The sequence below is a fragment of the Oratosquilla oratoria genome, chromosome 13 (assembly GCF_046742065.1).
Source record: "Oratosquilla oratoria isolate Oo_2021 chromosome 13, ASM4674206v1, whole genome shotgun sequence".
NCBI classification, from domain to species: Eukaryota; Metazoa; Arthropoda; class Malacostraca; order Stomatopoda; family Squillidae; genus Oratosquilla; species Oratosquilla oratoria.
In genome coordinates this window covers 61042376-61106314 of record NC_134789.1, presented here as the reverse complement: position 1 = coordinate 61106314, position 63939 = coordinate 61042376, and the positions used below count along the sequence as shown (strand labels likewise).

General features: G+C 43.7%; 1 protein-coding gene across 1 annotated transcript; it reads left to right on the top strand.

Moving 5' to 3' along the window:
• Positions 1–4977: 4977 nt before the first annotated feature.
• On the top strand, positions 4978–31954 carry Nop56 (Nop56 ribonucleoprotein). Its single transcript, XM_076197261.1, has 9 exons — positions 4978–5134; positions 13774–13978; positions 14707–14864; positions 15998–16206; positions 19584–19771; positions 22528–22929; positions 24404–24604; positions 27231–27394; positions 31126–31954. Exons 1-9 carry the CDS (start codon positions 5132–5134, stop codon positions 31630–31632), a joined length of 2037 nt encoding a protein of 678 aa, XP_076053376.1. The 5' UTR covers positions 4978–5131; the 3' UTR covers positions 31633–31954.
• Positions 31955–63939: the final 31985 nt, after the last annotated feature.

Below are 63939 nucleotides of genomic sequence, written 5' to 3'. Positions count from 1 at the left end.
TTTCTGCCATTTCCATTTCCTCAGTGTATTCAACTCCTCCTTGTCTTAATTTCTCTAAGTCTTGTTTGTTTTTCAGTTTATTGTTTACAAATCTGTAGAATAGTTTTGGTTGATCTTTACACTTTTCTATAACATCTTTTTCATATTTTCTTTTTTCCTCTCTGCACTTTTGTACATATTCATTTCTATAACCAGTATATATTTTCCATTTTTCAGGTCTTCTGTCTTTTTTCGATCTGTTCCAGGCTTTGTCTCTTTTGTCCTTTAACTCCCTACAACTTTTGTTGTACCAGCATTTTACATATTCTTTTTCTTGTTTTTGTCTTGGGACATACTTTTCCACTCCTTTTTTGTAAATTTTTGTCAAAATATTCCATTTCTCTTCCACTGTTGTTTCTTCTTTGTATATTTCTTCCCAGTTTTCTTGTTGGAAGAATTCTCTTATTTTATCAAAGTTTGTTTTTTCATACATCATTCTTCCTTTTCTATATTGTTAATTTCTTTTCATATATTTTTCTTCATTAAGTTCCAGTTCAATCAATATGTGGTCACTTTTACCTATTGGTGTTTTATATTCAATCTTGTCCACTATTCTAGGTTCAGATGTAATTATTAAGTCTAGCCTCGATGGTTCTTCTTCATTTCTATACCTAGTGTTCTCTTGTATCCATTGTGTCATTGAATGGTCAGTAATCATCTCAAGTAGAGCATTTCCCCATGAGTCATCACCACTCTTTACTGTCATTTCTTCCCAGCAGATTTCTTTGCAATTAAAGTCGCCCATCATAACTATTCTTCCTCCGTCTTCCATTATTTTAGTTAATGCTATCTTTGTGTCCTCTAACATACTTTTATGTTCACTCTCCTCCCATGAGGCTGTTTTCGGAGGCACATAATTGATCACAAATTTTCTGCTCTTCTTATCTCTGTCTTCCACTTCTATCATAATCATCTCTACTGTATTCTTTCCATATATGACACCTTTCACGTTTATATCCTTCTTAGTCAGGAACATAACTCCACCCCCTTGTTTTTTCTCTCTGTTTCTAATCCAATAATTGTATGTATCATGTCCTACACTGTTGGGTGGTAGTGGGCCTTTTAATTTTGTTTCTACAATTCCCATTATGTCCGGTTCTTTTTCTTTCAAATAATCATTCAGTTCATTCAATCCTGTTATCAATCCATCTATATTTGTGTAAGACACTCTTAGTTTTCTGCCACTTCCATTGTATTCTCTGTTTCCCTTATGTTTTTCTTTAGTATGTCGAACTGCTTTATTTTCATGTTCACTACTCTCCAATAGAATCTCTCTTTCTCTGACTCCGTTCTTTCCTCGTTTTTTGCCTTAGCTTCAATTCTTTTCTGCTTTTCTGCCTCTCTTTCCTCCTTATTCATTTCTCTTTTTATCCATACCTTTTTATATTGATCATTTGTTGCTAGTTTCCCTGTCTTGGATAGAATTTTCTCTGCCGTTGTTTGTGACCTGAATTTAATCTTAATTGGTCTGGTCTTATCTGTACTATATTTTCCGAGTCTGAATTTTTCCTCAATTTCCTTTATAATTTCTGGTTCATCTTCCTGGACTAATTTTAATAAACTGCTTACTCTTTCATTTTCCTCCTTGATTCTTGCGGTTCTATCTGGGTTATGTTTCTCTTCCATTCCTAATATAATTATACATTTCTTTTTGTCAGCTAATTCTCTTACTATATTCTCCTTCTGTCTCATCACTTTAATAACTGAGTCTTCATTATGTTCTTTCAATTGCTGTTTGACTATGTCAGTGAATGAAACCTTATTCCCTTCTTGAGTTATTCTCCAATTTTTAGCTTCTGTAGCTATTTTCTCTCTGTTTTCATTACTATTCTTCTTCAATTTCTCATTCTCCTCCTTTACATTTCCTAACTGTCTTTTTAGGTCCTCTATTTCTTCAGTTAAGTTTCTGTTAGCCTTCTCTAGTTGTTCCAACCTTTCAATTCTCTGGAAAATGGAGTCTACGTTACCTAACTTACGCTCCAAGTCCTCGATCACCTTATCAACTCTCTCCTCTAGTCTTATCAGTCGGGGGGGGGGTTGTGTCCCCCCCACCCTCTTTAAATCCCTGGAACATATTCTCGTCACTTTCTTCTGTATTGCTCCTCTCTATACTTCTAATCTTTACATTTTTATTAGACATGTCATCCTCACTCAGTCGTTTGTTTACCTTCCGCTTGTCTGGCTGGGCCAAGTCTACTCCCTCCTCATTTCCTTCCATTTCCCTCAGTAATCCCTCCCCTTTTCCTCTTTCCCTACTTTCCCACTACTCCACGAGCAATTTCCCCCCCACCCTGCAAAAACACTAGGCACTTCTCTTTGCGTTGGGATCCACAGACTTCAGTTTTCTTCAGAACGTCATCCAAGCCGTCCATTCGCTGAAGTGTGTGTGTGTGTGTGTGTGTGTGTATTTACCTAGTTGTATTTACCTAGTTGTATCTTACGGGAAGGGGAGCTACGCTCGTGGTGTCCCGCCTTTGTATCTCGCAGTGTCTAGTTTGCTCTTAAATTCGTGTATGGTTTTTGCACACACTGTCTTCTCGTCCAGCTTGTTCCAAGTGTCTACCACTCCGTGTGGACAACTGTTTTTCTTCAGGTCTCATCTATAACTATCCTTTTCGGATTTCTTTCCATGTCCTCTTCCGTTTCTCTTGTCCCAATTTAGTAAGTCCTCTCTATCAAGTATTTCCGTGCCTTTCATGATTCTATAGATGGTCAGTAGGTCGCCTCTCTCTCTTCTTTGTTCCAAAGTCGGTAACTTCAATTTAGCCAGTCTCTCTTCATATGACAAGTTTGAAAGTGCTGGGGCCATTTTCGTGGTTGCTTTCTGGATTCTTTCAATTTTCTTTATATTCTTTTTGGTACTGGGTGACCATAATGTCGCAGCATACTCCAGTCTAGGCCTTATTAGTGTGACTAATATTTTTTTTAATAATTTCTTCGTCTAAATAGGTAAACGCCACTTTTATTGATCTTAGCAAGTTATAGGATTCTCCGACAATTTTGTTTATTTATCAGAGGACAAGTCGTTTGAGATAATTACTCCCAGGTCTTTTTCAGATCCCACTTTCTTTACCTCCTTAGTTCCAATTGTATATTGTCCTGATATATATATATATATATATATATATATATATATGTATATATATATATATATATATATATATATATATATATATATATATATGTATATTACTTTTTCCGAACTCGTTATGCTGCATTTCTTAATGTTGAAGTCCACTTCTCACTTCTGACTCCATTTCCAAACCTTGTTCAAGTCTGTCTAGTGATTCGCAGTCCGTTTCTGTCTTCACTTTCCTCAATAATTTAGCATCGTTTCCAAAGAAGTTCATGTACCATCCCACATCATCATCCATGTCATTCACATAAATAGCGAACATTATTGGGGCCAATACAGGTTCTTGTGGGACTCCACTAATCACCTCCTTCCAGCTTGAATATTTTTCTCTGGTGGAAACATGGACTGTAAAAGCGTTTATTCCTGACGTTTCGTCTATTGACGTGTTTATGCAACTTGTTCACGTGGATTTTCACTTTTCTCCGAGTACTACTCGTATTTTTCTACCATTCAGGAAATCTTCCATCCAGTTTAGTAAGTTGCCCTGTATCCCTTCTTTGTGTTCCATTTATATATATATTATTTATTTATTTATTTTTTGTGGTACTTTGTCCAGTGGCGGCGCCCGGGGGGGGGGGCTTGTGGGGGCTTTAGCACCCCCCAAAAAAAGTGGCCAGCCCCCCTATTAGCCCCCCCCCCCCCAACTGAAATGAGCAAATTGAAAATTTAAAACACTCATTGAAATAATTTTATTAAGTGGAATTTTTAATTGCCAGGGCTAAAGATTTGTCAGCCATCAGTGCTAGCCCAACCATTAACCCCCTCCCCTTCTGAAATGAGGATAATATATGTGTATTATATTACTATTAGCCCCCCCAAAAATTTGCTCACCCCCCCCCTTAGCCTCCCCAACTAAAAATTCCTGGCGCCCCCGCTGAGTCTTTGTCGAAGGCTTTTTGGAAGTCTAGGGAAACACAATCACCCCCATCCGTCCCTTTCTTGTATTTTCTTGCATTATATCTATTAGCCTTGAGTAAAAACATATTAAATTTGTGGTACACGATCTTCCCTGTCTGAATCCAAATTGTCTTGGGTTTATTTATTTTTTCCCATGTGTTTTACCCATCTATTTTTGATAATTTTCTCACAAATTTTGGCTACAGTGCTTGTTAGGGAGACCGGTCTGTAATTAGTTGGTTCAACCTTGTTTCCTCCTTTATGTATTGGTACAATGTAGGCATTTTTCCAGTCCTTTGGTATTTTTCCTTCTTTGAGTGAACAACTTTTTATGCTATATATTTTGCCTATTAGTTCTTCTTTGCAATATTTTAGTATCTAATTTCTAATTACGTCCGGGCCGTGTAATTTCCTAACGCCAGGGTTCGTTAATTGCTCCATTATTTCTTTTTGTGTTATCATTATTTCCTTCATGGAGGGAGGTCGCATTTCGCTTCCTTCGTACCAATGCTGTACTTTTTCTCTAATGAAAACCGACTTGAAGTGATTGTTCAAGATTTTGGCCATATCTAAATCTTCTGTAAACTCTGTATTTCCTTGGCGTAGTTTCATAATTTCCTGTTTATTTTCAAGTTAACCATTCACATATCTATAGAATAGTTAGGGTTGAACTTCACTTGTCTTTTTCTTATTTCTCTCTGCGCACTTCGTGTGTGTGTGTGGTATCTACTGTAAACATACACATTGTCTATTTTCACGCATCTTTGCCCTGTATTTGTTCATGAAATCTATCATTTCACTCTAGAGTCTGTAGTATCCTTTATTCTTCGAACAATTTTCACTTATGGCATAACCATTCAAAGTACTTTGATACAATGTAATTGCGCAAGTCGATACTCATATACTTCAAAGTTTGTTTGTAATCTTAAACATGATTGGCTTAATGTAGGTGGCTTCGTCCAATCATATCACAGCTTTTACTCCATCACTTGTTTTGAGAAGCTGAAACACATGGTGAAACTCGTCGAAGGAAGAGAGGGACTCCTTTAAATAATTACCATGGTTAGTAATACATTACTTGAAGCATGAAATATATCACATAATTGGTAACATCAAATTCTGTAGGGCTGTGTGATGAAATGCCAAAGTTATATATTTCTTTAAATAAAGGTCACTGGTGATTGTTTTGGAGATCACACTAGTCTGCTTCAACATTTTCAGATTTTAGTTGCATGAAAAAAATTGGCGAGTTACAGATATCATTAAATTTGTACCTTTAGGTAATAGACGAAGTAGTTGATATGTAACGAAATAAGGGAATTTGAAAACTTGTCTCGCCCGCTCGTTAGTAAGGTAAAGGTTTGGTTAGTTTACTTTTGTTTTGTTTGACTAATAAATATTAATATCAATATCATACGTTTGCCTGAATCACACTAAGAATAGGGGGGGGGGAACATTTCACGAAACAATATTGGGTGAAATGAATTTTCACATTTATGTGACAGACATAGGATATATGATCAACACTCAACAGCCATTGATGTACTTTTGGCATTAGACTAATAAAGAAATGAACACCTACATGATCCGGTGTCACTAATTGCCGAACAAACCGATAAAAGCCGAACAAACCAACAAATCCTAAACAAGGACAGTTTTTGCTCAAATGCACACTTCTATATATATATGGTTGCATTATTTGAAATATTTTCTTAAAAATGTGTGATTTCCATGTAATATGATCAAAGAGAAGTTACGTTATTATCCTCTGCAAAATTACCAACCACAGCTACGATTCGTCCAGCCTGCCGTCTATGATCACTGGTGGTATGGATCAAACTACACTCTTTTAAGTTTCTTACTATTGTGATATTAGTGTAATAGACTACATATAGTTGAATTATTTCAACTATTTACTTTAAAATGTGTGATTTTCATGTAATTTGACCAAAGATAAGTTATGTTTCAGCCTCTGCAATATGACTGACCACAGCTACAAATACCGTAACAAATTAGCATATGGTCGCATTACTTGAACTATTTTCTTTAAAAGGTGTGATTTTCATGTAATTTGATCAAAGAGAAATTACGTTTTTATCCTCTGCAAAATTACTGACGACAGCTACGATTCGTCCAGCCCGTCCTCAATGATGATTGGTGGTATGGATCAAACTTCACTCTATTAAGTTTCTTACTATTGTTTTATACAATAAACCTTCATTAATTGATTAACCATTGTCACATTTAGTCTTCGGACATTTAGTCTTCTGGACATTTAGTCTTCGAATATTTAGTCTTCGAATATTTAGTCTTCGGACATTTAGTCTTCGGACATTTAGTCTTTGGACATTTAGCCTTCTGGACATTTAGTCTTCTGACAATTGGTCTTCCTTTGAAAAATAACTGTGGTCTTCGGGCATTTAGTCCTCATCTTCAAGTTATAATAGGATAATCAGCTTAAAATATCTGTGTTAAAAAAAAAAAAAATTGACATTCATACTTACTTTCGGTATACTTTCGGTAATTTTGTCTGTTAATGACATGGCTGAAGTCGGCTTCCGCACGTTCCAAGTTGTCCTTGGTTCTGTACTGCTTCTGGCAGGGTGTTGTGGTGGCTGTAGGGGTATCCTGGTATCGGTGGATGGTCTGGTAACCCATCCAGCCATTTGTCCAGCTTTCTCTTGAAAGACTCCGGGCTAGTATCTGCCTGGTCCCGGAGATCTCTTGGGAGGCAGTTGAACAAACGAGGTCCATTGTGAGTGAAAGAGTTGTGTTTTATTGTCTTCACTCTTTGTATGGAGCCTACAGTACCCTTTATGCAGCATAGTCTTCCCTTTCTCGGATGGTAGTTTGCCACTATTCCCACATTAGGTACTCTGCCCTCCAGGATTTTCCACACATAGATGATTATATAGCGTTCCCTTCTCCTCTGCAGAGAGTACAGTTTTAACTGGCTCAGTCTATCCCAGTAGTTTAGGTGCTGTACTCCCTGAATTTTTACAGTGAAGGAACGCTGGATAGCCTCTAGGTTGGCTATTTCTTTATTTTGTATGGGGACCATAGCTGGCAGCAGTACTCGAGCCTTGGGACTACCAGACACTTCCATAGGGTCTTTAGGCATTGCCCATCTCTAGAGTTAAAAGTTCTAAGCACCCACCCACTCAAGTTTCTTCCTGCTTCTATTATTTTATTTATGTGGTGTGAGAAAGTTGCATCGTCGCTCATGAATACCCCAAGGTCTTTGACATGCTCTTTTTCTGTGATGAGCTGGTTGTTGTACTTGTAGTTTGTGGAGTTTTTAAGGTCTTCATTTCTCCCATAGCGTACAAGTTCAAATTTCTCACCATTCAATGCCATGTTGTTTGATGCTGCCCAAATTTGTATTTCATTGAGGTCCTTTTGCGTATTTTCTGCATCTTCTGGGCATGTTATCTGCCTTTTCAGCCTGGTGTCATCGGCAAAGGAGGACGCTTCAGTATACTTTAGTTTCTCGTCAATATCTCCTACATGTATAATGAAGAGGAGTGGCCCTAGCACTGACCCTTGTGGTACACCGCTTTTTACTCTACTGGGCTCAGACAGTTCTCCTTGGACAGATACTTGTTGAGTTCTGCCTGTTAGAAAACTATGCAACCATCCTCCAAGTGAGCCCATTATTCCGAGATTTTGTAGCTTATGTAGGAGAATGCTGTGATCTACCTTGTCAAAAGCCTTGGCGAAATCAAGGTAGATCACATCAGCATTCCAGCCATCCTGTGTGCTTTCAAGGATCCTCTCATGGTGTTCGAGTAACTGGGACAGACACGAACGACCCTGCCTGAAACCGTGCTGTCCATCGTTGAAGGCTTCCTTTGTTTCCAGGAACTTCACCATCCTCTTTCTTATGATTTTTTCCGCATAGTTTTACTAGGTGAGAAGTTAAGGCTACTGGTCTGTATTTGCTTGCCTGGCCTCTACTTCCTCCCTTATGTATGGGTGTGATGATGGAGGTCTTCAGCATAGTAGGAACTGTGCCAGATTTTACTGATACACATGTATAGACAATTCTTTATTATTTATAGACACATATAATATACATTATTTACAATACAATGTAATATAATCGTTCAAGAATGATTGAAATTTATGTATAGATAATTCTTTACTATGTATAGACACATTATATACATTATTTTCAATACAATGTAATATAATCATTCACTTTAATAAGTTTACAATTATGTAAGACGAGTAGAATTACTGGTATTTGTCAACGTTCTAGCACAGATATCATCATGAGAAACACAGTTTATTGAAATTTTTAGTTCATGATCGCAGACTTCTTCCAACACGACAAAGGAAATCATTGACATTTGATATGCCATTGCGATGCTGCTTGCACAAGTATTTAAGTTTATTCTGAAGTTGGACATATTTACGCTTAACTCGTTTCTTTGTTTACTTAAAATTTAGAACACTGAAATGCCATTATTATTTATTGAGCACCAACATAACTACTTTGGTTATTTTTATTTATACTTTATTTACTTTTATTTATTTATTTATGAATGAATGAACAAAAAAAATCCTTTTGGTGCCAAATAAGTCGCTTAATGCACGAAACCTGTTTGTTTATTATCTAACTATACCTTTGCATTTATGTATTCTATTTGTTATTTACATTATTATAGTTTTCATTTATTTATTTTTTATTTTTATGATTTTTTCTCGCATCCGACCTAGATATGGACCAAAAGGTCTCCTGTCGGCATGCTCCACCTTTGTTTGTAATCTCGCAACAATTATCGAACATGAGGTCTGAGTGCGCCTAGATGCGCGAGACTGGGCTTAACTTGATGGAAGGGTTTTCCCCTCTCCCGTTGTAAAGGCAATTTTAACAAACCACATGGGCTATGCCAATCGTACAGGGAGAGTTATACGGGACATAATCCTGCCAGAGCGAGATTCCTCAAGAAGGGGGAATTGTCTCGGGTAGCAGTACTTTTGGTAATTTCGGTGTGGTGTAGCACGTCAATCAGAGCTAGAGATTAGGGTAAATGACAGGGCATAATCGATATGATGAGCAATCGAGCATTGATGTTCTCCATTCAGAATCTATCCTATCTCTGCGGATAAAAACGTAACTTCTCTTTGATCATATTATATGGAAATTACACCTTTTAAAGAAAATAATTCAACTATATGCAGTCTATTACACTAAAAATACAATAGTATTTCTTAATAGAGTGAAGTTTGATCCATATCACCCAGGCACAGATCCAGGATTGTTATTGGGGGGGGGGGGCGATAAGCAATAACCGATACTTGAAACACGTTGAGAAACACCCCCAAGAATATAACAAATCATAAATTCAAACTTGCCAAAGGTTATAGGTGTTGATGTACTTGGTGTATTACGCAAAAAATATTTGTTCCCTTTTTGCGCTTCCTGCAACAAACTGGTTATACAAAAAAGCATCAGTTTATCCTCGAAGCACCAGTTCGTTACGCAAGAGTTGCACCAGTACCCAAGGGACATCTCGCCGAGTTCTTGGAACGTAGTTTGCGGAATATCTTGGCATTTGTGATGGTACCACTGTGAAAGCTACAATGGGATTTGAATATAATTGGTGCATTATCCCAGTCCATTCTGTGGTCTTCTTGGTTGGCATGATGGAACATGGCGAAGTTGACTTGCTTGTAGAATTCAGAGGGTCCTCCTCATAGCAAATTGTAGTTGTGATCGGTAATTTTGCAGAGGATAAAAACGTAACTTCTCTTTGATCATATTACATGGAAATCACACATTTTAAAGAAAATAGTTCAAATAGTGCAACCATATATATATAGAAGTGTGCATTTGAGCAAAAACCGTCTCTGTTTGGGTTTTGTTGGTTTGTTTGGCTTTTATCGGTTTGTTCGGCAATTAGTGAGACCCCACATAGCCCTAACTGCAAATTTTGGTAGAAAAATAAGTGGGTGGCTTCTACAAACCTTCAAAACCCGAGCACCAGAGCACCTGTTACCCCTATGGAAGACCCTCGAGGTGTCAAAGATGGAATATGCCTGCCGGCTATGGTCGCCTCGTAAGATCAATGAGATCCAAGAGCTGGAACAGGTTCAAAGTGTTTGTCAGGAGGATTGACAGACTCAAACAACTACTGAGAGAGGCTGAGAAACATCCAATTATACTCTCTCCAAAGACGCAGAGAGCGTTACATCATTATACATGCCTGGAAGACACTTGATGGCACTGCACTGAACCTATTGCCAGGGGACTTGCGGAAACCATTCAAAACGTCCCCGGGTCAAGTACCCAAACATCCCTGTTCTGCAATGTACTTGTCTGTTCACGATCAAAATAATTGATAAACCATATGTAATCTGTAATTAAGGAGACTACAACTCTCCCAAAACATGAAAATAAGAAATGTTTGCGGCCCATAGTAAGTCTGGCGCATGCACTCAAAGGATATCCAGTGAAGAATCCCCCTAAAACTTGGTGCACATTAATAGCATAGGGCATACATCATGGAGAAACTGTGTGGAAACATACAGGTTAGCGGATACCAACAGGTATACGTACACTGTGAAGACATGGCGAGCCAACAGCAACAAAACGTGGGCATGCAGTGTCAGGAACAGACCATCTGGTGCAAACCGTCAGTTCTGCAGAAAGGCAACATGTTCACAAGAGGGTTCCAGCCCCACATCCACCCAGGAGAACTTGGCGCAGGGGTAACAACAAAGATTCGGAGCAAAGTGAAACCCAAGGCCACAGAAACAATATTCACACCTGCAGCTGAAATCATGAAAGACGTACTGTTGCAGGAAGTCTGAGATGTGCCTATGCCTGCCCAGTCGAAACCATAGAATCTTGCCAGAGCTGCAAACCGACACCGCCAGAAACTTCGACTGGATGAACCGACCACCCTCGACTTTGAAATTGACAGCAATTTCGTGAAGGACAGTTTCTTGCGAAAGGACGTTAGTTGGGGAAGAAAGACATTTGATATTTGTATCAGACATGATGGTTGAGTTGCTGTCAAATGCAAAGACATCATACTTGGATGGCGCATTTAAACTCGTGAAGGAGCCATTTTCACAGTTATTTGCAATTTATGCTTTTGTCCGCAGTGATGATAACATCAAGCAAGTTCCCCTTGCATTAGTGTTGATGTCCGGAAAGAGGAAGGAGGACTACAAAAAAGTGCTGAAAGCCTTTAAGTGAATGTGCGGAACTGTTCGAGTGGAAAAAGTCGTGCTTGACTTTGAGTGCGCTGTGTGGGAGGCTATCCCTCTTGTCCTGGATAACGTATGCGTTATGGGATGTGCCTATCACTGGACCCAGTGCCTATGGAGGAAAGTACAGGAACTTGGACATTAGCCTGCATATCACAATGACAACCACACTCACAAACTGTTGCGACAATTCGTTGCCCTTCCCTACCTGCACGTGGATCACATTCCCACAATTTTTGACAGTCTCTCATGGAAGGCAACCACACCCAGCTTGGCCAAATTTGCAGAGTACATCCGGAACACGTGGATTGAGGGCTCATTTTGGACACTGAGAACTTGGTCCATCTTCAACGAAGCCCTAAGGACCAACAACGATGTCGAAGGATTTTACGGGATGCTGAGTTGCCATGCCAAGGGGGGCAAATCTGCCCTAAGCTCATTCATCTTCTTCAAGAACAGGCAGATTTGATCAAACTCCAAGTCCTTCTTCTTTCAGAAAACAAACTGAAACGCCGACAATGTAAGATACAGACAGGCCCAGGGACAGCTTTTTGAACTGTGGGACGACTACATCTCCGGGAACAAGACCGCCAAGGAATTGATCAAAAGATGTTCACACATTAGGGCGCCGACTTTGGACTTACTTGAATTAATGAACCGACAAACAGCGACATTGAAGAATGGCTGGTTGCACTCCTCCAAGTTTGGTGTGCTTTAATGTAAAGACCCATTAATTGTAAACTTGCATATTTGTTTAGTAATATGTGTGAAAGTATTTGTAAAAATAAAAAATAAAATCGTATGGCTGATAACTTGTATATAATCAACATTTGTACATTTCCAAATGACTTCGTATCATGTTACCACATTAGTTTTTTAGACATAATAATCCATATAAGTTGTAATCTTGCTTATTAATTTTGCATGGCATATCGATTTCTCTTCTTTATTGCACCTTGGATTTGGCGCATTACAAGTCTTTGAATATTATGAATACTGTTACTTTTGTTAGTATATTTATGAAAATCACACATTTTGAAGAAAATGGGTCAAATAATGCAACCATATGCTAATTTTTTATATAAAATTGTGCATTTGGGCAAAAACCATCCTTGGTCAGGTTTAGTCGGTTTTGGTTGGTAATTAGAGATTCCTTATTAGAAATGATAAAGATCATTCCTTAGAATTGTCAAAACCAGATCACTAGAAAATGGAACTGAAGGGATACTGGCTTGCCAGTAGAGTCATTGACCACTGGAATGCACTTCCAACGTGTGTAGTGACTGTCCTCAATAGCCTCAATTAAAAACACAGTATGACAGACACGAAGGAAGGAATTACAGACTGGCTAAAATTCCCAGAGGTGGGGATCATGATAAGACTATTTATTTCTTGGTTTCTTTAAAAGCTGAGATAAGCTGAAGTGGACAGGATCATGCCAGAATGGACAGAATCAGAGACCAAATGGTAGTAGATAGGTTGATTTTCATGCAAGTATACCCTCAGAGTATCATAATTGTGATTGTAACGAGGGGGTGTAATTTTTGCTGAAAATGGTCTAGTGAGGTGGGGAGACAGCTAGACCATGGTATATACAACACATTAAGCATCAGCTTAAGGGAAGCTCGCTGACTGAGCGGGTTAGGGCGTCGTTACTTGCGGCGAAGGTCGAGGTGAGGGCGGTTCGAATCCTGCCACCAGCGAAGTTGAACTAAGGGCATGGTTCATTAAATTCCACGCTACAAAGCCCTCTGTGAGGGGCACCGTCCTAGCCTCCCAACAGGGAGGAATATGTGACGTTAAACCATATCATATCATCAAGCATCGGCTTGGTTCTATTGCAGTATTAAGCAAACATTTGTCATTTCTTTCTTTTTATATTTGAAAGATATTTTTTCTGTGGAATGGTTATGTTAGGATAGGTGAAAAAGCTAACATGTTTCATGTTTGATGTGTGTTTCTGTGATTCAGGAATTTTACCAAATCTTCCATAGGTGCTAATAATCAAAGGGTGATCAATACGATGTGTTCATTCTACTGTAATTGTGTTTTAACCCATTAACCCCAGTGTAACCAGCCAGTAACTATAGAACCATCACCTGCCAAGTTGTCATATAATCGTCACACATAAGACACTGAACACCTACATTGCCCCATCTTAGCTACATGCTGAGATGAACATCTCCTGAAATGACTTATTAATCTGGTGTCTGTAGCCAGTTTCCTGGGAGCTGTGGATCTCCTGCTTGAAAAATGGGGGGAATGATTGATTTATTGTGAGCAGATTTTGATGGAACTTTTTGAGTGGTGGAATATGCCCCAAGTAAGACAGTGGTGAATTTCAGTGGCGATCCAAATCACAGTCTATAATTATTGGTTTATTTAATTAAATGACGTGCATTGATGAAAGTTAGCATTTTTTATTTTTTTTTTATTTATTTGTTTATTTATTTTATTTATTTATTTATTTATTTTTTCAGCCCCAGTTGTATGTGCTCTTTGAGCACGCAGCAGGTTATGGCCTCTTTCGAGTCAAGGAGTTTGAGGAGGTGGGAGCTTTCCTACCACAAGTGGAAGCTTCCGTGTTGGATGCTTCCAAGTTCCAACAGGTGGTCCAGTTAGTGGGTTTCAAACCCTTCATATCTGCAGCCTCAGCATTGGAGAATATGAATGCCGTTACAGAAGGTAGGAAATAGTATATTTAGATAATATTTCTTTAATTTCTTAGATTTGATTTTCAAGATTTCTCCTCCTCCTCCTCCTCCTTTCAGCATGGTGGGATGCTCACTGGTTGAGTGGCTTAGTACATCACTGCTTTGGCCAGCAATCAGGAGTGGAGATAGTTTGAGACTGTATAGTGGCAAGAGGGTTCATATTAATTTTAAGGCATACTACATTAAATTTCCTTGCTTCAAAGCAGTATTTTGTTAGGAGGCACCATCCCAACCCTCTGAGAAGAGGAGTTCATAGCATTCTAGGATGGAGTTTGTAAAACTTTTGGAGGTTGTGGGTTGGAACTGAATTGTTTTGATAAGTTGGTTTCTATTTACTTTTGTGCATTCTGGTTGTTTTGCTGTGTTGTAGTTAATGTATGCCCTTTGGTGGGGATGTATAATTTTTCCACAAGTTCTGTGGTGATCTTATTAGGAAGTAGTCAGAGGGTAGATTGTAAACAATTTGCAATGTTACCTGTGGATGGAATGAGGATGAACACTTTATACTTGGGGAAGTCCCATGTTGGATATGTAGGGAAGTTTACTTTAGTTAAGTATATTCAGATTGGGAAGTTGGCCAAGGACTTTGAGAAGTAATAAGGAGTAATGAGGACATTTTCTTAAATTTTGTTTGTCATCAAGTCTTGTTTTCCACATGATATGCAATGGCAAAGACTAATTATGTGCATCTCTTTTCAGGCATTGTTACAAATGACCTTCAGGCATTCCTTAACACTAATGTACCACAGACGGGTAAGAAGAAGGATATTCAGTTGGGTGTGGTTGATTCCAAACTGGCTACATCGATTGCAGAAGCCACTGGATTTTCTGTCACGCATGTAGGAGTTGTGCCAGAGGTATGTTTGGGATGAATGCTTTGGTATCAGAATATGGGTTTGTTAACCCATATAGCATTGCTCAGTATTAATTCACATTTGCATACACACAATTATGAATACATGCATGTGACCAAATAGGACCATTAACCCATCCCTCACCCATCCTAACCCATTTATTGCCCCTTTTATCTTAGTTTCTTGAAGGGTCATTACTGTCCCCTGTCCACTGCTCAGGTCAGAAGCAATGCAGCTAGACACATCACCTCCACAGCAGGACCGGACAGCTAAAGATGGTTTACCCTTGATGCTTCATTACATGGCAACCTTCCCCCCTTACCCACTCTTGAATTTACAGAGTAGATATTAAGAAATCCCTTCAGGCTGCATCAATTTGTGATCCATTTAAAACCAATGAATGGTATATACATTATGAACAACAAGAGACCCAAAACCAAGCCCTAGGGAACTCCACTAGAAACACTCCCATTTTGGATTTTACACTATTCATGGTCAGCCGTTGCTTTCTATCACAGATTCAAGCTCAAATCCATTTAAACACTTTTCCTCCTATGCCATTGGCTTTGACTTTATTTAGTAGTGTCAGGGGTGTCACTTTGTCAAACGCTTTGTTAAAGTCAAGGTAATAACTCGTAACTATCATTGTTTGTCACTTTCTCCTGATATCTCCACTCTTCAATGTCTCCTTACATTGAACATATCCCTGAAATATTCTTCCTGTCTTTCCCTTATTGCTTTCATTCCCATTAGTTTATTTTTGTCAGCACCCCATACCTTTCATAACATCTTTTATATTTTCAAAAATCTCCATCAAAAACTTCTCCCACCTTCCATCTGCTTTTCTCTTAGCTTCCCTCACCTTGCCACTTTCCACAATGTTCTTCTGTATTTCATATGCTCGCATCTTTCTTCTATCTTCACCTCTTCATCTCATCATTCCCTGCTTCTCCTGTTCCCATTCGTCCTCCTGAACCCACATACAGCATTTGCACAACTCCATGAAACATACCCATAAACCTCTACCCTTGTTTCTTGCTTGTTTTATGCTACCTGACTTTAATAGTGTGTAAAGAATGCTTTCTTCTGTTGTAGTCCATTGTGTTATTAATGACGAAGTCTTACTATTCTTTCAGATTGTCCGTGGAATTCGGTTGCACCTAACACAGTTTGTCAAGGGTCTTACTTCGAAATCTATGAAGCAGACGGAGTTGGGTCTAGGACACTCATATTCTCGGGGTAAAGTCAAGTTTAATGTCCACAGAGCAGACAACATGATTATCCAGAGTATTGCACTCATTGATCAACTAGACAAGGATATTAACACATTTGCTATGAGGATTAGGTAAGACTGATGGTCCTTTCCATATTTGGGTTGCAATAGTTGTAACAGGGGTCTTACTAACTTATTGTTGTTGAATAGCCATTACCTCCAGGAGGTGAAAAGATAAGAGGGAGGGTGGAGGGAAGTGGAGTGTATTCAGGGATGGAATGTGTGGGAATGATTTTATGCCTTTTTCTTTTTAGCTACCTCCCTTGAAATGGGGAAAAAGCCTTGGTATATGTATGTATGTATGTCTAATATTTGTAGCGTGCAGTAAGTGTCATTGAAGTGTCTTATGTTCAGCAGTTAATTGTTGCAGAGTTACACTAATAGCTGCCTCCAAGCAATTTATAAGAACCACCCATTACTATGCCTCCACTGCTTGGTTCTCAACAATCAGCAGTACATACATACGTATACCAAGGACTCTTTCCCGCTTACCAGGGAGGTAGCCAAAGTTTAAGGCACAATTCCATTCCCACTCATTTCATCTCATCTCCACCCATTCCAATCCCTCCCTCTCATCATGGTTCCTCATGGATAACAGGTCATCCCTGCACCTCATCCAGAAGCAATGCAAGACCCAGCACATCCACAGCAAGGCAGCTTCATTTAATCAGCAACCCCCCTGCAATACAAACAATACAAATAACTTACAAACTTTACTGAATGAAGTACTGGGAGTAATGGAGTGCAACCACCCCAATTTGACACCTACATTCAGAAACCAAAATTGTACCCATAGAACACCACATGAAAATTATATGTATGTGATTCTTAGTCAGAGCCCATACACCACACAGTTCACACACCTATCACACTACATCCCAAAAGCACTAACTGTATCAACAGGACTACAAAAAATCGCACCAGCAGCATACCTGTACCACACAAAAACATGTACACACACGGATAACTAAACAAGCCCTTCAGGACGGCCACCAAACACAATACACCAACAACATAAGCCCCACAGAAGGAGAAAAATATCTAGTAAGAACCTTACTGTCATGATGACACTCAGGGCACCAACAATTATTGAAATGGTACCAACACAGAATAGGCCTTGCCATGGATGCAACCACCACACAGAGGATACAACTGATTGAAAAATCTTGGTTCTGGTCATGAGATAGTCACCTGCATCTGTTGGTTGTTAATAGGTTTTTAAAATGGATGATATGGTTTAACGTCACACACTCCCCCCTATCGGGAGGCTAGGATGGTGCCCCTCACACAGGGCTTTGTAGCGTGGAATTCAGTGAACCATGCCCTTGGTTCAACTTCACTGGTGGCAGGATTCGAACCGCCCTCACCTCGACCTTCACCGCAAGTAACGATGCCCTAACCCGCTCAGCCAGCAAGCTTCCAATAAATGGAAGGCAGGGAAATTATTCTTTCTTATGACCATCTTGTAGGACCACCATAAGCAGGTACCAGCCATTGGTCCCTAAGTATATGTTTGTATTATTGGAACACTGAAGAAGATGGGTTTTACCTGATACAGAAGTGTTTTAGTTTTGTGGTAGCTAAGATAATTAGGTGAAGGATGGTATTAGGTTGGTTTGAGGAGATTGCAAGCCTTGGTATATAGACATATGCTTTGACTAAGCCATCCCATTTTTAAGGAGGAAAAGTAATTTTGATGCATACCAAGGGCTTTTGTCCCCTTATAAAAGAGGTAGCTAAAGTCAAAGGCATAAATCTACTCCCACCCATTTCATCCCCACATACTCCACTCCCATTCACCACCCCTCCCTCCCTCTTTTTTTTGGCGGCTCCTGGGTGATGGGTCATCCCTACATCTCGCCTACTGTCATGGGTCAGATACAATGCAGCAAGACACAGCACATCCACAGAAAGGCCACTTCATTTAATTGGTGACCCCCTCCCCATCCCATCATGCAGAAAAAGAGAAGACCAGGAGAAACCCTTAAACCCATTAAACTCCGATGACAAGATGTCTTGTCATTTGGTCAAATAAAACAAAAAATCATAATAAAACAAGGAGGAGGACTGACGACGTCATATTTTTCTGGTGCTGTTTGATCATCAAACATTTTGTTGTTTTATTATGATTTTTTGTTTTATTTGACCAAATGACAAGACATCTTGTCATCGGAGTTGAATGGGTTAAGTTGTGTCAAAATTTCATTCACACACACTCCCCATCCCCTATCCTCTACCTTCCATGCATCACAGCAATATCCATACACAACCAATCTCCACTCGCTTCTATCTTCTACCTTCCTCAACAGATATTCCCCTCTTCCCCAACACTCCTTTCACCCCATCCATCCATCTTATCCTTGGTCTCCCCCCTCATATTCACCTCCTTCCACCTCTGCCTTCCACACTTCTTTTAGTAACCATTCTTCACTCATTCTTTCCATGTGTCCAGACCATCCTAATACTCTTTCATCAACCCAATCTCCCAGCACCTTTTCCACCCCTGCTCTCCTTGCCTCTGGTTCTCACCCTATCCAGCCTAGTAACCCCTACCGTACTTCTTAGACATTTTATCTCAACATGTTTAAACTCGTCCTCTCTTATATTCCATGTTTCTGCCCCATACACTGTTGGCACAATCACCTCCTCATACAATATCTTAGCATCCATTCCCATATGTCTATTTCTTGTTACACATTTTAATCCCCCAAGGCATTTACTTGCTTCTCTCAATCTACATTCTACCTCCACTCCTCCCCTCCCTGTCACATTTGCCCCCAAGTATCTAAGCTATCCACTTCCTCCAGTCTCTTTCTCTTAATACTCACTTCCAGTTTGCTGCCATTCTCTCCCCATGTACATCTCATCACCCAACTTTGATATATAATGATGATTATTACCTCAGATTTTCCTGACTGGAAATCCACTCTCCCACAGTGGATGACAACAGTTCTCAGGCATTTCTGTTGGTCTTCCAGTGAATGATTATAATTGTTGCCTTGAGTTTCAAAACCTGGAAACTTGCAGCTCCACAGTGGCTGGCAGTGGTCATTGGGTCCTTCCATGGGTCTCTGGGAATGAATTTTGGACTTATTTGTGTTGTACTAGTATGGGAATGTATTTAAGGTGCCAGTTGTCAGCATCATGTAAGAAATACAGTTATAATTGATTAGGGAGATATTAACTCTAGTATGGAGACTGAATATCGGTCCCACAAGGCTGCATCCCCTGGTAGAGGGGAGGGGTTTGGTGGGTTTTAAAAATGGACTTCTTCATAGTCCTCTTCCAGTAGCCCATCTTCAAAACTTCATTCTTAATGTTTCGGGGGTTGTAGTTGATGAGAAGTAGATAACTCCAGACATGGGATATTTGCTGTAGATAGGAAAAAGATTATATATTTGGACTAATTGCATTGCATAGATTTTTATAATTGGATTTTATTGTTCCAGAGAATGGTACTCATATCACTTCCCAGAGTTGGTCAAGATTGTGCCGGACAACTACCACTATGCCATGTCTGCAAACTTCATCAAGAACCGGAACTCCCTGACAGAAGAGTCGCTTCCAAAGCTGGAGGAGATCACAATGGACTCTGCCAAGGCTCAGGCCATCCTTGATGCAGCTAGGATGTCAATGGGTAAATAGTGCCGCTTTATTGGTTCAAAGAAATTATGAGGGAAAGATGTAATGGGTACAGTATTTCTTGTCGTTAGATGCCCCTGGCCATTGAACAGTCCCTTGTTTACTAAAAGGCCTTTTTCCCATGTAAAGAGGTGAGGAGGGGTGGCCATGCTTTCCAAAAACCTATTTATTGCCCCTCCCATCTTAGCCCCTATGGATGAAGGGTCTTGTGTCCCTACTGTTAAGTCAGAAGCAGTGAAGTTAGACACAGCACCTACACAGCAAAGCCCAACAGCTGGAGTAGGCTTGTGACCACAGATTTATTATGTTATGGGGACCACTCACTCAAGAAATATACAAAGCAGACATTAAGAAGTCCCTTCAGGCTGCATCATAACTTCATCCATTCACAATTACTCTCCATTTACACCTATTCCTTGCCATCTCCTTTCCCTGTCTTCCACACTTTGCTAGTCTTGATTCACCCATTCTTTCCATATGCCCAAACTATCCAAGCATTCTTTGTTCCACCCCATTGGCCAACTCTCCTTCCTTTATGCCTCATCTCCACATTTCTCATCTATCCATGTAATATCCCCCCAATACTTATTAAATAGTGTTTAGACTTCTTTTCTGCCTCGTATTCCAAGTCTGCTCCATACAATGATGTGGGAACAATATCTCCTCCATACAGTCATCTTTGCATTAATCCCCATTTCTCTCTCTCTCTCTCTTCTCTCTCTCTCTCTCTCTCTCTCTCTCTCTCTCTCTCTCTCTCTCTCTCTCTCTCTCTCTCTCTCTCTCTCTCTCTCTCTCTCTCTCTCTCTCTCTCTCTCTCTCTCTCTCTCTCTCTCTCTCTCTTTCTCTCTCTCTCTCTCTTTTCTCTTCTCTTCTCTTCTCTTCTCTCTTCTCTCTCTCTTCTCTTCTCTCTCTCTTCTCTTCTCTTCTCTCTCTCTCTCTCTCTCTCTCTCTCTCTCTCTCTCTCTCTCTCTCTCTCTCTCTCTCTCTCTCTCTCTCATATCTACATGCTTACTGTACTCTATAATTCCCAGCTACATATGACCTGAAATACTTAAAGTTCTCCATGTTCTCCAGCTTCTTAACCTTTCGCCTCCAACTCACCAGTGGGGGTTAGCTATAATTGTTATTTTCATGTATTTTTTTTTTTTTTTTTTTTTTTTTTTTTTTTTTATTATTTTTTTTTATTTTTTTTTTTTGTCATGGTTTCCATTCACAAAACTTGCTTTATTGTCACCCTTCACCAGGCCAGACAATTTAGTGAATGACAGCAACAACAGCCACTTGCATATGTATACCCTAGGGCCCCTCCCCCCTTGTATAAGGGGTGACCAAGTCAAGCTTATTTCACTTAAACATATTGGGGAGAAGGAGAGAGAGAAAGATACCCCCTGTGTCAGAATTACATATGGGTGAGGTTAAGGTGGGACTTTACCAGGGATGAGTTATGTCACCTTGGCTGTTCAATGTATACATGGATGGGGTGGTGTGAGAGGTAAATACAAAAGTAATGGGCCGGGGATTGGAGATGGTTAAAGAAAATGTAGAAAAGTTTTAGATAAGCCAGTTGTTATTTGTTGACAACACTGCACTTGCAGCAGGATCAGAGGAGGGATTAAGGAAGTTAATGATCAAGTTTGGAGGGTGTGTAAAAGAAAGTTGAAGATAAATGCAGGTAATGTAAGGTGATGAGGTGTACATGGGGAGAGGATGGTAGCAAATTAGAAGTGAGTATTAAGGGAGGGAAACTGGAGGAAGTGGACAGCTTTAGATACTTGGGTGCAAATGTGGCAGGAAAGGGAAGAGTGGAGGTAGAGATTGAGAGAAGCAAGTAGATGCCTTGAGTGATTAAAAAGTGTAATGAGAAATAGACATTTGGGAATGGATGCTAAGAGATTGTATGAAGGAGTGATTGTGTTGACAGCACTATATGGGGCAGAAACATGGAACATAAAAGAGGAAGAGGTTAAGTGTGTTTGAGATGAACTGCTTGAGAAGTATGGTAGGGGTTACTAGGCTGGATAGAGTTAGAAATGAGGAGGTGAGGAGGATAGCAAGGGTGGAAAGGGAGTTAATGAAAGTATTGGGATGATTTGGATTTGTGGAAAGAATGAGTGAAGAGAGATTTGTAAGAGTTGGAAGGCAGAGGAGGAAGAAGTGAACATGAAAGGACAACCAAGGATGAAATGGATGTATGGATGGAGTAAAAGGGGCATTGGGAAAGAGGGGAATGTCTGTTGAGGAAGGAAGGGAGAAGACAGAAGATAAGGGTGAGTGGAGAATGGTTGTGTATGGATGATGCTGTGATGCATGGAAAGGAGTGGGTGGGGGGTGGGGTGGTGAGAGTGTGTTAATGATATTTGACACAGCTTGAACAGATTTCTCCCCATCTCTTTTTCTGCATGATTAAATAAAGTGGCCTTGCTATGAATGTGCTGTGCCTACATTGCTTCTAACCCAGTTCAGTGGGCAAGATGCAGGGATGACCCATCATCCAGGATGAGCCAAGATAAGAGGGAGGGATGGGTGGTGAATGGGAGTGGAGTATGTGGGGATGAAAAGGGTGGGAGTGGATTTGCCTTTGACTTTGGCTACTTCCCTTTTAAGGGGGAATAAGCTGTTGGTATATGTATATGTATGTAGTTGTTTACAGGCTACCCCCCGTGTAGGGGGAAAAAGCCTTTGGTATATGTATGTATGTAGTTGTTTACTATTTCATTGCATTACATAATAAGCTGTTGATTACTTTTGCAGGAATGGACATTTCAATCATCGATTTGCTGAATATTGAGCGTTTTGCCAAGAGGGTGATTGGCTTAGCAGAATACAGAAAGAAGTTGGCCGAGTACCTTAAGGAGAGAATGAACAACGTAGCACCAAACCTGGCCACCCTCATTGGGGAGGTGGTCGGGGCTCGCCTTATCTCCCATGCTGGTTCTTTGACCAACTTGGCCAAGTACCCAGCCTCTACAGTCCAGATTTTAGGGGCGGAAAAGGCTCTCTTCAGAGCCCTTAAGACACGAGGAAATACTCCCAAGTACGGGCTTATCTTCCACTCCACCTTCATCAGCCGTGCAGCAGCAAAGAACAAGGGACGTATATCTCGTTACCTGGCCAACAAGTGCTCTATTGCTTCCAGGATTGACTGTTTCACAGGTAATGTTTATTATTATTATTTTATATTATTAGGACTATATGATCCATTGGCTTTTGAAAATTTTCCTTTGCTGAAAATTGGAGTATTGTGTATGGATGATCCTGTAATATGCATGGAAGGGAGTGGGTGGGGATGGGGGTTGAGGGAATATATGTGAATGATATTTTGACGCAGATCAAAGGGATTTCTCTCCATCTCTTTTTCTACATGAGGGGACATAGGAGGGATTGCTGTAGATGTGCTGTGTCCTGCTACATTGCGTCTGACCCAGGGCAGTGGGTGAGATGCAGGGATGACCCTTCACCTAGGAGGAGCCAACACCCTTTCCACCTTCACTCCCCTCACCTCTTTTCTCACTCTATCCAGCCTAGTAACCCCTACCATACTAATCCTTTATTTCTTTGCTTTTTATTCATACTCCAGCTCCTCTTTTTTACTTGTTTTCATACATATACCAATGGCTTTTTCCTTCCTTACAAGGGAGGTAGCCAAAGTCAAAGGCATAATCCACTCCTACCCATTTCATCTCCATGTACTCCACTCACATTCACCACCTTTGGCTCCTGGATGACAGGTCATCCCTGTATCTCTCCCACTGCTCTGGGTCAGAATCAATGTAGCAAGGCTGCTTCATTTAATTGGTGACCCCTCACCATTCCTGCATGCAGAAAAAGAGAAGACAGAGAAATCCCTTCAGGTTGCATCAAAATATCAGAGCTGGGCACGTTTCTCAGTGTATTCCACTTTAGCTGGCCGCAGTTAGCATTTCCAAACTATTAAAACTTAAGTGACAGTAGGCCACATACTATACCAAAAAATTTCGTAGGCCACATACTATACTGGCAACTATATTGCTTTGATAGTTTGGGAGTGCTAACCGCAGCCAAACTAAAGTGGAACTCACCGAGGAACCCACCCAGCTCGGCAAAATATTATTCACACATACTCCCTCACTCCTCCTATCCACCATTCACTCCCATGCATCACAGCATCATCCATACACAACCATTCTCCACTCACCCCTATCTTCTGTATTCTCCCTTCAACATACATTACCTTTTTCCCAATGCCCCTTTTACCTCAAACATCCATCTCATCCTTCCCTTCTCCACCTCAACTTTCCACACCTCTTTTACTAATCTTTCTTCACCCATTGTTCCCACGTATTCAAACCATCCCAATATTCTTTCATCAACCCAACTTCCTTTCCACCCTCTCTCTCGTCCTCATCTTGTTTCTCACTATCCAACCTAGTAACCCCTACCATACTTCTCGGACATTTCATCTCGCACATTTAAACATTCCTTGCTTATGTTCCATTTTTCTGCCCCATGCAGTGCTGTCAGCACGATCACTGATACATATAATCTCCTTTTTGCATCCATTCCGAAATGTCTATTACTCATGTACTTGTTGAAATTAATAGAAACATAGTCTTTAATTTTGTCTTAAATCCATCTTTAATATTTCCAGAAAATCCCACTGCCATATATGGTGAAAAACTGCGTGAGCAAGTGGAGGACCGTCTCAAATTTTACGAGACGGGTGACATCCCTCGGAAAAATGTTGAAGTGATGAGTGAAGCTGTGAAGGCACATATGGAAGAAGTTGCCAAAGAAGAAAAGAGGAGTAAGAAAAGGAAAGCGAGTGAAACTGACATCGTGGGTGTTAATGGTAAGATACTCAATGTTGCCCTAGGCAAACATTTTATATCAAAGGTGATAAATGTACAGGGTGGGTCATCATTCAGCTCTTTACCACTTGAGCCATTTTTGTACAATGTTGTGTATGTAGTTATGTGTCATGCTGCAATACTTTTGATCCTGGGCAACAAGCGAGATGCAGGAATGACCCGTCATCCAGGAGGAGCCATGTTTCTGCCCCATGCAGTGCTGTCAGCACTATCACTTCTTCATACAATCTTCACTTAGCATCCATTCACAAGTGTCTATTTCTCATTACACTTTTTAATCCCCCAAGGCATTTACTTGCTTCTCTTAATCTACATTCTACCTCCACCTCCATTCCTCCCTTTCCCAAGTGTCTATTTCTCATTACACCTTTTAATCCCCCAAGGCATTTACTTGCTTCTCTTAATCTACATTCTACCTCCACCTCCATTCCTCCCTTTCCCACCACATTCCCTCCCAAGTGTCTAAAACTATTCAGTTCCTCCAGTCTCTCTTCCTAAATATGCACTTCCAGGTCAGCTGCCACCTTCCCCTTGTGCATATCATCACCCACATTTATCTTCAACTTCTTCTTTTGCACACCTTCCCAAATGCTGTCACTAATTTCCTTAATCCCTTCTCTGGTCCTGCTATAAGTGCAGTGTTGTAAGATAACAACTGGCTTATCTCCCACTTTTCTCCATTTTCTTTAAACATCTCCAATCCATGATGCACTACCTTTAGCACCACCCCATCCATGTATGAACAGCCAAGGCAACATAACACATCCCTGGGAAGGTCCCAGCTTTACCTCAAACTACTCGCTCTCCATTTCTGAATTTCGGATTCTAACACAAGCTCTACTACTCTTGTAAAAACTCTTGACTGCTCTTAAAAGTTTTCCACCTATCCCATGTATCTGCAATACCTCCCACAGTGCCTTCCTGTCTACAGCCTTTCCTAAATCCATAAAGGCCCAAAAAATATCCTTACCTTTCCTAATGCTTTCTCACATATGTCTTACCACAAAAATCTGATCCATGCAACCCCTACCTGTCCTAAACCCACACCATTCCTCTCCTAATCCTCTCAATCAAGACCTTTCCATAAGCCTACCCAACTACACTTAACAAATTGATCCCTCTGAAACTACTACACTCACACTTGTCCCCGTTTCCCTTGTAAAGTGGAACTATACAGGCACTCCTCCAGTCCATCAGCACTCTACCCTCTCTTAAACAAACATTAAATAACCTCTTTTTTTTTTATTTGCTTAATTTCCTAGTGCCTTTTTCCTCGTTGCTCATTTCTTTATCCATACATTTTTGTAATTTTCACTATTTGCCAGTTTTGCTGTTTTTTATAGTATTGCTATCATTTGAGACCTTAGTTTGATTTCTTCTTCTTCTTCTTCTTCGTCTTCTTTTTTAGAGTATTGTGCCAGACTATGTACTTCTATTTCTTTGTCCATTACTTGTCCCTCCTCTTGTATCTCTTTCTGAATTTCTTTTGCAATTTATTTCTCTTCTTTTTCTCTCTGGTATTTAGGTACATTATGTTTTTCTTTAATGTCTAATCCATGTAAACCATACATGTCCTAAATCCACATTGTTCCTCATCAATTATTCCCTCTGTTCCTCTCCTAATCCTCTCAATCAAAACCCTTCCATAAGCCTTCCCAACTACACTCAACAAACTGATCCCTCAGAAATTACTACACTCACACTTGTCCTCTTTTCCCATGTAAAATGGAACTATACAGCCAGTCTTCCAGTCTTCCAGCACTCTACCCTCTTTGTATTCGTAAATGTCGTTAAAATGTTAGCAACCTTGTATGTTTCAAAAATATACATATATGTATATGTATATATATTCTGTAATGAATTCTATTGAATTATTTCAATTAGTTGTACTTACATATAGTAAGGGCTTTTCCCCGTACAAGGGAGGTAGCCAAAGTCAAAAGGCATAAATCCACTCCCACCCATTTCATTCCCCACATATTCTACTCCCATTCACCACCCCTCCTTCACTCTTTTCTTGGCTCCTCCTGGATGAAGGTCATCCCCTGCATCTCGCCCACTGTCCTGGGTCAGAAGCAATGCAGCAAGACTCAGCACATCCACAGCAAGGCCATTTCATTGAATCTGTGACCCCCCTCTCCATCCCCTCATGCAGAAAAAGAGAAGATAGAGAGAAATCCCTTCAACCTGCATCAAAATATTCACACACTCCCTAAACCCCCATCCCCCATCCACTCCCTTCCATGCATCACAGCATCATCCATACAGTTGTAATGGGTAAACAGTTTTGTGTGGCTCTCATGACAACACGTGTTACCTTCAAGGTATCCCCAGTTTGACATGCCTGGTTTAGTGTTGTTGTGTGTGGCAAAGGTCAGGAGTGGATGCAGTTGAAGTCCTGTCATCAGCAAAAAGCTTGTAGCAAGGGCACACTCCATTAAATTTCACACTTCAAAAGAAGTTATTGGCCTAACCCTCTTTGTGAGAGGGAGTTTGTGATGTTAAACTGGATCAAGTATTTAATTAGGTCTGCCACCATGGGGTATTTCAAAGTTTTGTTGGATTAGGATTAATCAAACGAGTTCATGATTTGATTTTTGTGCACAGGTGATACAGTTACCAATGGTGAAGATTCAGAAGAACCGCCAAAGAAGAAGAAGAAAAAGAAGAAGAAGGCTTCAGAAGAAGAGGAGGCCGAGCCAGAGCCAGAGCCGATGGCAGTTGAGGTACCAGAGCCTGTTGAAGAGGCTCCAGCTGAGGAGCCAGAACAGGTAAAGTACCTTTATTTAGCTTTGTCGTAACATCTTCAATGTTTGCGACTTCTTAGACTTTTGTTTTTACAGTTTTACTGATGTTGATTAGCAGCTCCCAAACTGATTATTCTATCTGTATACGAACAGCTTCTTCCCCTGAATAAGGGAGATAGCCAGCCAAGGCATTCACCCATCCCATGCCCATCCATTACCCATGTTTCACATTCATCTTAGCTCCTTGTGGATGAAGGGTTATCACTGTCTTCTGCCCACTGCCTGGGTCAGAAGCAATGTAGCAATATAAAGCACATCCACAGTAAGGCCAACTGCTTCATTTACATAGTGGCCCTCTTGTGTGGAAATAGATGAGGATAATCCCTTCAACCTGCATCAATTTATTGTCCATTCACAATCATTTTCCACTCTCACCTATCTCTGGTGGTAGGGACATACATATGACAAAGGCTTTCTCCCCTTTAGAAAAGAGGTAGAACCCCCCCCCCCCACCATCACCAAATACTACACTCCCATTCACCCCCCCCCCTCTCTCCCTCTTATCTTGGCTCCTCCTGGATGACAGGTCATCTCTGCATCCCGCCCACTGCCCTGGGTCAGAAACAGTGCAGTAAGACACTGCACATCCACAGCAAAGCCACTTCATTGAATTGGTGACACCCCCCCCCCCCCCTGCAGAAAAGAAGACAAGGATATTCCCTTATGGCTGCGTCAATTTATTATTCACTCATCCCTCCCCCATCCCTCACCCCCTCCTGTACATGCATCACAGCATCATCCATACACAGCCTTTTTCATTCACCCCTGTCTTCTGTCTTCTCCCATCCTTCCTCAACAGACATTCCCCTCTTTCCCAGTGTCCCTTTTACCCATCTCTTTTATCCATCTCGTCCTTGGTCGCCCCCACCTTCCACCTCTGCCTTCCATACCTCTTTTAATAATCTTTCTTCAATCTTTCCATGTATGCTGAAACCATCCCAATACTCTTTCATCAACCCTATCTCTCAGTTCCCTTTCCCACCCTGTTCTTCTCACTTCATTTCTCACTCTATCCAGCCAAGGACACCCCAATCGTACTTGCTTTGCTTAATCTGCAATTTACCTTAACCTCCATTCCTCCTTTTCCATTAGAACTAATTTTATATTTTTGGTGAAAGGTAAATTGAGAGTGGAGAATAGGTAGAGAAGGAGGAAAAGGGCAGAAGGTAGGGAGGTACTTAGAGTGAACTGCTTAAATTATAAAGAAAAGGAGGAGTATAAGAAGCTGAGAGAGGAGTGGGAGGGAGTGAAGGATAGAGTAGAACTAGGAGTGGAGGAAGAATGGGGATGGTTCAAGGAGGGAGTCATAAGGTGTGCAGAGATAGTGTGTGGAACAAGGATGGGAGGAAATAGAAGGAAGGGTAGTGAGTGGTGGGATGAGGAAACAAAGAAGGGTGTAGAAGAGAAGAAGCAGGCTTTCATGGATTGGTTACAAATTAGGACGAGGGAATCATATAAGAGATACAAAGTAAGGAGAAGTAAAGCATAAGATAAAGGAGGCAAAGATGAGATCAGATATGAAATTGGGTAAGAGTATGACAGAATTTTTTTAAAGTAATAAAAAATGTTTTGGGAAGAAATTAAGAGAGGAAGAGAAGGCGAATCAAGTAAGAGAAGAAAAGGTAAAAGGTGCAGATGGAGAGATGGTAATGGAAGAGAAGGCAGTAAGAGGAAGGTGGGCAGAGTATCACAAGGAGTTGCTAAATGTGAAGGAGGATAGGGAGGGAGAGGTAGTTGCAGTGGGAAGCACTAAAAAAATGACTGCGATGAGTGAGGAAAATCGAGGAGAAATAAGGAAGGATGAAGTGAAGGCAGCTGTTAAGATAATGAGAGCAGGTAAGGCACCTGGGTTGGATGGATGCCATGTAGAATATCTGAAAAAAGGAGGTACAGTGATGGTGGACTGGCTGGTGAAGTTATTTAATGTTTGTTTAAGAGAGGGTAGAGTGCCGGAGGACTGGAGAAGTGCCTTTATAGTTCCACTTTACAAGGGAAAGGGGGACAAGTGTGAGTGTAGTAGTTTCAGAGGGATCAGCTTAAGTGTAGTTGGGAAGGCTTATGGGAGGATCTTGATTGAGAGGATTAGGAGAGGAAAAGAGGGAGTAATTGGTGAGGAACAGTGTGGGTTTAGGACACGTGGGGGTTGTGTAGATCAGATTTTTGTGGTAAGACAGCTATGTTAGAAAGCTTTAGGAAAAGGTAAGTATGTATTTTGGGCTTTTATGGATCTGGAAAAGGCTTATGACAGGGTAGAGAGGAAAGCAGTTTGGGAGGTATCACAGATATATGGGATAGGAAGAAAGCTTTTAAGAGCAGTCAAGAGTTTTTATGAGAGTAGTAGAGCTTGTGTTAGGATTAGAAATGGAGAGAGTGCGTGGTTTGAAGTAAAGGTGGGACTTCGTCAGGGATGTCTTATGTTGCCCTGGCTGTTCAATTTATACATGAATGGGGAGGTGTGAGAGGTGAATGCTAGGATAGTGGGTCAGGGATTGGAGATGGTTAAAGAAAATGGAGAAAAGTTAGATAAGCCAGTTGTTGCTTGCTGACCACACTGCACTTGTAGCAGGATCAGAGGAGGGATTAAGGAAGTTAGTGACAGAGTTTGGGAAGGTGTCCAAAAGAAGGAAGTTGTAGATAAATGTGGATAAAAGTAAGGTGATAAGATGTACAAGCGGAGAAAGTGGCAGCAGACTGGAAGTGAGTATTAAGGGAGAGAGACTGGAGGAAGTGGATAGTTTTAAATACTTTGGTGTGAATGTGGCAGGAAAGGGAGGAGTAAGGGTGGAGGTAGAGTGTAGACTGAGAGAAGGAAGTAAATGCCTAGAGGGATTAAAAAGTGTAATGAGAAAGACATTTAGGAATGGATGCTAAGAGGAGATTGTATGAAGGAATGATTGTACTGACAGCACTGTACGGGACAGAAACATGGAACATAAGAGAGTAAGAGAGGAGTTTGAATGTGTTTGTGATGAAATGCCTGAGAAGTATGATAAGGGTTACTAGCTAGAGTGAGAAATGAGGAGGTTAGGAGGAGAGCAGGGGTGGAAAGGGAGTTGGGAGATAGGGTTGATGACAGTATTGGGATGGTTTGGACACATGGAAAGAATGAGCGAAGAAAGATTAGTAAAAGAGGTATGGAAGGCAGAGGTGGAAGAACCTGAGATGGGCAACCTAGGATGAGATGGATGGATGGGGTGAAAGGGGCATTAGGAAAGAAGAGAATGTTGAGTGAGGATGGGAGAGGACAGAAGAGGGTGAATGGATGATGCTGTGATGCATTAGGGGGGAGTGGGTGGTGAGGGAGTATGTATGATAAATATTGACACAGCCCAAGGGGATTTCTCCCCATCTTCTCCTTTTCTACATGAGGAGATGGAGAAGGGGGGTCATCGAATTAATGAAGCAGCCTTGCTGTGGATGTGCTGTGTCTTGTGACACTGCTTCTGATCCAAGGCAGTGGACAAGGTGCAGGGATGACCCGTCATCCAGGAGGTGCCAAGATAGGGAGGGTAGAGGGGAGTGGAGTATATAGGGGATGGTATGGGTGGGAGTGGTTCTGTGCTTTTGTTTTTTGACTACGTCCCTTGTAAGGGGGAAAAAGCCTTTGGTATATGTATGTATGTACACTTTTTGCTAATCTTTCACCATTCAAAAGAAAAAAAAAATATATATGTATATATATACTTTTTTTTCAGGATGTTCAAGAAAGTGGCGAGAAAAAGAAAAAGAAGAAAAAGAAGAAAGGTGGTATGGAAGATGCTGGTTCACCAGTAGTCAATGGTGGAGAAGAGGAAGCTATGGTGGTAGCAGAACCAGAGCCAGAGCCAGAAGCTGCTGTTGCTGAGGTGCCAGAAGGTGGCAAGAAGAAGAAGAAAAAGAAGAAGAAGGGAGGCGTGGAAGACGAAGCACCTGCAGGTGTCAATGGGGATCAAGTGGAGGTTGAAGCAGTTCCTGAACCAGAACCTGAAGCTTCTGCTGCTGCTGCTGAGGAGCCAGAAGGTGGCAAGAAGAAGAAGAAAAAGAAGAAGAAGGGAGGTGCGGAAGAAGAGGCTTTGTCAGGTGTCAATGGTGATGCAGTGGAAGCTGAGCCAGTTCCTGAACCAGAACCAGAAGCAGAAGCTGCTCCTACTGAGGAAAACCCTGAAAGTGCCAAGAAGAAAAAGAAAAAGAAGAAGAAGCAACCAGTTGAGGAAGCAGAATAATTATTTTCATCTTTTTCCCCCCTTCATTAGTGAATGCTGTAGCATATGCAGACTGCTCAGAATGTGACTGGAGAATGACGTGCATCATTAATGACATTTTTAGAAGTGGTAATAGTCATATTTACATCTATTCAGCTTTTGCTTCAGTTTTGAGTCTACTTCTGCAACAATTATGCAATCCAGAAGTAAATGATGTGACATACTAGATACCTTGTACAGTATTACAGTGAATACAGTATGATTATGTCTACTGGGAAAGTGACCCTTTGTCAAGGATTTTTAATTATGCAAAGTGTAAACTTAATACAATGTACCTAGCATATGTTGTGTATAGAATTCCCTAACATATACTTCTTTTAAGAATATTAAACTTGGTTTTGTTACTTGCTCATCTTGAGGCTAAGGCTTTTTCTTCCACTAAGGTCTATGAGAAGAAATTGTGATATGTACAAGATAAGAGGGAGGGTGGAGGGGAGTGGAATATATAGGAAATGAAATGGGTAGGAGTGGTTTCTATGCCTTTTTCTTTTTGGCTACCCCCTGTGTAAGGGGGGGAAAGCCTTTGGTATATGTATGTATGTATATGCATATATATATTTTCATTTTCGTTGCATTTTCAGGAAGAGCCAGACATTTAAGAAATAATAGCCTTGAGTAAAACAAGAGGAAAGGTGCTGCTACAGGAAATAGAAATAGACTTAAAGGCCATTGCAAAAAGTGTATCTTATACATGTAAACTATACAGTGTGATAATGTACATATGTAGATATGTTCATTACTTTCCAAATACATTCAGTACTTTGCCCCCCTTTATATAGAGGGGAGTGGAGTATGTAGGGGATGGAATGGGTGGGAGTGTTTTCTATGCCTTTGTTTTTTGGTTACCTCCTGTGTAAGGGGGAAGAAAGCTTTTGGTATATGTATGTGTGTGTATATATATATATATATATATATATATATCTATATAAATATATATGTATATATCGATATATATTTATATATACATATATATATATATATATATATATATATATATATATATATAACTTAAACCCACTCTTGGAGAAAGATAAGCTGAGATACAGAGTAAACCATATATTTCGACCATTAGCTGTGGTCCTCTTCAGCATTTACAATCATTGGGTACATAGACAAGAACATGTATACAGAGAAGAAAGTTACAATAGGGAACTCTGTAAGCCTGAAGTCACGTGCCCTGAGTGGGGTCGGACGTTTCGTCCTCTGGAGATGAATTTGTTAACTGCCAAACTAGTAATGTTTCATCTGGTGACCATTGACCTTTAGAAGTGTTGTAATTTGGGAACTGTTTTATTAATGAGGACTCCGTAATTTTTCTTTTAAAACTACAATGTGATTTATATACTGTAGCTGCATTCTTCTAATCTATTCTATGCAGCTACAATATATAAATCACAATGTAGTTTTAAAAGGAAAATGAGTCCTCGTTAATAAAACAGTTCCCAAATTACAACACTTTCAAAGGTCAATGGTCACTAGATGCCATTACTAGTTAACAAATTCATCTCCAGAGGACGATACATCTGACCCCACTCAGGGCACGTGACTTGAGGCTTACCAAGTTCCCTATTGTAACCTTCTCCTCTGTATATATGTTCTTGTTTATGTACTCAGCAATTGTAACAGCTGAAGAGGACCACAGCTAGTGGTCAAAATATACGGTTTACTCTGTATCTCAGCTCTCTGAGAGTGGGTTAAGTTTTATTTTATTCATGTGCTACGACATCTACGTTACTTGATATATATATATATATATATATGTATATGTATATATATATATATATATATATATATATATATATATATATACACATATACACATATATATATATATACATATACACACACACACACACACACACACATCAAGCATTGTTTTCACATTTTAGGGAAGAGGCCAAACGCAGAGTATGGGAGTCCAGTATATTTTGACGTTTCGCCCTGCTGGGCGAAACGTCAAAATATACTGGACTCCCATACTCTGCGTTTGGCCTCTTCCCTAAAGTGCTGTTGCAGTCGTTGCTGCTTTTACTCAATTGTTTTCACATTAATGGTCATACTGTTTTCCCTTGCTTGTATGAGGTAGCTGAGGCTGCAAAGAAGTGGAAGTATGAATAATATCACAGTTATGAAAACCAAGTTATAGGGAGCCATCAGTGTCATAACCTATGTACTGGAAGGAGAAATGCACATTATATATATAATTGTAATTGTTGATCCATACGAGCTATCTATACGCCAATAGGTTTCTTTGCTTCATAAGGGAGGTAGCCAGCCAAAGCATGCCTCCACCCATCCCTCACTAGCAAGTGTGTGTGTGTGGGGGCGAGCGGGTGATTCATAGGTCAGAAAAAGACATGAGTGTGTTTTTTTTTTATGTTGCTGGCTTATAACAGGAGATTGGGAGCACCTGCCTATTGTCAGCTCTCCCTATATGAAATATATTTAGGATAGTAAGATATTGCTAGATCGTAACCACTTCAGTACGAGTCAAATTCTCATGCGCAGCATCAGCTGCCATATGAACGATACATCACACTATTTGTATTATAAAATATAAAGTCACTATTGTATTACTCGTTCTCTTTTACTCTGAGTAATAAACACAGAAAATATGATCAAACCAGTTCACAGAATCTGGGGGTAACTCATGTACGACTACAAAATATATATACCTAATTAAGATGCCAATGTCAGCATCCTTGGGTACCCACTTGTGCCTCATGATGCCTATGTAGGCGTCATCATATCGAAGTGGTTAAGTATGATATGGATATGTCAGCTTCTGAGGACTGCACCTCCAAACATCTGTGTAGAATTTCTTAAAGCAGCAGATTAGCAGCAATGTTCAATTGAGCAAAACATTGAGTGACGTTTAAAAGCAGTAAGGTGTAAATGGTAGGTGCACATGGGCATAATTGTTATTGTCAGAAATTGGGACTAATGACAGTTATCTGCTATTGGTGGGAAATACAATTGAAATTGCAGAAAATTGTCTATGTGTTGCCCAATTCTGAAACCGGGTGTGATGCAGGTCCATAGGATGCACTGGTCTCCAAATTGGCCCCAGGTTCTTTTGACTTCAAAGGTATTGCCTACTCCCTTTTACTTAAGGGGGCCTGACAACTGCTTACCTCTTTCTATTTTCAACCAGTGACACAGTCTGACATTAATGCAATAGTTCCTTCCTAATGAGATCTAGGGGAGGGTCCAAAGAGTGACACAGTCTGACATTAATGCAATAGTTCCTTCCTAATGAGATCTAGGGGAGGGTCCAAAGAGAGTCGCAAGCCATTGTGTGGCTGTTTGTTTTCAATCACTGAAACTCGAGGCAACAATTATTATTATGAGAAATTCACTGAGGAATTTCTTTTGCTTCCAGTGTGATAGTTTCATACACAGGTGGCTTCCCTGTTGTTAGAGAGTATGAATGGATTTGCATTTGGTTCAAAAGTTTATCATGAACAATGATAGTAATTACCACTGTTGTTGAGAATGAATTTAACTGAATTTTACATGAGAAATATTTCAAGTGTTGTAAACTTGTATTTTTGTGGGGCAAGTTATATTCCTTGAATCAGAAATCCTACTTCTTTTTTTCCCATCATTTTTTCATGTTCTTGCTTATTTCTTTCATGTACATTATTTTCTGTTTTGTTATAATGATACTTGTGCCTAGCATTGTTTGGGGAGGGATATTGTGACTGGTTGCTAATACATAACTTCAAAACATTAGTGTCTTCTTATCCTGTTGTAGAGTTGTTCATTCCACCAGGTGGCATACGTTGTCAATTTTCTTTATGGTTAGAATATTTTTATTGAGGTACAAGCCACATTAAGATAGAATGACTTCAAACTAAGACAAGACACTCCTTAAGCCTGGTTGGGTTTTGATTAATTTGGTTTAGTGCCATGAACCCCCCTCTTGGAAAGGGCTGGGAGTGCCAACTGATGGGCTTTTTGATGCAGAATTTAATGTATGCCCTTATTACAAACATGCTTATGCTGACGGTATAATCTGCCTCTACTCCAACAATACACCAAAGCAGTGATGCTCTAAACCACTTGGGCAGCGAGAAAGTGGAACAAAGTAGTGGATAAAAGTCAGCTGGAAGAGGAATTTAGGGATGATCAAATGAGAGGTGTAGTACTTTAATAAGATAATGAGGGGAGCAGGTCTGTAAGTACATCTTTTACTCTTCATCTTGTAAGTTGTTTACCTCAATAGTGAGGTAGCTTAGACTGGAGGAGAGAAGTTAAAACCCCTTTTCATTTCCATCATGCTCATCCCCTACTTTCCATGACCAGCTGCTCACCTCACCTTGTTATTATTAGCTGGTGACAGAAACGGTTCCACTCTAATACAGCATGGACAGCAGTCAAAAGTTTGGGAGATGTGTTAGAGATCCCAAGATTTGTTAGCCACTGTGGGGCTGTAGGTAACAATTATTATTCATCTCTCCCTTCAAGCTATAAACACACCATTTGGAAAATTGAGAAGATCAGTAAAAAGATAGTGGATAAAGAATTAACTCGGGTCTCCAATCAAACATGTTTAGAAAAAATCTTGCCCATTTATATCTACCTCTCTTTTCTATATATGTGTTACAGTAATTTTGGTTCATTATGCAAAATGCCTGGCCATTTTAAGAAATGACCAAAACAGTGGTCAGTTTGCAAATGGACCAATTTTAGTTATGTCCATGGCCAATTTGCATGATGTCCAAATAACAGTCAGTATGCAAAAAATACAAACAACAGTCAGCCTTCAAATGCTTTTTATTTCAACCTCAGAACTACATCAAATAACATCAAAGCTGTATTACAAAATTAAAGTGACATCAGACCAGTCGGCCTTCAATTGCTTTTTATTCAACCTTAATAAAATTACAACAAAAAGCACTGCACTTACATTATAAAAACATTAAAACTACACTAAAAATTATAGTGATGTCAAATTATCTCAGCATGAGTATTATCAGACTTGTTAGAACAAAAGACTGCTTGTGTACCTACTCCTGAATATTACTCCATTTTTTACACAACTGCAACATCTGTTTAGACATTACTTGGTGCAGCAGCACTCAATGAATCCCTGACCATGTCCTATCAAGTCGGTAATAGCTACTGACTGCAGACTTGCTTCCTGTTCCTGTGGTATATCCTGTAGTGAGAGGAATTTTCCTGCACACGCACACCTGCAGTAATCCATATTTTGTCCCAAGCTTGTAAGTCCCATTGTCTAATGCCTGAATTATAATTGCCTTTGCATTCACAGACTCCATTCACCTGCAGTCAACGAGTGGAATGGGAACCATGACAGTGTCCCATGCAAATCTATTCCAGCATCCCCTTAGCATATGTGCCATGATGTCATATATAAGCTATCTTGAAAAATGAGGGAATAGTTCATGTACAAATGGACAGAAAGCTCTTTGTATGGCTGATGAGTTTTGTGGCTTCCTGCTCTACTCATCCTAGAATATCAATGTAACCAGATTTAGGGAGAATACAGAAATAATATATTCCAGGTAAGGAATGACTAGTGATCTATAGAGCTGGATGATGATAACTGCGATCTCTAATATCAAAAGGTTGCACACCACTTTGGTGATTTGAGGATGTAACAAATGACTAATATATATATTTTTTTATTCTTCACTGGGTACTGTTATTTTCAAATAACTGAATTCCATCTAAGTTATTGATTGCATAAGTTTTAGGCAGTCATTATTTTAGAAACTTTAACTACACTTATGGACTAGACTCGCACAGTATCTTTTAATGACTGATGACTCAACTCAACTACTATTCCTTCATTCTGCTAACCCTCAAATCTCCTCTGCGACTCCACCTCTTCAATACATTATTTTTTCCATTTATTTAATGAAGCGGCCTTGCTGTGGATGTGCTGTGTCCTGCGACACTGCTTCTGACCCAGCGCAGTGGACAGGGTGCAGGGATGACCCGTCATCTAGGAGGTGCTAAGATGGGAGGGAGGGTGGAGGGGTGTGGAGTGTTTTTGGGGATGAAATGGGTGGGAATGTTTTTGTGCCTTGTCCATTTTGGCTACCCCCCTGGTAAGGGGGAAAAAAGCCTTGGTATATGTATGTATGTATGTATTTTTTTAACCTATACATACATATATCAAAGGCTTTTTCACCCTTACAGGGAGGGTAACCAAAAAGAAAAAGGCATAGAAACCACTCCCACCCATTCCATTTCCTATATAATCCACTCCCCTTCACCCTCCTCCCTCCCTCTCATCTTGGCACCTCCTATATGTATAGATATAATTTATCATGTGGGGGGGGGGTGCAAGATCATGTATTCACTTGGTCTTTGGATGACGTGTTGGACTCGTGATCGACAGCTATTTCCCTCCTGGAAGAGAGCTCAGAGCTTGTAGGTCCGATCTATGGGTAATGCTATGACCTTGCACACACACACACACCCCCAACTCCCCGCCCACGAGAGTTGGAGTAACACCCCTCAGCGCTGCGATACTGATATTATTTCAGCCCCGGGCGAGGGTCGAACCCGGACCTCCGTAGTGGCAGGTTAGAGCTCTAACCACAGCGCCATGAGAGGTGTGTATCCCGTGTTAAATGCTTATGTTCTTGTTCGATTGTCTCCTTTATTTATTGACCAGTTCCTTTCATTTACAAAGCATTTTAATCAGCAAGGATAGATTAATGGCTGCTATAGGGTTTTTATATGAAATTTATATTCTATAGTTCAATGAAAGAAAAATTGACAAATATTTGTCACAATTAAAAATCAACTGTAAACAGTATCTAATATCTATTCTAACCTATAGAAAATATAATGTGTCATGGGGGGCTGTAAGATCATGCATCCCATGTTAAATTGTTTATGTTCTTATTCTATTGTCTCCTTTATTTATCAACCAGTTCCTTTTATTTAAAAAGCACTTAATCAGGAAGGATAGGAGATTAATGTCTGCTATAGGATTTATATATATATACATATGTATATATATATATATTTATATATATATATATTAAACATACATACATACATACATATACCACGGCTTTTTCCCCCTTACAAGGGAGGTAGCCAAAAAGGGAAAGGCATAAAAACACTCCCACCCATTTCATCCCTACATACACTCCACACCCCTCCCACCCTCCCTCTCACCTGAGCACCTCCTGGATGACGGGTCATCCCTGCACCCTGCCCACCGCCCTGGGTCAGAAGCAGTGTCGCAAGACACAGCACATCCACAGCAAGGCCGCTTCATTTAATCGGCGACCCTCTCCGTCCCCCCTTGCATATAAGGAGAGGACGGGGAGAAAATCCCTTCGGGCTGCGTCAAAATTTACTCACACATACTACCCCACCCCACCCCCCTGCCCATTCCTCCTCATGCAATCACAACATCATCCATATACAACCATTCTCCACTCACCTCTGTCTTCCGTCCTCTCCCTTCCTTCCTCAACAGACATTCCCCTCTTCCCCAAAGCCCCCTTCACCCCATCCATCCACCTCATCCTAGGACGTCCCCTCATGTTCACTCCCTCCACATCTGCCTTCCATACCTCTTTTACTAGTCTTTCTTCACTCATTCTTTCCATGTGTCCAAACCATCCTAATATTCTTTCATCAACCCTATCTCCCAAATCCTTTTTCACCCCTGTTCTCCTCCTCACCTCCTCATTTCTCACTCTATCCAGCCTAGTAACCCCCACCATACTTCTCAGACACCTCATCTCAAACACATTCAAACTCCTTCTCTCTTCTTCTCTTATGTTCCACGTTTCTGCCCCATACAGTGCTGTTGGCACAATCACTCCTTCATACAGTCTCCTCTTTGCATCCATTCCCAAATGTCTATTCCTCATTACACTCTTTAATCCACCAAGGCATTTACTCGCTTCTCTCAATCTACATTCTACCTCCACCTTCACTCCACCTTTTCCTGCTACACTTGCACCCAAGTATCTAAAACTATCCACTTCCTCCAGTCGCTCTCCCTTAATGTTCACTTCCAGTCTACTGCCACCTTCACCCCTTGTACATCTCATCACCTTACTTTTACCTACATTTATCTTTAGCTTTCTTCTATCACATACTCTCCCAAACTCTGCCACCAGCTTCCTCAATCCCTCCTCTGACCCTGCCACAAGCGCAGTGTCGTCCGCAAACAACAGCTGGCTCACCTCCCACTTTTCTCCATTTTCTTTAACCATCTCCAATCCCTGACCCACTACCCTAGCATTCACCTCTCGCACCACCCCATCCATGTATAAGTTGAACAGCCAGGGCGACATAACGCATCCTTGACGAAGTCCCACCTTTACCTCAAACCACTCACTCTCTCCATTTCTAATCCTGACACAAGCTCTACTACTCTCATAAAAACTCTTGACAGCTCCCAAAAGCTTTCCTCCTATCCCATAAATCTGCATAACCTCCCACAGTGCCTTTCTGTCTACCCTATCATAAGCCTTTTCCAGATCCATAAAAGCCCAAAAAACATCCTTCCCCTTTCCTATAGCTTTCTCACATATCTGTCTTACCACAAAGATCTGATCTACACAACCTCTACCTGTCCTAAATCCACACTGTTCCTCACCAATTACTCCTTCTGTTCCTCTCCTTATCCTCTCAATTAAGATCCTCCCATAAGCCTTCCCTACTACACTTAACAGGCTAATCCCTCTGAAACTACTACATTCACACTTGTCCCCTTTTCCCTTGTAAAGAGGAACTATACAGGCACTCCTCCAATTCCTCCGGTAAACATATACCATACATATACATACATATACCCTTACAAGGGAGGTAGTTCAGTGAAAGGAAATTGACAAATTTTTGTCAAAATTCAAAATAAACTGCAAGCAGTATCTAATATGGCAAAACTTAATGATAAGTGCAAAGGAGAATATATATATTTTTTAATGGACATAAACAACTTTTTGAGAGATCAAGTGATGAAATTGAAGTATTTAGCATATTTTGTCTATTGAGACTGAATCCTTAGAATAGGTACATCAAGATATGGAAAAAAGTAGACAGTATAATTTACTCTCATTAGTTTTGTACATAGGCCTATGGTACTTGACCTGACCCTTTCATTTTCATAATTAGGAACAATTTATCATGAAAAAATTATCAAGTATAGTTTGTGTTTTACCATATTTCAAAGTAAAACAATGTTAGACTGCTAATTTAATGAAAAAGACATCTGATGCAGGTTATATATATATATATTATATATATATATATATATATATATATATATATATATATATATATATATATATTAAATTTACAAAGAGAAAGATTTACATAGATGAGAAGTTAAGCATAAGATAAGAGAGCAGATATGAAATGGGATAAGAGTGTGACAGAAAAATTTACATACATATACCAATGGCTTTTTCCCCCTTACAAGGGAGGTAGCCAAAGTCAAAGGCATAAATTAACTCCCATCATTTAATTCTTACATATTCCACTCCCATTCACCACCCCTCCTACCCTCCAGGCACACGGTATCCGTGCCACAGGCATAAACGTCAAAAGGCCGAACTTTGGAGGGCTCTGACGGCCACACCCTTGGTCTCAGGATTGTGCTGTGTACGGTGATGTGCACCCTATCCCACTGTGTACTTGTGGCGCAAGTTTGGAGGAAATCGGTGAGGTTCGGATTTCCCCCCAAATTCCACGGGGCCCCCCCTTTGATATTTTTTTGATTTTGGGTCCTTTTGGTGACCTCGAGCGATTTAGCCGCTATGACACCCACAGGTCCGGGGCGGCCTGGGATGCCCCGCAGTGCAATGGCACAGCAGTCAGGCACACGGTAACCGTGCCACAGGCATAAACGTCGAAAGGGGGAAGTTTGGAGGGCTCTGACGGCCACACCCTTGGTGTGAGGATTGTGCTGTGTACGGTGATGTGCACCCTATCCCACTCTGTACTTGTGGCGCAAGTTTGGATGAAATCGCTGACCTTGGGATTTCCCCCCAAATTCCATGGGGTACCCCCTTTGATATTTTTTTGATTTTGGGTCATTTTGGTCACCTCCAGCGATTTAGCCGCTATGACACCCACAGGTCCGGGGCGGCCTGGGATGCCCTGCAGTGCAATGGCACAGCAGTCAGGCACACGGTATCCGTGCCACAGGCATAAACGTCAATGGGCCGAAATTTGGAGGGCTCTGACGGCCACACCCTTGGTCTCAGGATTGTGCTGTCTACGGTGATGTGCACCGTATCCCACTCTGTACTTGTGGCGCAAGTTTGGATGAAATCGCTGACCTTCGGATTTCCCCCCAAATTCCATGGGGTACCCCCTTTGATATTTTTTTGATTTTGGGTCCTTTTGGTCACCTCCAGCGATTTAGCCGCTATGACACCCACAGGTCCGGGGCGGCCTGGGATGCCCTGCAGTGCAATGGCACAGCAGTCAGGCACACGGTATCCCTGCCACAGGCATAAACGTCAAAAGGCCGAAGTTTGGAGGGCTCTGACGGCCACACCCTTGGTCTCAGGATTGTGCTGTCTACGGTGATGTGCACCCTATCCCACTCTGTACTTGTGGCGCAAGTTTGGACCAAATCGCTGACCTTCGGATTTCCCCCCCAAATTCCATGGGGTACCCCCTTTGAGATTTTTTTGATTTTGGGTCCTTTTGGTCACCTCCAGCGATTTACCCGCTATGACACCCACAGGTCCGGGGCGGCCTGGGATGCCCTGCAGTGCAATGGCACAGCAGTCAGGCACACGGTATCCCTGCCACAGGCATAAACGTCAAAAGGCCGAAGTTTGGAGGGCTCTGACGGCCACACCCTTGGTCTCAGGATTGTGCTGTCTACGGTGATGTGCACCCTATCCCACTTTGTACTTGTGGCGCAAGTTTGGATGAAATCGCTGACCTTCGGATTTCCCCCCAAATTCCATGGGGTCACATCTAGCGATTTAGCCGCTATGACACCCACAGGTCCGGGGCGGCCTGGGATGCCCTGCAGTGCAATGGCACAGCAGTCAGGCACACGGTATCCGTGCCACAGGCATAAACGTCAAAAGGCCGAAGTTTGGAGGGCTCTGACGGCCACACCCTTGGTCTCAGGATTGTGCTGTCTACGGTGATGTGCACCCTATCCCACTCTGTACTTGTGGCACAAGTTTGGATGAAATCGCTGACCTTGGGATTTCCCCCCAAATTCCATGGGGTACCCCCTTTGATATTTTTTTGATTTTGGGTCATTTTGGTCACCTCCAGCGATTTAGCCGCTATGACACCCACAGGTCCGGGGCGGCCTGGGATGCCCTGCAGTGCAATGGCACAGCAGTCAGGCACACGGTATCCGTGCCACAGGCATAAACGTCAAAAGGCCGAACTTTGGAGGGCTCTGACGGCCACACCCTTGGTCTCAGGATTGTGCTGTCTACGGTGATGTGCACCCTATCCCACTGTGTACTTGTGGCGCAAGTTTGGATGAAATCGCTGACCTTCGGATTTCCCCCCAAATTCCATGATATTTTTTTGATTTTGGGTCATTTTGGTCACCTCCAGCGATTTAGCCGGAGGTGACCAATTTGGTCTAAACTTCCCCCCCTGGGAGAGAGTCGGTCAAAGTGCACAGCAAGGTAAACATGAGCAGCCTGAGTCCAATGGCGTTGGAGTGGCACCCCTCCAAATTTGGGCCTTTTCACCCAGTAATCAAGTTTTGGCCTCTGGCACCCATACCGTTGACCTGAGTGGTGTCAAATTGGACTCCACGGCAGCTCTAGCCACCCTCGACCTGTGGGTGAGATGTCGGGTAAATCGAAGCGAGTGACCACAATGACCCAAAATCCAAAAAATTTAGACGCAAATTCGAAGGTGACCGATTTGGTCCAAACTTGCCCCACAGGGAGAGGGTCGCTTAAAGTGCACAGCAAGGTAAACAGGAGCAGCCTGAGTCCAAGGGCGTGGCAGTGGCACCCCTCCAAATTTGGGCCTTTTCACCCAGTAATCACCTTTTGGCTTCTGGCACCCATACCGTTGCCCTGAGTGGCGTCAAATTGGACTCCACGGCAGCCCTAGCCGCCCTCGACCTGTGGGTGAGATGGCGGGTATATCGGAGTAAGTGACCACAATGACCCAAAATCCAAAGACTCTCAAAGGATTTAACCCCATGCATTTATCCGAATATTCGAGGGTGACCGATTTGGTCCAAACTTGACCCACAGGGAGAGAGTCGGTCAACGTGTACAGCAAGGTAAACATGAGCAGCCTAAGTCCAAGGGCGTTGCAGTGGCACCCCTCCAAATTTGGGCCTTTTCACCCAGTAATCAAGTTTTGGCCTCTGGCACCCATACCGTCGGCATGAGTGGTGTCAAATTGGACTCCACGGCAGCCCTAGCTACCCTCGACCTGTGGGTGAGATGTCGGGTAAATCGGAGCAAGTGACCAAAATGACCCAAAATCGAAAAAAATTCAAAGGACCCCATGAATTTAGCCGAAAATTCGAAGGTCACCGATTTGGTCCAAAATTGCCCCAAAAGGAGAGAGTCTGTCAAAGTGCACAGTAAGGTAAACATGAGCAGTCTGAGTTCAAGGGCGTGGCAGTGGCACCCCTCAAAATTTGGGCCTTTTCACCCAGTAATCACGTTTTGGCCTCTGGCACCCATACCGTTGGCCTGAGTGGTGTCAAATTGGACTCCATGGCAGCCTTAGCCACCCTCGACCTGTGGGTGAGATGGCGGGTAAATCGGAGTAATTGACCCAAATGACCCAAAATCCAAAATATCTCATGTTTATTTCGTCGTAAGTCACAGTGATTATCGAAAATAAATTTAACATGGTAAAATTCTCGAACACCATGAGTGTTGATTAGCTTAAGTTGAATAGGAAAAGTCATGTTTATTTCGTCCTGAGTCACAGTAAGCGTCGAAATTAATATTAACATGGTAAAAGTCTCGACCACCATGACTGTAGATTAGCTTAAGTTGAATAGGAAAAGTCATGTTCATTTCGTCCTTAGTCGTAGTGAGCGTCGAAAATAATTTCAACATGGTAAAATTGTCGACCACCATGACTGTAGATTAGTATAACTTGAATAGGAAAAGTCATGTTCATTTCGTCCTGAGTCACAGTGAGCGTCGAAAATAATTTTAACATGGTAAAATTCTCGACCACCATGACTGTAGATTAGCTTAAGTTGAATAGGAAAAGTCAGATTCATTTCGTCCTGAGTCACAGTGAGCGTCGAAAATAATTTTATCATGGTATAATTCTCGACCACCATGACTGTAGATTAGCTTAAGTTGAATAGGAAAAGTCATGTTCATTTCGTCCTGAGTCACAGTGAGCGTCGAAAATAATTTTAACATGGTAAAATTCTCGACCACTATGACTGTAGATTAGCTTAAGTTCAATTTGAAAAGTCATGTTTATTTCGTCCTGAGTCACAGTCACCATGACTGTAGATTAGCTTAACTTGATTTGGAAAAGTCATGTTCATTTCATCCTTGGTCACAGTCACCATGACTGTAGATTAGCTTAAGTTGTATTGGAAAAGTCATGTTCTTTTCGTCCTGAGTCACAGTGAGCGTCGAAAATAATTTTAACATGGTAAAATTCTCGACCACCATGACTGTAGATTAGCTTAAGTTGAATTGGAAAAGTCATGTTCATTTCGTCCTGAGTCACAGTGAGCTTCGAAAATAATTTTAACATGGTAAAATTATCGACCACCATGACTGTAGATTAGCTTAAGTTGAATAGGAAAAGTCATGTTCATTTCGTCCTGAGTCGCAGTGAGCGTCAAAAATAATTTTAAAATGGTAAAATTCTTGACAACCATGACTGTAGATTAGCTTAAGTTGAATAGGAAAAGTCATGTTCATTTTGTCCTGAGTCACAGTGAGCGTCGAAAATAATTTTTACGTGGTAAAATTCTCGAAAACAATGACTGTAGATTAGCTTAAGTTGAATAGGAAAAGTCATGTTCATTTCGTCCTGAATCACAGTGAGCGTCGAAAATAAATTTAACATGGGAAAGTTCTCGACGACCATGACTGTAGATTAGCTTAAGTTGAATAGGAAAAGTCATGTTCATTTCGTCCTGAGTCACAGTCACCATGACTGTAGATTAGCTTAAGTTGAATAGGAAAAGTCATGTTCATTTCGTCCTGAGTCAGTGAGCGTCGAAAATAATTTTAACAGTAAAATTCTCGACCATCATGACTGTAGATTTGCTTCAGTTGAATAGAAAAAGTCATGTTCATTTCGTCCTGAGTCACAGTGAGCTGTTGAGACAATTTTAACATGGTAAAATTCTTGACCACCATGTCTGTAGATTAGCTTAAGTTGAATAGGAAAAGTCATCTTTATTTCGTCTTCAATCAGAGTGAATGACGAACATAATTTTAACATGGTAAAATTCTCGACCACAATGATTGTAGATTAGCTTGAATAGGAAAAGTCATGTTCATTTCGTCCTGAGTCGTAGTGAGCGTCGAAAATAATTTCAACATGGTAAAATTCTCGACCACCATGACTGTAGATTAGTATAACTTGAATAGGAAAAGTCATGTTCATTTCGTCCTGAGTCACAGTGAGCGTCGAAAATAATTTTAACATGGTAAAATTCTCGACCACCATGACTGTAGATTAGCTAAAGTTGAATAGGAAAAGTCATGTTCATTTCGTCCTGAGTCACAGTGAGCGTCGAAAATAATTTTAACATGGTAAAATTCTCGACCACCATGACTGTAGATTAGCTAAAGTTGAATAGGAAAAGTCATGTTCATTTCGTCGTGAGTCACAGTGACCGTCGAAAATAATTTTAACATGGTAAAATTCTCGACCTCCATGACCGTAGATTAATTTAAGTTGAATAGGAAAAGTCATGTTCATTTCGTCCTGAGTCACAGTGAGCGTCGAAAATAATTTTAACATTGTAAAATTCTCGACCACTATGATTGTAGATTAGCTTCAGTTGAAGAGGAAAAGTCATATTCATTTCGTCCTTAGTCACAGTGAGCTGTTGAGACAAATTTAACATGGCAAAATTCTCGACCACCATGACCGTAGATTAGCTTAAGTTGAATGGGAAAAGTCATCTTCATTTCGACGTGAGTCCCAGTGAGCGTCGAAAATAATTTTAACATGGGAAAATTCTCGACCACCATGACTGTAGATTAGCTTAAGTTGAAGAGGAAAAGTCATGTTCATTTCGTCGTGAGTCACAGTGAGCGTCGAAAATAATTTTAACATGGTAAAATTCTCGACCACCATGACTGTAGATTAGTTTAAGTTGAATAGGAAAAGTCATTTTTATTTCGTCGTGAGTCACAGTGAGCTAATGAGACAATTTTACCATAGCATTTTAAAATGCTAGAAAGTGCTTGGCCATCAGGACTGTGGAGGAGCTTATCGTAAGTCAGGTTCATTTTGAAGTCCGTCACAGTGACCCATCGCATTTCATTTAATATTTTAAATTGCTTGGCCATCAGTATTGTGATTATTTTGAAATCGTGGACCTGTCGCCTCACTTTTAACATGCATGTTTTGCCATCAGGACTTTAGTTGAGCTTAGGTTCAAAATCATAAGTCAGGTTTATTTTGAACTGTCACAGTGACCCATTGGCGACTCAGCAGGCAAGGGAGGCGGCGGTGGCTCAGCAGGCAGGGCGGTCCTGTAGTAAGGGGTGACTCTAGGCTACAGGGTCAGGAATGAGCAAACATTAGGAGAGAGCCAGTTGGCTCTGTTTAGGTTGGAGCAGTTTATTAAGGACCAAGGGGCCACATATAAAACAGTGACAGGGCTTTACATCACATTTGGGGAATATCCTGTTTGGGGTATAGAAGACAGTTGGATAGGAGCCGATATAGGAAAAATCACAATAATTTATATTTTGAGAGGGGAGTCTACCATGATTGGCTAGAAGGCAATATACAGTCCAGGTATTTCTACTTTTGTGTGAGATATGGGTTCCTACAGGCATCACACACACCAAAAAAGTCATTTCCTTCAATGTTGTTAATGAGGCTTTTAGCTTTTTCCTGAATCTTTGCCAACTAACATTAACGCTGGTCTTGTTCTGGTGTTGAATCCAAGTCACCAGCATTTTTTCCATCCTCTCCATTGTCAACGATCTGGTGTAATGTCCTAGGACCTAGATGAAACTGCTTCCACAGTTGCTCGTATTTTTGCAGCATTGCCTCCGATGCACCTCTGTGCGCTCTCCCTCAATCCCAGGACATGGGATATGACCAAAGTTTTTTGTCCTTTTTTGTCCAGCTCAAAATTTCCATCTTCTTAGCCAAAGTAAGTGATTTGCACTGTATTTTCCTAGTGGGAGGGCTGCTGCTGGTTCCAAGAATATTAAGGACGTTTTGGGGCCATCTTGACGAACAAGTAAAGTGGCTGGACAGGCTGTAACTAAAAACAAGAGGGCTGTAAACATTGAACTGGGAGCAGGAGCGGCCACCTGTCAGCAGGCAGTGGAACTACACATCTGCCACACTGTTTGAAATGCGGTTGGGGCAAATCGCATCTTAGCAAACAAATTGCACAATTATGATTAATTGTAATATTTTCAATGTTGCATCCTACACACTCAATTCAGGGTTCATTTTGAACATATGTCCTACCTGTTCAGCTCTCACACCTCTATGTGAAATCATGTGAGCAATCCCACCTCTGCCTTCCTCACCTTCTTCACTCATTCTTTCCACGTGTCCAAACCATCCCAATACTCTTTCATCAACCCTATCTCCCAACTCCCTTTCCACCCCCGTTCTCCTCCTCACCTCATTTCTCACTCTATCCAGCCTAGGAATATAATGAAAAAAGTTCAGTTCAGCTAAAGTATTGTCTATTAACTTCCTTCATTTGTGTTCCAGGACCCAAGTAGTTGGATTGTGGAGACCTACCCTTGGCCCCCTGGCAGCCATGCAGGACCTCAAGCCCTCATCACACTCAGGCCAGAAGATGTTGGATATGATACTTTGGCTCCTTCTATCCCCAATTCCAGCAGCCAGGACAAATTTAAACCTGATAGTCAAGGGGAGAATGATCCTTTGGTAAGATTACTAATATATGTACAGTGTAATAAGTGCTATTAATAATCAATCTACATACCAAGGGCTATTTCCAAGGGAGGTAGCCAGTCAAGGCATGTACCCAATTTAAAAAATTCTTTTAAATCCTTGAGGATGAAGGACTATCCCGGTCTCCCATCCACTGTCTAGGTCAGAAAATGCAGAAAAGACCATACCTCCACAAAATAATGACAATAATAATAACAACAACAGTACATACATATACCAAGGGAGGTAGCCAAAAATAACAAAGGCATAAAAACCATTCCCACCCATTCCATCCCTATCACACTCCCCTCCACCCGCTTCCCTCCCTCTTATCTTGGCAGCTCCTGGATGACGGGTCATCCCTGTATCTTGTCCACTGCCCGGGGTCAGAAGCAGTATCGTAAGACACAGCACATCCACAGCAAGGCCGCTTCATTAAATCAGCGACCCCCCCCTCTCCATCCCCTCATGCATACGGGGAGAAATCCCTTCGGGTTGCGTCAAATTTTTCTCACACATACTCCCTCTCCCCCCAACCCCTCCACCCATTCCACCTCATGGATCCATTCACCTGTCTTCTGGTCTCTCCCGTACTTCCTCAACAGACATTCCCCTCTTCCCCAAAGCCCCCTTTACCCCATCCATCCATCTCATCCAAGCTTGCCCCCTCCTGTTGACTCCTTTCACATCTTACTAGTCTCTCTTTACTCACTCTCTCCATGTGTCCAAACCATCCCAATTCTCTTTCATCCACCCTATCTCCCTTTCCACCCCCATTCTCCTCCTCATCTCCTCATTTCTCACTCTATCCATCCTAGTAACCCCTATCGTACTTCTCAGACACCTCATCTCAAACACATTCAAACTCCTTCTCTCTTCCTCTCTTAGGTTCCATGTTTCTGCCCCACAAGTACAGAGTGGGATAGGGTGCACATGACCGTAGACAGCACAATCCTGAGACCAAGGGTGTGGCCGTCAGAGCCCTCCAAAGTTGGGTCTTTTGACGTTTATGCCTGTGGCACGGATACCGTGTGGGTGTCATAGCGGCTAAATCGCTCGATGTCACCAAAAGGACCAAAAATCAAAATAATCTCAAAGGGGGTACCCCATGGAATTTTTGGGTAAATCCGAAGGTCAGCGATTTGGTCCAAACTTGCGCCACAAGTAGAGGGTGGGATAGGGTGCACATGACCGTAGACAGCACAATCCTGAGACCAAGGGTGTGGCCGTCAGAGCCCTCCAAATGTGGGACTTTTGACGTTTATGCCTGTGGCACGGATACCGTGTGCCTCACTGCTGTGCCATGGCACTGCAGGGCATCCCAGGCCGCCCCGGACCTGTGGGTGTCATAGCGGCTAAATCGGTGGAGGTGACCAAAATGACCCAAAATCAAAAAAATATCAAAGGGGGTGCCCCATGGAATTTGGCGGGAAATCCGAAGGTCAGCGATTTCCTCCAAACTTGCGCCACAAGTACACAGTGGGATAGGGTGCACATCAGCGTAGACAGCAGAATCCTCAGACCAAGGGTGTGGCCGTCAGATCCCTCCAAATATCGGCCTTTGGACGTTTATGCCTGTGGCACGGTTACCGTGTGCCTGACTGCTGTGCCATTGCACTGCAGGGCATCCCAGGCCGCCCCGGACCTGTGGGTGTCATAGCGGCTAAATCGCTCGAGGTCACCAAAAGGACCCAAAATCAAAAAAATATCAAAGGGGGTACCCCATGGAATTTGGGGGGAAATCCGAACCTCACCGATTTCCTCCAAACTTGCGCCACAAGTACACAGTGGGATAGGGTGCACATCACCGTACACAGCACAATCCTCACACCAAGGGTGTGGCCGTCAGAGCCCTCCAAACTTCCCCCTTTCGACGTTTATGCCTGTGGCACGGTTACCGTGTGCCTGACTGCTGTGCCATTGCACTGCGGGGCATCCCAGGCCGCCCCGGACCTGTGGGTGTCATACCGGCTAAATCGCTCGAGGTCACCAAAAGGACCCAAAATCAAAAAAATATCAAAGGGGGTACCCCATGGAATATGGGGGGAAATCCGAAGGTCAGTGATTTCATCCAAACTTGCGCCACAAGTACAGAGTGGGATAGGGTGCACATCACCGTAGGCAGCACAATCCTGAGACCAAGGGTGTGGCCGTCAGAGCCCTCCAAACTTCGGCCTTTTGACGTTTATGCCTGTGGCACGGATACCGTGTGCCTGACTGCTGTGCCATTGCACTGCAGGGCATCCCAGGCCGCCCCGGACCTATGGGTGTCATAGCGGCTAAATCGCTGGAGGTGACCAGAATGACCCAAAATCAAAAAAATATACAATGGGGTACCCCATGGAATTTAGGGGGAAATCCGAAGGTCAGCGATTTCATCCAAACTTGCGCCACAAGTACAAAGTGGGATAGGGTGCACATATCCGTAGACAGGACTTTAGTTATTACTAGGGTGTGGCCGTCAGAGCCCTCCAAAGATCGGCCTTTTGACGTTTATGCCTGTGGCACGGATACCGTGTGCCTGACTGCTGTGCCATTGCACTGCAGGGCATCCCAGGCCGCCCCGGACCTGTGGGTGTCATAGCGGCTAAATCGCTCGAGGTGACCATAATGACCCAACATCAAAAAAATATCAAAAGAGGTACCCCATGGAATTTGGGGGGAAATCCGAAGGTCAGCGATTTCATCCAAACTTGCGCCACAAGTACAGAGTGGGATAGGGTGCACATCACCGTAGACAGCACAATCCTGAGACCAAGGGTGTGGCCGTCAGAGCCCTCCAAATTTCGGCCTTTTGACGTTTATGCCTGTGGCACGGATACCGTGTGCCTGACTGCTGTGCCATTGCACTGCAGGGCATCCCAGGCCGCCCCGGACCTGTGGGTGTCATAGCGGCTAAGTCGCTGGAGGTAAACAAAATGACCCAAAATCAAAAAAATATCAAAGGGGGTACCCCATGGAATTTTTGGGTAAATCCGAAGGTCAGCGATTTGGTCCAAACTTGCGCCACAAGTAGAGGGTGGGATAGGGTGCACATGACCGTAGACAGCACAATCCTGAGACCAAGGGTGTGGCCGTCAGAGCCCTCCAAATTTGGGTCTTTTGACGTTTATGCCTGTGGCAGGGATACCGTGTGCCTGACTGGTGTGGGATTGCACTGCAGGGCATCCCAGGCCTTGCCGGACCTGTGGGTGTCATAGCGGCTAAATCGCTGGAGGTGACCAAAATGACCCAAAATCAAAAAAATATCAAAGGGGGTGCCCCATGGAATTTGGCGGGAAATCCGAAGGTCAGCGATTTCCTCCAAACTTGCGCCACAAGTACACAGTGGGATAGGGTGCACATCAGCGTAGACAGCAGAATCCTCAGACCAAGGGTGTGGCCGTGACAGCCCTCCAAAGTTCGGCCTTTTGACGTTTATGCCTGTGGCACGGATACCGTGTGCCTGACTGCTGTGCCATTGCACTGCAGGGCATCCCAGGCCGCCCCGGACCTGTGGGTGTCATAGCGGCTAAATCGCTGGAGGTGACCATAATGACCCAAAATCAAAAAAATATCAAAGGGGGTACCCCATGGAATTTGGGAGGAAATCCGAATGTCAGCAATTTCATCCAAACTTGCGCCACAAGTACAGAGTGGGATAGGGTGCACATCACCGTAGACAGCACAATCCTGAGACCAAGGGTGTGGCCGTCAGAGCCCTCCAAACTTCGGCCTTTTGACGTTTATGCCTGTGGCACGGATACCGTGTGCCTGACTGCTGTGCCATTGCACTGCAGGGCATCCCAGGCCGCCCCGGACCTGTGGGTGTCATAGCGGCTAAATCGGTCGAGGTGACCAAAATGGGGGGAAATCCGAAGGTCAGCGATTTCATCCAAACTTGCGCCACAAGTACAGTGTGGGATAGGGTGCACATCACCGTAGACAGCAGAATTCTCAGACCAAGGTTGTGGCGGTGAGAGCCCTCCAAAGATCGGCCTTTTGACGTTTATGCCTGTGGCACGGATATCGTGTGGCTGACTGCTGTGCCATTGCACTGCAGGGCATCCCAGGCCGCCCCGGACCTGTGGGTGTCATAGCGGCTAAATCGCTGGAGGTGACCAAAATGACCCAACATCAAAAAAATATCAAAAGAGGTACCCCATGGAATTTGGGAGGAAAACCGAAGGTCAGCGATTTCATCCAAACTTGCGCCACAAGTACAGAGTGGAATAGGGTGCACATCCCCGTAGACAGCACACTCCTGAGACTAAGGGTGTGGCCGTCAGAGCCCTCCAAATTTCGGCCTTTTGACATTTAGGCCTGTGGCAGGGATACCGTGTGCCTGACTGCTGTGCCATTGCACTGCAGGGCATCCCAGGCCGCCCCGGACCTGTGGGTGTCATAGCGGCTAAATCGCTGGAGGTGACAAAAAGGACCCCAAATCAAAAATATCTCAGAGGGGGTACCCCATGGAAGTTGGGGGGGACATCCGAAGGTCAGCGATTTCATCCAAACTTGCGGCACAAGTACAGAGTGGGATAGGGTGCTCATCACCGTAGACAGCACAATCCTGAGACCAAGGGTGTGGCCGTCAGAGCCCTCCAAAAATTCGGCCTTTTGACGTTTATGCCTGTGGCACGGATACCGTGTGGCTGACTGCTGTGCCATTGCACTGCAGGGCATCCCAGGCCGCCCCGGACCTGTGGGTGTCATAGCGGCTAAATCGCTGGAGGTGACCAAAAATGACCCAAAATAAAAAAAATATCAAATGGGGTACCCCATGGAATTTGGGAGGAAATCCGAAGGGCAGCGATTTCATCCAAACTTGCACCACAAGTACAGAGTGGGATAGGGTGCACATCACCGTAGACAGCACAATCCTCAGACCAACGGTGTGTCCGTCAGAGCCCTCCAAACTTCCCCCTTTGGACGTTTATGCCTGTGGCACGGTTACCGTGTGCCTGACTGCTGTGCCATTGCACTGCAGGGCATCCCAGGCCGCCCCGGACCTGTGGGTGTCATAGCGGCTAAATCGCTGGAGGTCACCAAAAGGACCCAAAATCAAAAAAATATCAAAAGAGGTACCCCATGGAATTTGGGAGGAAAACCGAAGGTCAGCGATTTCCTCCAAACTTGCGCCACAAGTACACAGTGGGATAGGGTGCACATCACCGTACACAGCACAATCCTCACACCAAGGGTGTGGCCGTCAGAGCCCTCCAAACTTCCCCCTTTCGACGTTTATGCCTGTGGCACGGTTACCGTGTGCCTGACTGCTGTGCCATTGCACTGCGGGGCATCCCAGGCCGCCCCGGACCTGTGGGTGTCATAGCGGCTAAATCGCTCGAGGTCACCAAAAGGACCCAAAATCAAAAGAATATCAAATGGGGTACCCCAGGGAATTTGGGAGGCAATCCGCAGGGCAGCGATTTCATCCAAACTTGCGCCACAAGTACAGAGTGGGATAGTGTGCACATCACCGTAGACAGCACAATCCTGAGACCAAGGGTGTGGCCGTGACAGCCATCCAAACTTCGGCCTTTTGACGTTTATGCCTGTGGCACGGATACCGTGTGCCTCACTGCTGTGCCATGGCACTGCAGGGCATCCCAGGCCGCCCCGGACCTGTGGGTGTCATAGCGGCTAAATCGGTGGAGGTGACCAAAATGACCCAAAATCAAAAAAATATCAAAGGGGGTGCCCCATGGAATTTGGCGGGAAATCCGAAGGTCAGCGATTTCCTCCAAACTTGCGCCACAAGTACACAGTGGGATAGGGTGCACATCAGCGTAGACAGCAGAATCCTCAGACCAAGGGTGTGGCCGTGACAGCCATCCAAAGTTCGGCCTTTTGACGTATATGCCTGTGGTACGGATACCGTGTGGCTGACTGCTGTGCCATTGCACTGCAGGGCATCCCAGGCCGCCACGGATCTGTGGGTGTCATAGCGGCTAAATCGCTGGAGGTGACCAAAATGACCCAAAATCAAAAAAATCTCAAAGGGGGTACCCCGTGGAATTTGGGGGGAAATCCGAAGGTCAGCGATTTCATCCAAACTTGCGCCACAAGTACAGTGTGGGATAAGGTGCACATCACCGTAGACAGCACAATCCTGAGACCAAGGGTGTGGCCGTCAGAGCCCTCCAAAGTTCGGCCTTTTGACGTTTATGCCAGTGGCACGGATACCGTGTGCCTGACTGCTGTGCCATTGCACTGCAGGGCATCCCAGGCCGCCCCGGACCTGTGGGTGTCATAGCGGCTAAATCGGTCGAGGTGACCAAAATGGGGGGAAATCCGAAGGTCAGCGATTTCATCCAAACTTGCGCCACAAGTACAGTGTGGGATAGGGTGCACATCACCGTAGACAGCACAATCCTGAGACCAAGGGTGTGGCCGTCAGAGCCCTCCAAAGATCGGACTTTTGACGTTTATGCCTGTGGCACGGATATCGTGTGGCTGACTGCTGTGCCATTGCACTGCAGGGCATCCCAGGCCGCCCCGGACCTGTGGGTGTCATAGCGGCTAAATCGCTGGAGGTGACCAAAATGACCCAACATCAAAAAAATATCAAAAGAGGTACCCCATGGAATTTGGGAGGAAAACCGAAGGTCAGCGATTTCATCCAATCTTGCGCTACAAGTACAGAGTAGGATAGGGTGCACATCACCGTAGACAGCACAATCCTGAGACTAAGGGTGTGGCCGTCAGAGCCCTCCAAACTTCGGACTTTTGACGTTTATGCCTGTGGCACGGTTACCGTGTGCCTGACTGCTGTGCCATTGCACTGCAGGGCATCCCAGGCCGCCCCGGACCTGTGGGTGTCATAGCGGCTAAATCGCTCGAGGTCACCAGAAGGACCCAAAATCAAAAAAATCTCCACGGGGGTACCCCATGGAATTTGTGGGGAAATCCGAAGGTCAGCGATTTGGTCCAAACTTGCGCCACAAGTACAGAGTGGGATAGGGTGCACATCACCGTAGACAGCACAATCCTGAGACCAAGGGTGTGGCCGTCAGATCCCTCCAAAAATTCGGCCTTTTGACGTTTATGCCTGTGGCACGGATACCGTGTGGCTGACTGCTGTGCCATTGCACTGCAGGGCATCCCAGGCCGCCCCGGACCTGTGGGTTTCATAGCGGTTAAATCGATGGAGGTGACCAAAAAATGACCCAAAATCAAAAAAATATCAAAGGGGGTACCCCATGGAATTTGGGAGGAAATCCGAAGGGCAGCGATTTCATCCAAACTTGCGCCACAAGTACAGAGTGGGATAGTGTGCACATCACCGTAGACAGCACAATCCTGAGACCAAGGGTGTGGCCGTCAGAGCCCTCCAAAGATCGGCCTTTTGACGTTTATGCCTGTGGCACGGATACCGTGTGCCTGACTGCTGTGCCATTGCACTGCAGGGCATCCCAGGCCGCCCCTGAACTGTGGTTGTCATAGCGGCTAAATCGCTGGAGGTGACCAAAATGACCCAAAATCAAAAAAATATCATGGAATTTGGGGGGAAATCCGAAGGTCAGCGATTTCATCCAAACTTGCGCCACAAGTACAGAGTGGGATAGGGTGCACATCACCGTAGACAGCACAATCCTGAGACCAAGGGTGTGGCCGTCAGAGCCCTCCAAATTTCGGCCTTTTGACGTTTATGCCTGTGGCACGGATACCGTGTGCCTGACTGCTGTGCCATTGCACTGCAGGGCATCCCAGGCCGCCCCGGACCTGTGGGTGTCATAGCGGCTAAATCGCTGGAGGTGACCAAAATGACCCAAAATCAAAAAAATATCAAATTGGGTACCCCATGGAATTTGGGAGGAAATCCGAAGGGCAGCGATTTCATCCAAACTTGCGCCACAAGTACAGAGTGGGATAGTGTGCACATCACCGTAGACAGCACAATCCTGAGACCAAGGGTGTGGCCGTCAGAGCCCTCCAAAGATCGGCCTTTTGACGTTTATGCCTGTGGCACGGATACCGTGTGCCTGACTGCTGTGCCATTGCACTGCAGGGCATCCCAGGCCGCCCCGGACCTGTGGGTGTCATAGCGGCTAAATCGCTGGAGGTGACCAAAATGACCCAACATCAAAAAAATATCAAAAGAGGTACCCCATGGAATTTGGGAGGAAAACCGAAGGTCAGCGATTTCATCCAAACTTGCGCCACAAGTACAGAGTGGGATACGGTGCACATCACCGTAGACAGCACAATCCTCACACCAAGGGCGTGGCCGTCAGAGCCCTCCAAATGTCGGCCTTTTGACGTTTCTTCCTGTGGCACGGCTACCGTGTGCTTGACTGCTGTGCCATTGCACTGCAGGGCATCCCAGGCCGCCCCGGACCTGTGGGTGTCATAGCGGCTAAATCGCTGGAGGTGACCAAAAGGACCCAAAATCAAAAAAATCTCAAAGGGGGGACCCCGTGGAATTTGGGGGGAAATCCGAAGGTCAGCGATTTGCTCCAAACTTGCGCCACAAGTACACAGTGGAATAGGGTGCACATCACCGTAGACAGCACAATCCTCACACCAAGGGCGTGGCCGTCAGAGCCCTCCAAAAATTCGGCCTTTTGACGTTTATGCCTGTGTCACGTATACCGTGTGGCTGACTGCTCTGCCATTGCACTGCTGGTCGTCCCAGGCCGCCCCGGAGCTGTGGGTGTCATCGCTGCTAACACGGTGGTGGTGACCAAAATGACCCAAAATCAAAAAAATCTGCAAGGGGGTCCCCCATGGAATTTGGGGGGAAATGCGAAGGTCAGCGATTTGCACCAAACTTGCGCCACAAGTACACAGTGGAATAGGGTGCACATCACCGTAGACAGCACAATCCTCACACCAAGGGCGTGGCCGTCAGAGCCCTCCAAAGGTCGGCCTTTTGACGTTTCTGCCTGTGGCACGGCTACCGTGTGCCTGACTGCTGTGCCATTGCACTGCAGGGCATCCCAGGCCGCCCCGGACCTGTGGGTGTCATAGCGGCTAAATCGCTGGAGGTGACCAAAAGGACCCAAAATCAAAAAAATCTCAAAGGGGGGACCCCGTGGAATTTGGGGGGAAATCCGAAGGTCAGCGATTTGCTCCAAACTTGCGCCACAAGTACACAGTGGAATAGGGTGCACATCACCGTAGACAGCACAATCCTCACACCAAGGGCGTGGCCGTCAGAGCCCTCCAAATGTCGGCCTTTTGACGTTTATGCCTGTGGCACGGTTACCGTGTGCCTGACTGCTGTGCCATTGCACTGCGGGGCATCCCAGGCCGCCCCGGACCTGTGGGTGTCATACCGGCTAAATCGCTCGAGGTCACCAAAAGGACCCAAAATCAAAAAAATATCAAAGGGGGTGCCCCATGCACGTTGAAAAGGTCCAAATTTGGAGGGGTGCCACCGCCACGCCCTTCGACTCAGGCTGCTCATGTTTACCTTGCTGTGCATTTTGGCCGACTCTCTCCCTGTGGGGCAAGTTTGGATCAAATCGGTGACCTTCAAATTTTCGCCTAAATTCGTCTGTGATATTTTGGATTTTGGGTCATTATGGCAACCTGCTCCGATCTACCCGCCATCTCATCCACAGGTCGAGGGTGGCTAGGGCCGCCGTGGAGTCCAATTTGACACCACTCAGGCCAACGGTATGGGTGCCAGAGGCCAAAGGGTGATTACTGGGTGAAAAGGCCCAAATTTGGAGGGAAGCCACTGCCACGCCCTTGCACTCAAGCTGCTCATGTTTACCTTGCTATGCACTTTGACCGGCCCTCTCCCTGTGGGGCAAGTTTGGACCAAATCTGTCACCTTCGCATTTTCGGCTAAATTGATGGGGTCCTTTGAGATTTTTGGATTTTGGGTCATTTTGGTCACTTGCTCCGATTTACCCGCCATCACACCCACAGATCAAGGGCGGCTAGGGCTGCCGTGGAGTCCAATTTGACACCACTCAGGCCAACGGTATGGGCACCAGAAGGCAAAAGGTGATTACTGGGTGAAAAGGCCCAAATTTGGAAGGGTTCCACTTCCACGCCCTTTGACTCAGGCTGCTCATGTTTGCCTTGCTTTGCACTTTGACCGACTCTTTCCCTGTGGGGGAAGTTTGGCCCACATCGGTCACTTTCGAATTTCGGCTAAATTCATGGGATTAATCCTTAGAGATTTTTAGGATTTTGGGTCATTGTGGTCACTTGGTCTGATTTACCCGCCATCTCACGCACAGGTCGACGGCGACTAGGGCAGCTGTGCCAGAGGCAGCTGTGCCAGAGGCCAAAAGGCGATTACTGGTTGAAAGGGACCAAATTTGGAGGGGTGCAACTGCCACGCCCCTGGACTCAGGGTGGTCATGCTTACCTTGCTGTGTCCTTTGACCGACTCTCTCCGTGTGGGGCAAGTTTGGACCAAATCGGTCACTTGCTCCGATTTCTCCGCCATCTCAACCATAGGTCGAGGGTGGCTAGGGCTGCCCTGGAGTCCAATTTGACACCACTCAGGCAAACGGTATGGGTGCCAGAGGCCAAAAGGTCATTACTGGTTGAAAAGACCCAAATTTGGAGGGGTGCCACTACCACGCCCTTGGACTCAGGCTGCTCATGTTAACCTTGCTGTGCAATTTGACCGACACTCTCCCTGTGGGGCAAGTTTGGACCAAATCGGTGACCGTCGAATTTTGGATTTTGGGTCAAAATGGTCACTTACTGCGATTTACCCGCCATCTCACCCACAGGTCGAGGGCGGATAGGGCTGCCGTGGAGTCCAATTTGACACCACTCAGGCCAACGGTATGGGTGCCAGAGGCCAAAAGAAGATTACTGGGTGAAAAGGCCCAAATTTGGAGGAGTACCACTACCACGCTCTTGGAGTTAGGCTGCTCATGCTTACCTTGCTGTACACTTTGACCGACCCTCTCCCTGTGGGGCAAGTTTGGACCAAATCGGTCACCTTTGAAGTTTCGGCTAAATTGATGGGGTCCTTTGAGATTTTTTGGATTTTGGATCATTTTAGTCACTTGCTCCGATTTGCCCGCCATCTTACCCACAGGTGGAGGTCGGCTAGGGCTGCCGTGGAGTCCAATTTGACACCACTCAGGCCAACGGTATGGGTGCCAGAGACCAAAAGGTGATTACTGGGTGAAAAGGCCCAAACTTGGAGGGGTGCCACTGCCACGCCCTTGGACTCAGGCTGCTCATGCTTACCTTGCTGTGCACTTTGACCGACTCTCCCTATGGGGTAAGTTTGGGCCAAATCGGTCACCTTCGAATTTTTGCTAAATTCATGGGGTTAATCCTTTGAGATTTTTTGGATTTTGGGTCATTGTGGTCACTTGGTCTGATTTACCCGCCATCTCACGCACAGGTCGACGGCGACTAGGGCAGCTGTGCCAGAGGCAGCTGTGCCAGAGGCCAAATGGTGATTACTGGTTGAAAGGGACCAAATTTGGAGGTATGCCACTGCCACGACCTTGGACTTAGGCTGCTCATGTTTACCTTGCTGTGCACTTTGACCGACTCTCTCCCTGTGAGGCAAGTTTGGACCAAATCGGTCACTCTCTCCGATTTCTCCGCCATCTCAACCATAGGTCGAGGGTGGCTAGGGCTGCCCTGGAGTCCAATTTGACACCACTCAGGCAAACGGTATGGGTGCCAGAGGCCAAAAGGTCATTACTGGTTGAAAAGACCCAAATTTGGAGGGGTGCCACTACCACGCCCTTGGACTCAGGCTGCTCATGTTAACCTTGCTGTGCAATTTGACCGACACTCTCCCTGTGGGGCAAGTTTGGACCAAATCGGTGACCGTCGAATTTTGGATTTTGGGTCAAAATGGTCACTTACTGCGATTTACCCGCCATCTCACCCACAGGTCGAGGGCGGCTAGGCCTGCCATGGAGTCCAATTTGACACCACTCAGGCCAACGGTATGGGTGCCAGAGGCCAAACAATGATTACTGGGTGAAAAGGACCAAATTTGGAAGGGTGCCACTTCCACGCCCTTGGACTCAGGCTGCTCATGCTTACCTTGCTGTGCACTTTGAGCAACTCTCTCCCTGTGGGGCAAGTTTGGACCAAATCGGTCACCTTCAAATTTCGGCTAAATTGATGGGGTCCTTTGAGATTTTTTGGATTTTGGATCATTTTGGTCACTTGCTCCGATTTGCCCGCCATCTTACCCACAGGTGGAGGTCGGCTAGGGCTGCCGTGGAGTCCAATTTGACACCACTCAGGCCAACGGTACGGGTGCCAGAGGCCAAAAGGTGATTACTGGGTGAAAAGGCCCAGATTTGGAGGGGTGCCACTGCCACGCCCTTGAACTCAGGCTGCTCGTGCTTACCTTGCTGTGCACGTTGACCGACTCTCTCCCTCTGGGGTAAGTTTGGACCAAATCGGTCACCTTCGAATTTCGGCTAAATTCATGGAGTTAATCCTTTGAGATTTTTTGGATTTTGGGTCAATTTGGTCACCTGCTCCGATTTACCCGCCATCTCACCCACAGGTCGAGGGCGCTAGGGCAGCCGTGCCAGAGGCAGCTGTGCCAGAGGCCAAAAGGCGATTACTGGTTGAAAGGGACCAAATTTGGAGGGGTGCAACTGCCACGCCCTTGGACTCAGGTTGGTCATGCTTACCTTGCTGTGTCCTTTGACCGACTCTCTCCTTGTGGGGCAAGTTATAACCAAATCGGTCACTCTCTCCGATTTCTCCGCCATCTCAACCATAGGTCGAGGGTGGCTAGGGCTGCCCTGGAGTCCAATTTGACACCACTCAGGCAAACGGTATGGGTGCCAGAGGCCAAAAGGTCATTACTGGTTGAAAAGACCCAAATTTGGAGGGGTGCCACTACCACGCCCTTGGACTCAGGCTGCTCATGTTAACCTTGCTGTGCAATTTGACCGACACTCTCCCTGTGGGGCAAGTTTGGACCAAATCGGTGACCGTCGAATTTTGGATTTTGGGTCATTTTGGTCACTTGCTCCGATTTACCCGCCATCTCACCCAAAGGTCGAGGGCGGCTAGGCCTGCCATGGAGTCCAATTTGACACCACTCAGGCCAACGTTATGGGTGCCAGAGGCCAAACGGTAAAAAGGCCCAAATTTGGAGGGGTGCCAATTCCACGCCCTTAGACTCAGGCTGCTCATGCTTACCTTGCTGCGCACTTTGACCGATTCTCTTTCTGTGGGGCAAGTTTGGACCAAATCGGTCACCTTTGAATTTTCGGCTAATTTCATGAGATTTTTTGGATTTTGGGTCATTGTGGTCACTTGCTCCGATTTACCTGCAATCTCACCCATAGGACGAGGGCCGCTAGGGCTGCCGTGGAGTCCGATTTGACACCACTCACGCCAACGGTATGGGTGCCAGAGGCCAAAAGATGATTACTGGGTGAAAAGGCCCAAATTTGGAGGGATGCCGCTGCCACGCCCTTGGACTCAAGCTGATTATGCTTACCTTGCTGTTTACTTTGACCGATTCTCTCCCTGTGGGGCAAGTTTGGACCAAATCGGTCACCTTCGAATTTGGGTCATTGTGGTCACATGCTCCGATTTACCCGCCATCTCACCCACAGGTCGAGGATGGCTAGGGCTGCCGTGGAGTCCAATCAGATGCATTATATATACAGTTGGCTAGGACGGGAGGAAGGCGAAGGATGAGTTGGACAGAACTAGTTCACGTCCGTCGTCCTAGAGCGAGTAGATCCCATAAAGTATGCAAGCAGTTTTTACCGTACATACGTAATTACCTAACAAGTACAGGATAACACAGATACAGATATTTTTAGATACATGGAGGATGGTGGGCCATCACAACGTATACAAGCAATTTACAGTACATACATAATTATCTTACAATTAAAGATTGACATACAGATACAGACATTTTATATACATGGAGGATGGTGGGCCATCACCCCCCCCCCCCACCCCCCACCCCCCTAGAACTCATCAACTCAGGAGAACAGACGAGTTGGGAGTTCTAATCAGGACGGCTAAGGGCATCAGCAAGGAGGTTTTCAGAACCCTTGATAAATTTTATATCGAGGAGGTATTGTTGGAGGAACAAGGACCAACGTAATAGCCTCCTATTATTGTTCTTGTTCCGTTCAAGGAATATTAACGGATTGTGGTCCGTGAATATCCGTAAGGGGGTCGAACTGGGTGTTACGTAGCATTCGAACTTCCGCAGGGCAGAGATGATAGACAGTAGCTCCTTCTCGGTGGTCGAATACTGCCTTTGGTGTTTATCTAGTTGAGCCGAGTGGTACGCGACAGGATGCAATATCCCATCATTTGGAGTAGAACAGCTCCGACGGCTTGATCACTTGCGTCCGTCTGGAGAACGAAGGGGACGTCAGGGATGGTAACTGCATTCACTCGGCGGTAGTCCGTGCACAGTCGAGTTTGTCCGTTTTCTTTAGGGACCAGAACGCACGGAGCGGCCCATGGGGAATTACTGGGAACTGCCAAACCGTGCTGCACTAGATAGTCGACCTCTTTCTTCATTATCAGCTTCTTCTGGGGATGCAGTCGGTACGGGTGCTGGTGGCTAGGAGAAGTTCCTGGATACAGTTGAATCTCATGGGACGTCAGGTTACAACGGCCAGGATTATCTCGGAACAAGGATCTGTGACTAGAAATAATTTCAGAAATTTCCTTAGCTTGATCAGGATTCAAGTGGTTAAGGTAGGAAAGTAGGTTGTTCAAGATGTCGCTGTTGTTGCCGACTGTGGGAGGATCGAAATGTGGCAACGTCGGTTCGTGGACAACCGGTATTTTACTGGGACCATGATTTAGCGAAAGCAATGGTTTGACTGAACTGTCTAGTGGTATTTTGGCAAGGTATGGCTTAAGCAAGTTAACATGAACAAGTTGAGTAGTTTTACGTCTGTCAGGGGTTTCTAGTACGTAATTATATTCTGACATCTTTTTCTGAATTTTATAAGGACCATGGTATTTAGCTTGAAGAGGCTGTCCAGAGATAGGAATGTATGCAAGAACCATATCTCCCTCCTTGAATTCTCTCTTACGAGATTTCTGATCAAAATTAACCTTCATTTTACTTTTTCGCATGTTCAAGGTTCTTCAGGGCAAAGGGATGAATTCTGGCTAGGTTATCCTTAAGGGAAACAATATACTGGTTAACAGACTGTAAAGGTGAGGTAGAAGAAGATATGATATGGTCCTTGATTACCTTGAGGGGTCCCCTTACCTTCCTTCCATATAACAATTCAAAGGGAGAAATACCCAGAGCTTCGGATGGTGTTT

Coding starts and splice junctions, on each gene's coding strand:
- Nop56 (XM_076197261.1), top strand. Junction 13,979..14,706: donor TATGAATGCCGTTACAGAAG/GTAGGAAATAGT, acceptor ATCTCTTTTCAG/GCATTGTTACAAATGACCTT. Junction 27,395..31,125: donor CAGCTGAGGAGCCAGAACAG/GTAAAGTACCTT, acceptor CTTTTTTTTCAG/GATGTTCAAGAAAGTGGCGA.